We start from the raw sequence: 72089 nt of genomic DNA, 5'->3' as shown, positions 1-72089 counted from the left end.
GGCATATACACAACCCAGAATCACTGGGGAACCATCCAATTTCCCATTGAGCAGTACATAACACCCATCAGGATCTATCCTTTGGTCTATTAAGGTAAAGGGCACCCCGCTTCGAATCCAAATCAAAGACCCCCGAGCAAAAGCAGAATAAGAGGTATTAAAACACTGCCCCTTCCATTTCCTACGCATTTTGGATATTTCAGAATTATTCAGATGAGTTTCTTGAATAAAAGTGATATGAGCCTTGCATCTATTAAATTGAGCATAAATACTGTGTCTTTTGTGCACAGACCCCATTCCCCGAACATTCCAGTTCAACAATTAATATTTACCCAAAGCAGCCATAGTGTAGGAGGGTATCGTAACAGTGCACTTTGCGATAGACTGTGGATCACGGAAAGAACCAAACCAGGAACAAACATCCCACTTATTAAACAAAGCCTCAGAATACTAGGGCCAACCATCAAACTAGGTTGGTCCAAACAAACTCTACAACACATTACATTCACGCTGTTATATACTGCAGGAACTGCAAGGGGGTGGGCGCCAACGAGAGCATGGATAAGCTCACGATACGGAAGAGGCATCCAAGGTCGGGATCTGTAAGAAAAGAAATTACAAACAGCCGAACCTGGGGTGCAAAAAACATATTAAATTCACATTAGCAGAGTGTGCGTCACCCCGCATGCAGATCAGGCCCCCCAGTACACACAAATGAGAATGGAACCTGGGAGGGCAAAAGAAGTGAGCCTGTACTTTAGCATCTATAGTATGGTCAGTGTATCGCAAGCAATAAAGATAAGTAGATTAGCACTTGGCATAAAGTATTCAAAAAGTAAGGTCCAAATAGCGACACAAGCAAATTACCCATGCAAGTCCTTCACAATTTGGGGAGTTATAGAAGGGATCGGGTTGTCGTCAGATTGCTTCGGAGACATGATCTGTGGAGTGTCCCGGAAAGAAGAAGCAGCCTGTAGTGCAGATTCCTGTGCCATAACCACCTGGACCAGAGAGGGTCTCTGATCCAAGACCGCACAGTTCCTTCTGACACGGCGAGGTTTCAAATTAACTGGCAGTTTTGGTAATTGTCATGGGTCACGAGCTCGCGTTACGCGGTATTACCACGCTCTTTCAGACTGTAGTATCTACACTTGCATGATCGAGCTTTCTTAAGCGCGCCTGACACCACTTTAGAGCACAATAAGACTGAATCAGATCGGAGCACTCCCTGGTAGACACCCACCTAATGCGCCGGCCATCGGGTCTCGGTTGCATTTAGATGGACCCACCGCGCCTTCCACCGGGTTCGAGTGAACACTCCTCGGTGTCATAACACGGTTTTCCTAATTTCGAGTATCCACACTTGCATGACATCGCCCCAGAGCTTAATAAACCTTACGTTGCTGATAGGTTTTAGCCCATAGTCACATGATTTCCCAGTGTTTTATTCACTATATGCTAAACAGGAATCACTGTCCTCCTTAGATACGATAAGCCACTTGGCAGCAACTCATCATGCAGAATATCCTCCTGATCCACGTGAGTATTTTACCACTCACTTGCTTTGTCTTATGTGCCACTCACAGTACTTTGGTATGTAGCTGTATTTATTTATCTCACTGTATATATCTTCATGCACTGAGCACTTTTTTCCCCAATTGTCACTGAATTTCACTTGTGTTTGACGGACATATCCTGTATCAATTGTTTATCACTGAATGAGGTAATTCAGTACAAACGTGATTGGTATTGTGGTATTGTGGTATACTTATAGAGCGCAGCCTGTCACCACAAAGGGCATCCTGGCGCTTTGAACCTTGATCTAACAACAGCTTCAGCAACTAGCCTATCCTCGGGAAGAGGTGGGTTTTCAACGCCTTTCTAAAGGCTGGAAGAGCCTCAAGGCTCCTAAGAGATAGTGGCAGAGAGTTCCAGAGTTTGGCCGCCGCTACTCTGAACGAACGGCCACCCATCCTCACTCTCTGGAAGCGCGGGACCACTAACAGCTTGGATGACGAGGAGCGTAAGGCTCGGGCTGGAAGATACCAAGCAAACATTCTCCGCAGCGGGATAGGTCCCAAGCCGTGGATAGCTCTGAACACTATACATGCGGCTTTGTAGCGGACCCGGAGATGAATCGGCAGCCAATGGAGATCCTGTAATGCTGCTGTAGACGAGCTGTAGTAGGGGCGGGACAGAGCGAGTTTGGCGTGATTGAATTCTGATATAAAGTTACATGAATTCACCATTTGGCTACATGAATATTTTCCCATTGCTTGAGCATTTATTTCTCATTTGTATACGTGTATCCGAGAGTTCTCATTGATATGATATTTTAATTGCATGTACTAGCATTGTTAAAGTATTGTGTCTTACCCGACAGAACCACTTGTTTGTTTAACTATTAATACCCAGTTTCTGAGGGACACAGGGTTACCCCTTTTCTGTAAACCAGCTCTCTGGAGTGAGCCTTGTGTTGTGAGACCAGTTCTGTGAGGGTCTGTGTGTGTTCCTTCACGGTGCCTGAAAGTTTGGTGTTGTCTGCCTGCAGGATAGTTAAGTTGGTATTGCTGGTGCCCATTTGCTGCTCCATAGTTTGGCGCAACACCCTTATCTCAGCCAGAATCTGGTCCACTTTATCCAGAGAGGGTGTAAGGGGTTTCGGCTGGACACAACTAACCGAGGATGCCTGGGAGGCAGAACCATGTTCCCCTTGGAGTGGAGTATCCTCTGCAGACTTTCCGGCTGCTTGCCCCTCATACGACCCATGGCAAGATGAAGGAAGAGCAGAACCAGAGAGGGGTCCAGCAGGTGCAACCACAGAGGAACACAGCGCGGAGATCCATAGTAAGGCGGACACAGGAGAGTATAAGTGCACCTAAAAGGGACGGTGAGTAAGGGCGTAGCGTGGGTCCCAGACCAGAGCTTCGGGCCATGGCAACACCAGCCATAGGAGTCAACAGCTTCCAGTGTCCGTTCCCTGCCCCCTAACTCAAAATCTGTCAGGCGTTGCTGCAGCACTCGGACACGGCAGTTCCCAGGAGGTACTATTGAGCAAACGTATGTCGTAGAGACCAAGATCTGCAGACAATCCCAGCAATCGCCCATTAAATCAGGCTCCTGTAGACCACCTCTGGCCATGTAGTAAATGACCAGCCGACAGCCACAGCAATTCAGCGCAGATGGCCGCAGGTAAAGTACACATGCAAGCCCCCTCTGCTAAGCAGGCAGAAGGTAGTCAGGAGATCAAGAAGCCATCGCACCCAGGAAGGGGGAAGTTCAACACACAGGCCGTGGCACAGAGGCAATAGCAGGGCCCCCGTCGCATGCAGCATCTCAGGCCGTCACAGGATCACCGTCCTGGGCACCCAGGAGTGGAAATGGCTCCTGTGCACAATCAGGAAGTAAACCCTACCTTTACTCCGAGGGTACAGTCCAGGTGTAGGCACGGGCTGACATAGACCTCCAGGTATCCCCGACAGGCCGAACTAGCCCCCCGGTAGAGACAGCTCACCACTGCCGGTCCAACCCGGCCCCAGGGCAAGCGTATTCAGGGACCCTGTGTCCGGAGTATTGAGGAGGTCCTCCATGCTGGGTCAGAACCTGGAGCGGCCTCACTCAGTCCCGCTCCGGACGGAGCTCAGGAACCACGTCCCTAGACTGCGCAGGATTCCCGCCAGGCAGGGTCGCAGTAGTCGGCAACAGCTTCAGAAGGCAGATCTTCACCGTCCAGAGCCCACGCAAGTCACACACAGGGGTAGATATGCCTGAAAGCGTCCGATGCACGTCGAGGGAGAGTTAGACAAAGTTTCTCCCCCAGAAGCAGCCAATTTAGGCAGGATAATGGAGGTCCCAGCCGGGAGCCTCGGTAAAATGCAGCCGCCTTGCTCGGCGGTAAGCCACGCCCCCAAGTGGCCAAATCATAAAGTCAAACCAATGCAATTTCACAATAAAATCCAAGTGGTTCTCCTCTAGCATTATATTATGGACAAATAGTAAAAAGAGTTCTTAAAGAGACAGTATTCAAATCAAATATGCCATATGGCCCAAACACTTTAAAACAATTTTCTTAGCATATTGCAATAACCAAAATGCAGTCTGATTGGTCACGCAATGAAAAAGAATAAAGCTCTATTTCATGACATGAAATTTAAAAATATGAAAGTTATGTGCGTGTATTAGCACTCAAAGAACCCATTGAAGTTACTATTTTGGAGACATGGTAGGGGACACAAACCACCTCTCACCAGAAAGTCTCTTTCTTGTTTCCTGTAAAAAGTATAGAAGACATAGTCAAAAAGATATCTCTACTTAAATCTATTACTTAATCTTAAATTATCATACAAGGCTAAGCAAATAGACTCACGCTCTCCCAATATTTTGGCTGTAGAACTAACAGGGAAGAATGCCCCGACCCTATTAGTGGTCAATTTTTATAATTCATTCACTAGAAGTGACGACTTAGAGCACCTAAGATCTTTAACTGCCCTCTTGACTGATTATGAATTAAACACTGATACTTATTACTACATAATAGTCCTGGGAGATTTTAGTATTCATGTTTGTTTGTTTAACTGTTTTTTTAAATCGATGAGGAGAATGGCACGTTGGGCCAAACACACTTTGAACATACTGCCTTTGGGACTTTTTTAGAGAGTCTTTTATCAAACCATAATTTGATTTGCCCATCACAGCCGGACACGTCTTCCCCCATACTCACATTTACTGGGCGGGGCTGTCAGAGCACCATTGACTTTATTGTAGTCTCTAGATCTCTGACGGACTTGCTAGGTGAATTTGGTGTGACATACAATTGCCTTAGTGATCATAACCCACTTACACTAAATATTAATATTTTGGTAACTGATGAATCTAGATCGATGGCCCATGTAACCAACTCCAATATTGCCCCAAAAGATCAATCCCGAAGGCTAAGATGGGTATTAATTACCCCTGAGAGTTTTATTGAAAATCTAATTACTGTGTGCAGACGAGTTTGGAATTTTTTTAGATGAGGATTCCAATCCATCATTAGTCCTAGGTGCGTTGATCGAATTGTAAGGAAAGTGACAGTTAACTTGACAGTGTCTTGTAAATCTAGGCCTCCAAAACATAAAAAATGGTTTGATGACACCTGCTTGTGTCCCCACAAAGCTTTGATGGAGAAGCTAAAGGGGAAACGTAGATGTGCTGAAAGGGTGAAGCTTATTAGGAGGGCCTATAAAGCTGCAATAGAATTTAGGAAGAAGCAATTAAGAGAGAAGGCCTGGGATGAGCTCACCGAAGCTAGTGTTTTGTCAAATAGTTCAACATTTTGGAGTGTGGTTAATAGTCCCACTTTTGACGAGACATCTAATGTCGTTATAGATTGTCATATCCCCCCTGAGAAGTGAGTTCAACACTTTGGGGGCGTTTATAGTGATGCAAATCAAGGTACTTTGCCCTGGACAGCTGAAAGTGGTTGTGTTTCAAATCCTCTGATTTTCACTGTGGAGGAAGTCACTAAGGCAATTGTGTCAACATCAGGGGGGGAAAGCTCCGGTGCCTGATGGCTTCCCGGCTGATCTTTATAGAACAGACCCTATTCTTTGGGCAAAAATGTTAACTCATGTTTTTAACACTGCGTTTCAAGCTGGCTTTCCCCTATCTTGTGCTAAAGCAGTTATGGTTCCCATTTTTAAAAAGTGAGCCAGAGATGACCCGGCATGTTATCGGACAATTTCACTTCTGGACTCCGCGGCCAAGATTATGGGAAAAGTTGTCCATGCCCGCCTAACGGATTGGTAAGACCAAAACTGCATTCTTTCAGATATTCAATATGGTTTTAGACAGGGTAAAAGCACATTGGGTCAATGTCTAAATCTTCACCTAATAATTGGGAAGTACACGGTCGTAAAGCATGGGGATCTTCATTTGGCCTTTATGGACCTATCCTCAGCTTTTGATCTTGTTAATCGATCAAAACTGTGGGCTACCCTCCATAGCATTGGCTTAAATGCAGATGTGATTTCTTTTCTGTCTGCTATACACGCGAATACCTCAGCCGCTGTACGTTATAATCAAGACGGTAGCCTCACAGATTTTTGGGCCGTTAAAAGAGGGGTCAGACAGGGGTGCATTTTAGCACCCCTGTTGTTTACACTTTATATTAATAAATTAGAGGCCGATTTGACTGCCAATTGTAAAGACATCCCAAGAGCTGGAACAAAAATGATCCCAGCATTGCTCTATGCGGACAATGCTGTTTTGGTGGCAAGGACTGCAAGAGGACTGCAAGCTCTTTTAGACTGTTTTATTGATTTTATGGCCTCTTTGGATCTGGTCACAAATTTTAAAAAGTCACACTCTATGACCATCGGCTCGGGTAGAGCCAGGAAGGGTAAATTCTACTGTAAAAACATAGAATTAACTAAGGTTCCTGCATTCCCATATTTGGGGGTTCTTTTTGATGATAGGCGCAAGTGGTAGCGCAACGCCTAAATAAAAGAAACACACTAGCAAGAGCTTCAGGAGCAATTGTAGATTTTTCCAAACGAATTGGCTCTAAACCGCTCCCGGCCCTCATGAAAATTTATAACGCCAAGTGTATCCCGATGGTGACCTATGGGAGCGAAATATGGGGATATACTGAACCAGGCGATATTCAAGTGGCGGAAAATACTTTTTTTCGTAGATTGCTGTCGCTCCTGGCTTCTACCCCTGTTTTTAATCTTCATGAAGATCTAGGAGCTGGTTTTATTGCGGACCAGATTGCGGTCGCCCCCCTGATATTTTGGTTGAGGATTTGGGCGCAACCGATCATCCAAGACTGTATTTCGCTGGACAAGGGATTAGATATTCCGTGGTTATGTTATATTAAGTCTCAGATGGACTCTTAGGGCTGTCCTGGCCTTTTTTTGAGCCCTAGAGCCTGGGTAAAGCAGCGATTAGAGACCTGAAAAAGCAGTTCTTGGATAGATCAATGTGGACAAGGGAGAATAGGGAACTAGTAAAACCTACAGTGAGAAGTTTTGTCAAACTGAGCTTAGGTAGAGAGTTGCAGCCGTATTTGTCCTACATAAATAGACCTTATCATTTATTTGTCTTAATCAGATTTAAGCATAATATGGCACACTGGCTACTAGCCTTTCCCAAAGGGTTTTCTAAAGAAGGATCCTTGAGACATTATCCTTCTTACAACTTCTCTGATCAGAATATTCTTCACATGATATTTTTTTGTGGCTTTTATGTGTCACTACGTAGGATATTTATCATCCCCCTCCTAAAAAATTTAAATTTTGAACAAGCCAGGCCTTGCTGGCGTACTTACAAATGCTGGCGTCACCCTTGGTGTGTTTTGGGGTTGCAAGTTACCTAACAGGTGCAATAAGCTGTAGGAATAGGCATGTGGAATCATAGAGTGGACTGTGTTTTACAATGAGGCTATTTATTTATTATTATGTACTTTTTAATATATTGCTATGTAAATAATCAATTTTTTATCTCCTGAGGACCAGAGTAGGAGTGTCTAATAGACCGGAACTAACAAATATATTGTCATGGCTTATGAATTATGTATTAATGTATTTGTTGAATTTTATTGCTCTATGTCATGCACTTTGATGGTTTTAACTTAACCGAATAAAGTTATGTTTGACTTGACTTGACTCTATCACATCCGGCAGAACATGAAAAAACTTCTCAGATAAAAGTGCAATAGCAGGAACTCAAAGTAACTACTTTCCCAGCTGTACCAACAGTTTTTCTTCAATATTCAGATACTTGGGAGCTTAGGCTTGAGATATAAAATAGATTGCGACTCCTTACGTTACAATTGTAAGGCTCCATTACTCCCCCTCACATCAAGCTAGATTCTATTGCATAATATCTCAAAAAGTCCTGATCCGAGAAGTGAAACTTTTCAAAATGTCTTGCCATCGGATGATGATTGTCTAATCTGTGGCCCTCATATGTTCAAGGATCCTACTTTTGACTGGGTGGATAGTGCTGTCAACATAAAGTTTGTTGCAGGGACACACTAGTACCTAGATTACATGTAAATGTGTTTGTATTTATATAGCGCCTTCTACCCAGAAGTCTCGTAGCGCTGTATTCATACCACTGTGGAACCCTTCCTGGCTTTCCTGTGAGATGGCCACTCCTGGGCACCCCCAAGGTGAAGCCAGGCATCCAAGCACTGCTGGTGCCGTTGTGCAGATTATGCAAGCTATTGCCCAGAGTCACAGAGTGAGACCCATGATTAGACTAGGCACCGAGGCGAGAATTATCAGGTCCGGGGAGATTGAGTCCAAGAGCCGCCGCCGAGGCAGGAATTGAACCCTGGTCCCGGGCCAGACCTCTGCATCAGGGCATGCCACTCTAACCATTGATATCAAAAAACAATGGTTCCAGTGGAACAGATAAGAGTATACATAATAAATACTGAATAATGTCAAATAATAGTGTGAAGGTTACTTAGGATGTAAGAAGGAGAAACAAACTCATGACACCTAATGAATTACCATCAGTTGTTATTTTTGCAAAAAATACACAATAAAATACACTGTAATGTACATATCACAACGTGAAGATTTTAGAAAAAAGGAAGGGGATGGAAAGGGGGGGTCCCAAGTATAAAGTGTGAACCAAAGGAGTGGTTGAAGCACATAGAGAAGACAACAAGTGACAATATGTGCACGGTTTCAACAGGGGTGTATTTACAAGGAATTGGGAAAATGACCAATTACACAATATTCAATAATTTAAACAATGACTATTAAATTCATAGACATTGACTGAGAGGTTCATTCCCAAAGGGCGTTGACGGCGTTTCGACCCTTTACAGGATAGAGGGTCTCATCAGGACAGGGGCAGTGTGGGACATCTGTGGGGAGTGAAAAGAGGATAAGTGAGCTCAGTGTATGGATGGGTGAATTAATAAAAAGGACTTAATGTGGAAGACCTGGTACCTTTAATGACGGGCTTGTGGTGAGAAGATGCCAACCATGCGTGAAAGGAAAATTAAATGTACTTACAGTGAACCCTGCTGGGTACTACAGTACAGGGAAACAGAAAGCGGAAAAAATGTAATCACTAATGATTAGTAATTAAATTGGCAACACGCTATCTGGGGCTTATAGAATTATGTACTCACCACTGTAAATAGTTGGATGGAGCACAATAGAGTTAATCTATATCGAGCCAACACGCAGTGCATCCGTTTTTGAATCGTATTGCTCAAGTGCTGCGATGAGCACGAGTCCGGCGCTGACCAGGAAGATACCTACAAGGTGTTAAGGTGTTATAGGGGTTAGGTAGGGTTGTGCAGGGCAATCCGCTGCATAATAGTTCTATGTAGAAGGGCGGCGCGTACCTGTTAGTCACCGCGATCCTGCTACCGTTCGAATGAATCGTGGAACCGGCACTGTCAGGCATCCAGGAAGTAGAGCGTGTGCGCAGGCCAAAATAGAAGAGAGCCGAATGCTCGATCTTCTAAGCAAAAGGCAAAAGAGGTTGGCACCGAGTGATCGATGAGCCCACAGAGTGAAAATGCAATGGGAACCGGGATTACATGTAACGCATTTCCAGAGGACAAATATATAAATGCAGGTCTCAATTCCGCTGAGGAATGGAGAGGCTTTGTAGTAACCTTAGGATAATTTTCCATTGACGGTATGTCTGCTGACATACATCCAGATTCCTTGGATAATGTGTTTTTCTTGTTTCTTCGAGATTCTGAAATTTGATATGTATAATTCCTGCTTGGATTGATGTAAAATATGTAAATATGTAGCTTTAAGCATTTATGTTTAAATTGTACAAATATATTTGTCCTCTGGAAATGCGTTACATGTAATCCCGGTTCCCATTGCATTTTCACTCTGTGGGCTCATCGATCACTCGGTGCCAACCTCTTTTGCCTTTTGCTTAGAAGATCGAGCATTCGGCTCTCTTCTATTTTGGCCTGCGCACACGCTCTACTTCCTGGATGCCTGACAGTGCCGGTTCCACGATTCATTCGAACGGTAGCAGGATCGCGGTGACTAACAGGTACGCGCCGCCCTTCTACATAGAACTATTATGCAGCGGATTGCCCTGCACAACCCTACCTAACCCCTATAACACCTTGTAGGTATCTTCCTGGTCAGCGCCGGACTCGTGCTCATCGCAGCACTTGAGCAATACGATTCAAAAACGGATGCACTGCGTGTTGGCTCGATATAGATTAACTCTATTGTGCTCCATCCAACTATTTACAGTGGTGAGTACATAATTCTATAAGCCCCAGATAGCGTGTTGCCAATTTAATTACTAATCATTAGTGATTACATTTTTTCCGCTTTCTGTTTCCCTGTACTGTAGTACCCAGCAGGGTTCACTGTAAGTACATTTAATTTTCCTTTCACGCATGGTTGGCACCTTCTCACCACAAGCCCGTCATTAAAGGTACCAGGTCTTCCACATTAAGTCCTTTTTATTAATTCACCCATCCATACACTGAGCTCACTTATCCTCTTTTCACTCCCCACAGATGTCCCACACTGCCCCTGTCCTGATGAGACCCTCTATCCTGTAAAGGGTCGAAACGCCGTCGACGCCCTTTGGGAATGAACCTCTCAGTCAATGTCTATGAATTTAATAGTCATTGTTTAAATGATTGAATATTGTGTAATTGGTCATTTTCCCAATTCCTTGTAAATACACCCCTGTTGAAACCGTGCACATATTGTCACTTGTTGTCTTCTCTATGTGCTTCAACCACTCCTTTGGTTCACACTTTATACTTGGGACCCCCCCTTTCCATCCCCTTCCTTTTTTCTAAAATCTTCACGTTGTGATATGTACATTACAGTGTATTTTATTGTGTATTTTTTGCAAAAATAACAACTGATGGTAATTCATTAGGTGTCATGAGTTTGTTTCTCCTTCTTACATCCTAAGTAACCTTCACACTATTATTTGACATTGTTCAGTATTTATTATGTATACTCTTATCTGTTCCACTGGAACCATTGTTTTTTGATATAAATATGCACCCTGGTTCCTTAGAAGGTAGGGTTTCCTTGTTGTAAGTGTGACTCTAACCATTGAGCCATGCTTCTCTACATATCTGATACTACAAGTGATACATTTCTCTATTCTTCTCTGTCCTGCCCCATCGGGTGTACAGTGTTTTCATGTTGGTGCTGTGATTACAGGCCTTACATTTCCCACAGACAAAGAATCCTTTAAGACCCAAATTATTTTTCTTACCTTCACTATGTACCGGCCAGTCACGTATTGATTCACTCTTACAATATATAATCTCCTTTTTTTCTGTGATGTAACTGGCACTGGCATTATTACTTTTCAGAATCTTCCAATCCTTGTTAATAATCGCACATATTATTGGGCATGTCTTGCAGGAAAGTAGTGATCATGTGAGTCTCAATCCCTATTTGCCAATTGGTGTCACTTTCTCCCCTATCAAATGTGTTTTCTCTTGTCTTCAGTATCACCCTGCTGTTAGCTCTTTCTAGTACACACAGGGGATAGGTACAGAATCTTTTAAACATGCTGTCCAATTCCCTTTGAAAATTCATAGTGACCACACATACCTACATTTTTAACCCCCCTATGTCCAACTCAGCCTCTCTTTGAATTCAATTTTCCCAAAATCAGCTGAACTGATTTATAGCACATCGCAAAAAGCACTCTTTCTGAGTAAAGGTATAACTTTTTGTTACATTTGGTATCATTCTGTTCAGCCATTTATTCTGTATCGGAGAGCAAATTTTCCTATGTGAGTTAACATGAGAAATCAAACTTTTGGGACCCCCACTTTTTCTTGGCCCATCTTGAAAGCTCAGAGTGAAACTTTCTATGAAGGAACCTTGGTGGATGAGCTTTCCTTTGGAAAGCTTGGTGCAGATTTGTCAAACTGCTCCAAAGTTATTAGCAAAATAAAAAACGCCCTTCTGTTGTAATCTATGAAATAACTATAACTACACAGTGGCTGAAACAACGTGAGCAAGGCTGACTTTCAGCTGAAACACGTCAATGAATTGCCTAGCACAAAATAAAGGGCCTGTTGAAAAACCCTGAGTGAGCACCATCTTTACCTGCATTTCGTGTAAAGTTAGAACAACTGGAAGGTGTCAGTTCTGCAACTAGTATCACTCTGAACCCCTGCAGGTTCCGTCCACTACAAGCAGACAAAAAGCTGTTTAATTTATACATATCAAATTGCATCATTGATGACATTATCCAATGATTATGACCATGTACAAAAGGCTTTTGGACTGGAAGTACTGAGCATGTTACATCTGCGCTCGATTTTCTACCATCAATCAAGTCAGAATGGAAATACCCTTAGGCCACCCGCGGGACACATAGCTGTAAACTTACCCATGTTTTACCATGTTATTGGTATTCACCCATCTGACAAACACAATACCTCTTTAGACTTTAAAGTGGTGACTCCCATTTTAAACCCTTCAAAAAAGAGTTTGTATGCTGCTTAAACCGTGACCTGTGGGCACTGCACGCTGCACCGCCTCACTTCACATCATGCCCTATGTCACATTGATGACGCTGATCCAAGCTGACTTCAATGCCACTGGCTACACAGTGGTCGGGGGCACCTCTCATAAGTTACTCGATGCAGCGCCCTGTCCCACACCGCAGCGTTGGCCCACTGACACCATTGCACTCAATACCAGATCACTGCTGCTGCTTGCACCGTGGCCTATCAGCACCGCAACGAGCACCATGCCACTTCACACTGCAGCCCTGGTCTCACCGATGCCAATGGACACCTTCACTAAGCCTCTACCTCCACCACAACCTGAGGGCATGGCACGCCACACCGCTCCTCTTCATAACACACCACCCAAAGCGTAACGATGCCAGCGCTCCGAAGTTCAAAAACGCATGTGACTTCAAGAGCCTGAGGACTTCCTCACCAACCTCTGGAACCGACGCCTGCTGACGCCTCTTTGGATCTCATTGCAAGATCCACGACACCCTGCAATTTGAAGGTACTGTTTGTGATCTGCCCGACACTGTAGCTGGCCCACGACCTCACGGTTGGCCTGAACTGGTGGATTTGTTTGTTCAGTACGCCATGATAGATGATAGCCCCACCTTCAAGGCACTGTATTTTAAATTGAATCTTGCAAAATTCATATCTTTATTGCTGTATGTTGGATTTGTATTGTTTTGGTCTTGTTTTTATCACAGATAAATATTGCCTATTTTTTAAAAACTGGTGTGGTGTCCATGTGTAGTGTTTTCACTGCGTTTCTGAGTGTTAAGTGCAAATGCTTTACACATTGCCTCAGAGATAAGCCTGATTGCTTGTGCCAAGCTACCAAGGGGTTGTGCAGGGGTTATTTCACTGCCACTTAGACTTGGCATTTAAAACCTTGCCAAATCTTAAATATCCCTTTTAATTACACACAGGTCACCCCAAGGCAACCAAGTAACCCTAAGGGCAGGGTGTTCTGTAACTAAAAGGCAGTACATGACATGTTAAGTTTTACATGCCCTGGCTGTGACAAACAGCTAAATTCATGTTTCACTGCTTTGAGGCATGCTCCTCCTTCCATAGTCTTTTATTGGGGATTCCTTAAAATACCTTTTAGCTTTAATTCTGCATTATTATCTTTGGAATGGTGATAATAAATCCTGTTGTGTGGTAAAGTTGGATTTGACATTATCATTTTAGAAATGCCACTTTTAAAAACTGTGCCTGTCTACAATACATGTCTGGATTGGTTGACAGCAACACCTTGTGCATACTCTCTAAACAGCCACAACACAGGAAGTGCTGGGTGTGACAGGGGATATATCTGCATTCATCTTCATAATGATAGTCTTTTTTGGCAGGAAGAGGGAGAGGTGGTTCAAACTTACATCTGAATATATTGTGTCCTACCCCCACACAACAAGATGATTTATCCTCTACTGGTAGTCTGAAGCCAGGGCTTGGCTGAAAGGGATCCTTGTGCACTTCAGAAGGCTCTTTGTGAAATCAACCCCTACATGAAAGGCTTTTTGAAATATAAGTGTTAGGGCTCTGGCACTATCAAAGCAGTACACTAATGGACCTGGAAGAAACCCTGCTGGAGTAAAAGCTGCTGTGCTGAAGCATTGTCACTCTGCTGTGCCTGACTGTTCTTAGGAACTTCTTCACAGATTTGTTGAGGTGCCCTCCTACGTGCTGATGTCTGCCCTGCTAGAGGACCATGGATTAAGCCCCAGAGTGACAACAAGGGCTTTGTGGTTTGCCCCCTGAGTTCTCTGGGACATCAAGGACCTCACAAACTGCTTCTAGATTCTATCACTGCAGAGGCTGTTCAGCTCGAACCAACGTTCCATTCTGGGAAAAATAAGATCTGCAATTTTGTATCTGCAGTGCTGCCCGATTGCGCAGGTTCCGTGTGCTGTGATTTTCCCAGCAAGACCTTGTGGGTTTCACTCTAGTGCAGAGAACCTTCTGCACAGTATGGACCACAAAACCAGCACCACAACGCCTCCCCTACCCGTTGCCAGGGCAACAAAGCCACCAAATTGTAAATTGTTGTGTCTTGTAAAGCGCACTGCTACCCGGAGGCCTCGTAGCGCTATAGACCGCTGGGGAACCCGTCCTGGCTTTCCCTGTGAGATAGTCCCTCCTGGGGGTCTCCAAGGTGAAACCAGGCATCCCCGGCGTTTGTGTGGGGCCGTTGTGGAGATGAGGCAAGCTAATGCCCAGAGTTGCCGAGTGTGCTCCCTGGTCGGAGTAGGCACCGATGCGAGAATTATCAGTCCGCTGATCCTGGTCCAAGACCCTGCCCCGTCGGGAATCGAACCCTGGTCCCGGGCCGTTCTCTGCACTCGGGTCTGCCGCCTCTAACCAGTGAGCCACACCTCTCCACCAAAGACCTCGACAGTGCCATTGCCGCCTCAGCTGCACTCAGCCGAGTAAAGTGACTCACTGAGGCACCATCACCACCGCGGGAGCACAGTTTTGCAGGTCGGTGTTGTCGGAGGCTTCTCCCTCTGCCTCACCGAAGGTATTTGTGGTGTGAGGCTGGACCCGATGGGTCCTTGTTACTGTGCTGTGCCCCTCACAGTTGAGTTAACATTCTTTTCTTCTGTCTCCAACTGGACCCAAGCCGTCCCTGTGTTACTCCTCACAGCCACCAGCCGCGGCCGGCAGTGGGAGCACCTGCAGAGCGGTGACGTGTGGAGGGGGAGGGGCAGGGTGGGGTGTAGTAATGTATGGATTAGGGAGGGTCCCAGGTAAGTAAACATTTAAATAAATAAAACGAATTTGGTTGAGTGCACTGCATCCCCAAATGCGATGCAGTGCACACAACTAAATTCCTTATATTTATTTAAATGTTTACTTACCTGTAAAACTCCGTAATCCATACATTACTACCCCCCACCCTGCCCTGCCCCCTCCCCACGTCACCGCCCTGCAGGTACTCCCACTGCCGGCGGTGGCTGACAGCCGCTATTTGGATTCCTTAAACTTACTACAAGCTGATCACTCTACGGTAAGGAGCATGAATGAACTCCCAGTGGAACCATAACTATTCTGACAGATGTGCACTGGCTCTTCTAGGAATGCAGTACTTCATGTACATTAAAAACACTCATGAATTTCAAAGCACTGCTTTTACCTTGATTCATTTAAAAGTGATATCTCTTGATCTACGGATTGGATTTTTGTTGTTTTGGTGTTATTTAATTCAGATAAGTATCTCCTAATTTTCTAAACCTGTATGGAGTATTTTTGTGGTGTATTCATTGTGTTACTGTGTGTGTGTGTTGTACAGATTATTACACATTGCTCTTATGATAAGCCTGCCTACTCTGCACCAAGCTACCAGAGGGTGATTACAGGTTAACCTAGGTGTGTATATAGCTTACCCTGACTAGAGTGGTGGGTTCTGCCTGGCTTAGGAGCATACCCTAGCCAACCAGAAGCCCCATTTCTAACATTGATGATCAGTGGTGAGGATGGGACTTGTGTTTGTGTAATACCATATAGTAATTCAGTGTTCATTGCAACGTTAAACTTAGACCAATGCTTAACTTTTTCTCCTGATTGGCAACTATTTTTGTTGTCTGTCAGCACTAATTGACATTTTTCATTTCTTTTTTGTTTCCCTGATTTTCCTTTTGAGTTTTTTCTACTAAAACTTGTCTCAATCTGAAGAAGCAGCACCTGAACCTGAAATGTGGAATTTGGTCTGGCCTGGTTAGAGTCTTATACCGTGGCTCAGATGACAGGCTTTTGTAAGAAATTTCATGTCTCAAGGAAGGGGTTCACCAGAAAGGTGCACCTGCAAAAATCTAAGGGCCTGGGAAGTGGCCAAGGATGCAGGGGATGATGACCTGCATGAGGAGCAGGAAACTCGTGAGAATTATGAGGAACTGGCCCTGAATGCCAATATGGATTTAGGACTGCCTGTAGAAGGGGCCAACAACTTGCCAGTAGTTATGATTGTCCCTGGAAGAGCAGGGAGCAGTGTCTCATCCAGGAACAGGAACCCAGGGGGGAAACAAGAGAGGGGTTTGAAATTGGAGCATGCCAAGTTAGAGAGGGAGTAATCTATAGAGCAAAAGAAACTGGAGCAGGCCAATGTTATGTTATGTTATGTTACATACATTTGTAATGCGCACTGCTGCCCCAGCTAAGGGGCGTCCAGGCGCATGGCAGGTAAAAATGCAACACCACAGGAAACACAACAGAAAGGAGGAAAGTGAATTTATTAAAACAAAAAGGTTTTTAAGGCTTTACGAAAGACTAAAAGATCATCTAACAGTCGCATCTCTACAGGAAGAGAGTTCCAGAGCTCGGCTGCTCTGACCCGGAAAGAACGGCCACCGACCCGACACAGTCTGTATCGGGGAATCACAGTAAGTGCATGACCCATGGATCTCAGGGGCCGAGTAGGCACATACCAAGACAGAAGGTCCGCAAGAATAGGGGGACCTACCCCCCTCAAAATCTTGAACGCCATACACAGCACTTTAAACTGAATTCTGGCCCTGATAGGCAACCAGTGCAGTGATCTCAATGTGCTGGAGACAGAACAAGTACGGGGTAGGCCAACAATAGCTCTCGCCGCAGCGCTCTGGACGCGTTGGAGGCGGGTAACCTCAGCCACATTGGACCCTACAAGAAGAGAGCTGGCATAGTCCAGGCGAGATAACACTGTAGCCTGGACTATCAGCTGCCTGGTGCGATGGTCAAAGAACTTCAAAACAGGGCGAAGCGACCGTAAGATACCAAAGCAACAGGCCGCGATTTTCTTCGTGTGGCCAACGTAGCTGAGGGAGGGATCCATCCATACTCCTAAGTTCTTTAATTCCGTGACCGGAAGGGGGGCCGGCCCCAGCTCCATAGGCCACCACCTGTCCCCCCATAGCTCCGATCTCTTGCCGACGATCATGATCTCTGTTTTCTTAGCGTTGAGCTGGAGACAGTTGTTCTTCATCCAGCTCGCCACCGCCCTAAGTCCACTCTGAAACCTGGGGGCATCCCGGTCCGCATCCCCGCTGATCGTAACCGCTAGCTGAGTGTCGTCAGCATATGAGACCATAGTCATGCCCCATTGCTTGACGACCTCAGCCAGCGGTCTCACGTAGAGATTAAACAACGTGGGACTCAGCGAGGATCCTTGCGGCACCCCCTGTTTCAAAGGATGGAATTGGGACTGGAACGGTGGGACGGCAACGCTAAAGAAACGATCGTCTAGAAAAGACCGGAACCACTGGAGGGCAGGTCCACCCAGCCCAATCTCCTCCAGGCGATGCAACAGGATAGGATGCGAAACAGTATCAAACGCGGCGCTCAAGTCCAATAAGACGAGCGCTGCTGTCTGTCCCGCATCCATCACCGTGCGAAGGTGTTCAGCCATGGAGAGGAGGGCGGTCTCCGTGCTGTGTCCAGCACGGAACCCATTCTGGGTGGGATCCAAGATGTTAGCATGGATAAGGTGAGCCGAAAGAACTTTGTTGACATGGGCCTCCAACACTTTGGTCGGCCACGGAAGTAAGGAGATGGGCCGGTAGTTTTCGGGTTTATCTGGATCCAGGGACGGCTTCTTCAAAATGGGAGAAACCACTGCCCGCTTCCAGCTAGCGGGTACCGTGCTTGATTCCAACGAGATGTTAATCAAGGAGTGAACCACGGCCCGTCCCACAAACGACTGCTCTCTAAAAAGGGTCGCCAATGAGGAGAAAAGTTTGGCCATGGGGGAGAGGAGGATGGCCCAAGAGCTCAGTCTGCGAGTACTGGACACAAGAGCCCTACAAGTTGAGCCAGCAACAGCACAAATGGTGGCAGCATACCTACATTGTCCTGACAGGATTCCAGAGTTCATATCCTAAAAGATGTGGTGCCCATTTACAATGTGGGGGATGACGTAGACAAATGGTTGTCAGTCTATAAAGTGATTCTAAGAGTGCACAGGGTCCCAGAGGAGCTCTGGCAGGTAGTCAGTGGAGAGGGAAATCTTCTTAAACTAGATATGAGGGACCAGACCATCTACAACGCCAAGACGCCATTTTACTCAGAAAGTTTGGTTTTACACCTGAGAGGTACAGGCAACTGTTCAGGGCTAATCACAAATTCTCCACACAAACATGGGTAGATTTTCTGGATTATATTGGTAAGGCACTGAAAGGGCAATTTGAGGGAAAGCAAAGCTTATGATTATGAAGGGTTGTATGATTTATTCTTGAAAGAGCACATTCTTCAGGATTGCTTTCCAGAGCAGCCCCAACACCTGGTGGATAGCAAGCTGACTGATTCCAGGAAGCTTGCAGAGGAGGCGGACATCTGAGTCAGCACCACAGTGTCCAGAAGGTATCTGAGGGGGACTCCCAAAACATTGGTCAGGTTCCCCAAGTGAAGAAATATAAAAAAGAAGGAGTTCTTTAAAGGCCCCCAAAACAATTCACAAGGGAAAGGGTCTGGGTCCCAGCCCCAATCTGGCAACCTGAAGTCAACCTACACTGACAAATGTCAGCAGACCAAATCTCCCAAGTGCTACGAGTGCAGTGAGTATGGACACTACAAAGGTGATCCTAGGTGTTCAAAAATACTACATCCTCCCACTGTAGGTAAAAACCCTGGGGTGGCTAGCATAATACTGGGGAGATGTTTGTCCCAGTTAATTGAAGGGGGAGTTGGCAGGGCTTCCTTAGTGTCCGTGAGTGAAGGTGAGATGGTTCCTGAGAACCATGTGTCATCTAATTCTAAATGTATAGGCAATTAGTCAGCATCAGTGGTCAAGGGGCGGGGGCCCTGTGGGACACCAGCACGACTATGGTAAGGAGTCAGCTGGTTTACCCAGAGGAGGTGATTCCCAATGCATTCCACCAAGTTGTGGTGGCTGACAACAGGGGGCTCACTTCCCAGTAGCCCTTGTTCCATTTGAGTGGGGGTGGTTCAGGTCTTCTCAAGGGTGCTGTGAGCCCTTCCATGACTTTGGACTGTTTGCTGGGTAATGACATTGAGCACACTATTTGGAGGGAAGTGGAGCTCAAGGCTCATCTTGGGGTTACCTGAGTGGATCTGTGTCACAACAAGGTCCATTGGCTACCTGGAAAGGGAGTCAAAAAAGGCTGGAGCCTAGGACAATGGCTTAGCCAGCTGTTAAAAAGGGGGAAAACAGAGGACATGGGTGTGATTGATGGGCATCTGCAGTGCCTCCCTGAGTCCACTGAGGAGGACGTTGCTCTGATTGGTGACCTGCCAACACCTGCCGATTAGCATGAAGAAGGAGGACCTACCAGGGAGGAGTTCTGGAGGGAACAGAGGGATCGTCCAATCCTTGAGGGCATGAGGTGCCTGGCCGAAGCCCAAGCAGCATGTAATGCCCCTGAGAGCTGTCAAAAATACTGGGAAGACAAATTCCTTTATGGTGAGCCTAAGGTTCTGTCCATGGGACAGCAAGGGCCCTGGTGGTCCCTTAATGCTACAGGGCCTTCCTACTGGAGCTGGCTCATGAAATTCCCCTGGAAGTACACTTTGGCCTAGACAAGACCTTTGCAAGACTTGCCCCACAGTACTTTTGGCCCAAGATCAGGACATCCTCATGCATGTTCTATAGAACCTGTGTGAATTGCCAGCCTTCGAAAGGGTTGGCATCAACATCATTGGGCCTATGGGGTCCCAGACCTCTTTGGGTCACAGGTTCACCTGGTTCTAGTGGATCACGGCACCCAGTACTCAGAGGCAATCCCTCTGAGGACCACCACTGCACCTGTGGTGGCAAGGGTACTGATGGGGATGTTTACCAGGGTGGGTTTCCCCAAGAAAGTGTCTGGCAGGGAACAAACTTCATGTCTGCATGAGCATATGGATAGAGTGGGGAGTTTAGTACAAGAACTCCACTCCTTACCACCCCAGACAAATGGGCTTATTGAGAGATTTAACAAGACCCTAAAAGGCATGATCAGAAGTCTGCCTGAGGAAAAAGTGGAATGTAATGTAAATGTATGTATTGGCATTTATATAGCGCACTACTTACCCGTAGGGTCCCAAGGCGCTTCGACCGCTGCGAAACCCTTCCTGGCTTCCCTGAGAGATGGTCCCTTAATGGGTATCTCCAGGGTGAGACCAGGCATCCCCGGCGGTCTGGTGGGGCCGTTAGTGAAGATGAGGCAAGCTAATGCCCAGAGTTGCCGAGTGTGATCGCTGATCAGAGTGGGCACCGAGGCGAGAGAATTATCGAGTCCGCTGACCCTGGTCCAGAAACCTGCCGCGCTGGGAATCGAACCCTGGTCCCGGGCCGTCCTCTGCTCTCGAGTCTGCCGCCTCTAACCAGTGAGACACACCTCTTGCCCTGCCTGTTGTTTTCCTACAGGGTGTCACTAGAGAAAGGGAGTAGGCTATAGCCCCTTTGCACTTCTGTACAGTCACACTGTCAAAGGACGTCTCAGTTTGGTGAAGGAAGGGTGGAAAAAAGCACTTCGGAAAGTTCCCCAGGATATAGTAAGCTATATGCTGGCCATTCGTAGTCAAATGGCTATGTTATGGATGCAAGCTTCTGAAAACGTAGAAGCCAGTCAGGCTGTAAAGAAGGAGTGGTATGACCAAAATCTACCATAGTGGAATTACAGCCTAGACAGAAAATGTGTGTCATGGAGCCCATGGAGACCAGTGCCCTTCAGGTAGGCATGGGCGGAAAATCCGTTCCGCTCGCGGATTTTGCGGATTTTCGGGAAATCCGCAATCCGCGAGATTTGCGAATTTCCTGCAAAATCCGCAAATCCGCGAGCAGCGGATTTTGCTCGCACTGCTCGCACTGTTCGCGTGAGTTCGCGCCCCGCGAATAAGTGCGAAATTGCAGAAATACGATCTAAGCAAAACTGAAAGTAACTACTTACCAGGTTCAAAAGTTCAGGCACATCATTAGTAGCCATTTCCTGTAGTGCTTCCTGAGGGGCCCCTCCAGAGTTCAGTTGCCAGTTGAAACTATTATGTGACCCTGCTCTGAACCTCAGAATAGTTACACATATGCCACAAAGGTCATGAATTACAGCTAAGGGAGACAAGCAGGAGCCAGGCTGGAAGTTAAAATCCATTAATCAGCCCCTAATTCATTATTGTCAGTTGGGGCAGGGCAGGTGTTGTAACTAATTTTGCAACAATGAAAGCACTTAGCAAGTGCAAAAGATCACTAATCAGGGCGCACTAAGGAAGCAGGTGCCAGCTAAAAAAATATTCTGTGACACATTAATCAGCCCCAAATTAATTCAGGTCACTTGAGGCAGGGAAGGTGTGCTTTGCTTTGCCGAAAATAATGTACACTGGACAACCAGAGGGTGTGGTGATGAAACAGAGGGTGGCATGGGTGGGCCAGAGGGTGGCATGAGTAGTCAGAGAGTGGTAGTGGTGACAGAGAGTGGCAGTGATGAAGAAGAGTGTCCCAAACAGGTTGGACACGTAGAAACAACAAGTTCGCAAAACTTGCGACCCGACAGGTAAGTTCGCAAATTGCGAAATTGTAAAAACCCTCGCGAACTGGCAGAAACACGGGCGAACACAAAAAAAAAAAAAAATCCGCAAATTCGCGGGAATTCGCGGATTTTGCGGATTGCGAGTTCGCAAATCCGCAAATTCGCGGATTGCCAATCCGCAAAATCCGCTCATGCCTACCTTCAGGGCTGCTGGACTGGGCCTTATGAGGTGATTGCAAAGAAGTGTAAGGCCATTTACGTGGTGGAACTTAAGATCACTAGGCAACCCCACAGGGTGCTTCACATCAATCACCTCAAACCACACTTTGAGGGGTCTGAGCTCACCATTCTGATGGTGACAGATGGGGCAGAGGAAAAGGAGAGTGAACCTTTCCCTGATCTCTTAGACTCTGAAGAGAAGGATGGGTCAGTTGAAGAAGTGATCCTTTCTCCCACTCTGACTCCCGAGCAGGAGAAAAACTGCCGCCAGGTGTTGGGACAGTGCTCCTCTCTGTTCTTCCTTATTCATTGCATTACCCACTCGTGTAGCCATGATTTAGACACAAGGGAAAACCTCCCTATCAGGAATAAATATTACAGGTTGCCAGATAAGGTGAGGGGCAAAATGCTGGAGTTGAGGGTGATAGGAATCACTGACAAAATATCGAAAGTCACAATATCGACCTTAAAAAATATTGCAGCAAAAATATCGAAGTCAAGAATATCGACATCCTACCTACATTACGGTAAGTATAAATATATCGGGAAAAAAATATAGATATCAAAAATATCGTTGTTAAAAATATTGTTTTTTATTTAAGTAAAATAAATAATGTAAAATAAAGTAAATAATACATATAATTAAAATAAACATAGTTAAAAATATTTTAAAAAGTGTAAAAATGATAAGTAAAATATAATTAAAAAATATATTCAACATATGCATATGATATATAATATATTTATATATATACTTACTTATTAATATGGTTTAATATTTATTTTAATAACATACATTGTTTACTTTTTTCTAAATTATAAAGACATCTATACACATGAAACAATAATATAAATAAAAATTAAATAAATATATGTAACAAACTAAAAAAAATATAATAATTTTAATCTTTTTTAAATAAATTATACACTACATTAGCTAAAATAATTAAAAAAATATTAGATAGCGGAGGAAATGAAATTACTATTCCAACTTTAGTGACATCAACAGTAGGGAAAGTGTTGGATAGTGTAGGGGTAAAAATTACTATTCCCACTCCAGTGAGTGCAACAGTAGGGAAAGTGTTGGATAGCGGAAGGGTAAAAATAACTATTCCCCCCAAAAGTGAGTGCAACAGTAGGGAAAGTTTTGGATAGCAGAGGGTAAAAATTACAGTTCCCACTCCAGTGAGTGCAACAGTAGGGAAAGTGTTGGATAGCGGAGGGGTTAAAATTACTGTTCCCACTTCAGTGAGTGCAACAGTAGGGAAAGTGTTGGATAGCGGAGCAGTAAAAATTACTATTCCCACTCCAGTGAGTGCAAGAGTAGGGAAAGTGTTGGATAGCGGAGGGGTACAATTTCTATTCCCACTCAAGTTAGTGCAACAGTAGGGAAAGTGTTGGATAGCGTAGGGGTAAAAATTACTATTCCCACTCCAGTGAGTGCAATAGTAGAGAAATTGATGGATAGCGGAGGGGTAAAAATTACTATTCCCACTCCAGTGAGTGCAACAGTAGGGAAAGTGTTGGATAGCGGAGGGGTTAAAATTACTATTCCCACTCCAGTGAGTGCAACAGTAGGGAAAGTGTTGGATAGCGGAGGGGTAAAAATTATTATTCCCACTCCAGTTAGTGCAACAGTAGGGAAATTGTTGGGTAGCGGAGGGGTTAACATTACTATTCCCACTCCAGTGAGTGCAAAAGTGGGAAAGTGTTGGATAGCGGAGGGGTAAAAATTACTATTCCCCACTCCAGTGAGTGCAACAGTAGGGAAAATTTTCAATAGCAGAGGGGTTAAAATTAATGTTCCCACTCCAGTGAGTGCAACAGTAGGGAAGTGTTCGATAGCGGAGGGGGAAAAATTACTATTTCCACTCCAGTGAGTGCAACAGTAGTGAAAGTGTTGGATAGCGGAGGTGTACAATTACTATTCCCACTCCAGTGAATGTGACAGTAGGGAAAGTGTTGGATAGTGTAGGGGTAAAATTAGTATTCCCACTCCAGTGAGTGCAACAGTAGGGAAAGTGTTGGAAAGCGGATGGGTTAACATTACTATTCCAACTCCAGTGAGTGTAACAGTGTGGAAAATGTAGGATAGCATAGGGGTTACATTAACATAAGATTTTTTGTAAGATAAATAACATATTAATAATTATTTAACAAAAAGTTATTAATAAATACCTATTACATTAAAATAATATGTACTTAAATAACATTAAATTACTTCCCACCCTATTCCTTTACAAACACACAACACGCTACACATAAAAAATAACACCATTAATGTAATTACCAATCAATAATAATTAACAATAAATTAATTAACAATAACAATAAATACAAATTAATAATAAAATAGTTATAATTAATATAATTTAAAATTAACCAATTAATACAAATTAATTACCAATTAATAATTAATTAACAATAAATTAAGAATCAATAACAATAAATGAAAAACATATTAATTAATTATATTTAAATTACTTCCCACCCTATTCCCCTATAAACCCACAACCCACTACACATTAAAAATAACATAATTAATAGGGGGCACTAGGTGGCGCACAAGCAAGATGGCCACTCTGGAGTGATGTTCTTGTGTCTTAGCGCATTTATCCTTCTAATAACCCTTCCCTGATGTAACCTGCAACGCTACGATAACACCGCTGAAGTGCCTTGGGTCCCGAGAAGACTCCGGAGGGAGTAGTGAAGAGCTGGCTCGGCAATCCTCTTCACCAGCAGATGAGGACATGAAATCTATAATACTGGAGGTCAGGCAAGGACTCAGCGCAATAGCAGACAAAATGGACACCTTGACAACGCGGATGGATGCCATAGTCCATAAATTAGATAACCACGAAGAGCGTCTAAAGGAATTAGAGCGACGAATCGCGGATGTGGAGGACGCCACATCTCATGTTCAAGCAAATATGACAAAGATGGATAAGCTTTTAAAACTTATTGCTGTGAAAAATGAAGATATCGAAGCAAGAAGTAGATGCAATAATATACGTATATTTGGTATTCCAGAAAGCTCAAATACTGGAAAGATGGAAGAATACGTGGAGAAATTGCTACTTGCCACGATAGGAGCTGAGACACTTTCATCTCATTTTATTGTTGAATTGGTGCATCGATCATTTGGGTCTCGACCTCCTCCAGGTAGTACACCATGTTCCCATCATAGCAAGTCTCTTGAATTACAGGGATCGTGATGTTACACTAAAGATGGCCAGGGAAGTGGCTAGCCGTGCTGCGAGATGGCTGCCATCTGAGCGAGCTCCGCCGATCGGGGGATTAATCCTTTAATTTATACTGCGAAATCGTGCTGAAGTGGCAGTCCTGTGCATTTTGAAAGGTGGGGGAGAAGGTGGTGCCCACGCAGACTGGAAGAACGGCGGTGAGAGTGCCGCGCTTGGTGTAGATCAGCAGAAACAGAAGCTGATCATGAAAAGCAGTGCACGCCGGGGCCGGAACTGCCGCATCGCTGATGTAATTGAGCCCGGGGCGGAGAGCGCAGTGGAGGGCCTTGACTGCAGTAAGCCCAGACGGATCGGGTCCCTGACGCGGGCTGCGGGCTGCTGAGGAGATCGGGTGCGCGGCCGGCGCGGGTGCAGACCTGCATGCATGCTGGGGGCCCTGGCTTTTAGAAGCTGAGCTGGTGGTGTAAAAAGATCTGAAGAGGCAGCGATACTGATTGGGGCTCGGCCGTCATTTACTGATTGCCCGTGGCTGGGGGGAAACTTGTGGTGCGCTTGGCTGGTGGGCAGCTGTGTGGAGGTGCGTCCAGTGGTTCAGTTTCACGAAGTACACGAGGCACGACATTACCCAGGTTGTGGGGGATGAGGCACAGCTTTGTTGGGCTCACAGAGGAGTGCCTGGACTCCTAACGAATCTGCACGGCACTAGATAGCTGGTGAAGGATTGTCGCTGCATGAGCGGTGGCACAGAGACACTTACTTGGGGAGAAGTTGTTCATTGGTCTCTCCCAGACCCTGGCCTAGGTGCGGAGCCGCAGGGAGAGGTGGGGGAGAGAGACAAGCAGACCTTCATGTGAGTATCATTGCCCACATATCAAGTCAAAAAGTATGTTGATTTAGATCGTAATCTTTAAACAAATACAAAACAGTTAATATTATTTTTTTTTAAATATTCCCCAGCATGACACGGACTGAATACACGTTAAAATATTCTACCACAATTTATAAAATGAACTCCCCCTAATTACATGACATTTAGAAATGGATGCTCATACAATCGTTTCTTTTTGTAAAATCCTTACCCTGTATGGGTTAATAAAACCGACCAATTCTTCTATATAAGATTTAAATTCATTCATTATAAAATTTTAAAATATTATTCTTGACTTATTATGGATCTCTGTACTACCTTTATGAACTTCCCTAAAGCAATTGCAAAGTCGATACTAGGCAATTCTGTAATGAGCTCAATCGCTTGCACCCGAGTTCTTATACCCTATTTTACAAATATAGGGCGCAGCCAGAGTTTACGCAGATCTAAGATGTTTATACAGTCCAATAGAATGTGCACTGAATCCCCTTTTGTACCCAGCCTACATTTACAACTCCCATTGGGATCCAGCATTTTGGTTTTAATTTCTTTATTTATTAGCCATGGGTTAATCCCAATGCGCAACCTTAGGATCTCTTGTCTAAACCACGGGTTTGGTAGGGTATCCAGGTAAGGGAACCAGTTTTCTTTTGCCAATAAATTCATCATGAACCCTACTGATGTTTTTTTACCAAGGTGTTCCCTATCCGCGCTTCTAGTGGCTTCTTGTCCATTAAATTTTAGCTCTTTTTTTGTGCACTCTACTTTTAGGAAATCTTGGCATATGTCTACTTTTATGCTCTCGCAGGCCTGTACCATTCTCTTCTTGCTCGTTTTTGCCCAGTTTAAATTACTTAATTGTATCTCTTTCTGACACCATTGTGCAACTTTTTGCCTTTTTTCATTTTCAAGGCGTTTCCAAAATCTAATCACTGCTACTTGTGCTTGTACCCCCTAAGCCGTTCTTCCTAGTTCTGTTCTTATTGCTTGCACCATTGCTGATGGGGGCAGGGATAAGAGATTTTTCAGACATTTTCCTTCCTCTTGGTCCCAGACTCCCTTACCGCTCAAATAAAGGATCTCTGCACCATAGAGTACTTGCGGTGGTATCATTGCACTGAAGGCTTTTAGTAAAGGTCGATGAGACTTATCCCCATAGTAACGATTAAGCATTTTTAAGCTAGCGATTGATGTTTGTGCCTTCGCTTTTTGGGCTTCTAGGTGTGTCTGCCAATTTAATTTTTTGTCAAACCATACCCCTAGGCAGCGGTGTTCATTTACGGATTCTAATTTAAGATCACCTAAAAACCACTTATACGTAGTCGCTTTATTCCCAAAGCATATAATTTTAGTCTTGTCTAAGTTTACCTTTAAATATTTCTTTGCGCAATATTCATTAAAAGAGTTCAACTTCCTTTGAAGGCCTATTTCTTTTTGGTCAACTATTATGAGGTTGCCCACGTATAGAAGATACAGCACCTTTTTGCCATTCATTCTTGGGCTAGCACTTCCCTCCACTTCAAGCCAATCCGGTAGATCCGATAAAAATATGGAAAATAGCTTGGGGGCCAGAACACAGCCTTGTCTTAAACCGTTTTCGATGGGGATTTTTGGTGGTAATGACCCCTCGGTGTCCCTAAATACTTGAGCCCAGTTGCCTCGGTGTAATTCTTTTAATATAGACAACAGGTCTCTTGGAATGTTTTTATTAATTAGTGTTTCCCAGAGGCAGTCCCGGTCAACTGAGTCGAAGGCGGCTCGGAAGTCAACGAAGCAGTAACAGAGTTTCCCGTTCTGTTCCGTTGACTTCCTTGCCATTGCCCATAGAGAGAAACAGTGGTCAACTGTGGAATGTCCCTCTCTGAAACCTCCCTGTTCAATGGGTACTATTGAATACTCCTCAACCCAGTCGTTTAGCCTATTTAAGACTAATTTTGAGAATACCTTTTTCACTATATCCAAAAGGTTTATCAATCTATAGTTTTGAGGTTCCTCCCTACTGCCTTTTTTGTGGATTGGTCTGATTATTGCACCCTTCCAATTTGATGGCATTTTACCTTCTGTTAAAATTACTTGAAACAGTTGAGAAAGAAATCTTGCCCACCACTTTGTTTGAAACTTTAATATTATCGCTGGGAGGTTATCCGGACCAGCGGCCCGGGTTAAGTTCAGCTTCTTAATCGTTTCTTCTACTCGGTCTTCCGTAAAGTCTATTTTGAATTCTTCTGAAATTTCCTGCCAATCTTGAGATTCTATATCTCCTGAGGATATTCGAGCTCCATACAGTTTCCTTAAATATTTATCCCAGGCTGCCTCACTTACGACGCATATCATCTCTCCAGCTGGGGGGGGGGCTGGTGCTGATTTTATCAGTTTCCAGAGCTGCCTCAAATTCTTAGCCTCAATTGACTCTAACAGCTCCCCCCAGCATGTCTCTTTATAGGCCCTTTTTGCGTCGGAGAGCATCTTTTTGAGCTCGGCTTTCAATTTTGTGATATGGTTTTGTCTGTCTTGGTTAAAGTCTTTATTTTGCCTTCTAGCTTCTGTCCTTATCACTCTTTTTTTATTTTGGCAATCCATCAAAAACCATTTCAGGCGACTAGCCCGGTTTATTGTCCCTTTTCTATTATCCTTTTTTAGTTCTATCCTAAGGCACTGGACTACTTGGGCTATTTTCTCCTCATACCATTCTAAGTTTTCCCTCTCAAAGTTTACTAATTCAACCTTTAGTTGGAATGGCTTTAACTTTTCCTGGTACTCGTCTGTTAGTCTTGTTGTCGCCCGTTTTGGGTGATCCACCTCTTGTGGGATCGCCTTTTCTTTGGGTTCCAACCTTCCCCCTTTTATCATCAATTGAAGCTGGTTATGGTCACTACTATCACTCTGATGTATCTTAAATTCCCATATTAAGGGGAAATTCCAGGCTAACATAAAGACATAGTCTATTGGGGAATTTTGTGAGCCCTTTTTAAAGGTCTTCTTTGCCGGGCAGTCTGTTTTAAACCTGCCGTTTAAGCAAAAGAGACCCTTTTCCCCTAAATAATTCACCAAATCCAGATCCTGTTTTGAGGGATCACATACTGGAAAACTAGCATAGGTAATTCCATAAATATCTAACAGTTCTGTATACCAGCAGTCCGCCTTCATTGGGTACAACTTGTGATTAAAATCCCCCACAATTAACAATACATCTGAGACATACATTTCTAATATGGCGTATATATCCTGTTTGAAGTTCCCCATCTCAATTACATATTCACCCATATTGTTCAACTGCATATAGACATTTATCACAATTATCATTTCACATGTCTTGTCCAGTGTCAGATGATTTAGCCTGCAAGCCAGTAGCCATTTGCATTTTACTTGTAACAGTACTACATTTTTAAATATTTTTGTTGAGATGAGTGTCATAATTCCCCCCGACGGACGGCCAAATCTTTGCCTCTTGGCCATTCAGTTTAATTGATGGTAGCCCTCGAAGCTAGGGGTTTCGCCGCATGCCCAGGTCTCTTGTAGGCAGGCAATTGCTACTTTATTTACTTGATTCTTTATGTATTCTTGTTTTAGCTCATTGCCTAACCCATTTACATTCCACGATAAGAGACCTAGGCTATGCGGGACCCCCCATCCTATTCTATCTCGCTTAGGCCACCAGCTTCCCCCGTTCCATCCAAATATCTCTCAGAGGGCTCTCCTAGGTAGCTACCTTGGCTCCAGTTACCCCACGAGTCCTCTTTTACAGTGTTATTTATCACTATGTTCAGTCGGCTATCCTCGTCTTCATTATCCTTTTGTAGCCTCACCTGTCTCCTCCCCAGACCTGCATGGCACTTTAAGAAATGTCTTCCAGGTTGTAATTCGCCCATTAGATCTTTTTCTGTGATCATCCTTACTCCCCCTTGGAGTATCTCACTGGCTGCTTTCGTGATTGCCATTTTGACCAGGCCCGAGTATAGTAGTACTTTTGTGACTTCCCTTCTGTTTGTACTTTCTATAAAGCCCACCTGTCTCAAATCTTTTGATCCAATCCCACTCAGACTACTACATTTGGAGAAGACTGACAGAGCTTGTGACCTATTTAAGGGGTTTGTTTTCCTAGGTAAGCATGGGCGGAAAATCCGTTCCGCTCGCGGATTTTGCGGATTTTCGGTAAATTCGCGATCCGCGAACTCTCGCAAATTTACCGAAAATCCGCAAATTCGCACGCAGCGGATTTTTTTGCTTGGTGAACAATATTGCGGCGTGCGGCATTCACTTACCGTCATTCAGCGTTTGCCGAGTTGTTTTTCTCGATATTTTGCGAGTGCTGCGCCATTTTGGATCTTGCTGCGGGATCCCGCGGGAGTTTGGCGACGCATCGCGAGAGTTCGCAATTGCGAACATGTAGATGCAGCGGGCAGCAACAATCTCGTACTCTCGAAATTACAAAATTTGCAATTCTGCACATGAAATCCACCAGCAAGCAGCAAAAACCTTCTGAAAATGATGATTTTTATCAGAATAACTCCTCAGGTTGACATTTGCCTGCTCTTTTTTGTATTTGAGGCCTTTTTGACTTTCTTTGGATCACTTTTGGATTAGAAATCAATTTTCACAAGTAAGTTTGTTTGGGGCATTACAGTTGCTGTTCTGCAGAAAAACGAGTTTTGCAAAACTGAAAGCACTCAGCAGGTGCAAAAGTTCAAACTCATCATTAGTAACCATTCCCTGTAGTGCTTCCTGAGGGGCCCCTCCAGAGTTCAGTTGCCTACTTGCAACTATTCTATGACCCCGCTCTGACCCTCACAGCAGGCTTATAGAATAGCTACAAGTAGGCCACAAAGGTCCTGGGAAAGAAATTGCACTGCAACAGAAAGCAAATTACAGATAAGGAAGCAGGTGCCAGACAGGAAGTTTAAATTCATTGACACATTAATCAACCCCAAATTAATTCATGTCAGTTGAAGCAGGGCAGGTGTGCTTGCTTTCCCCCCCCCCCATAATCTACAGTGATGAACCAGAAATTAATTCATGTCAGTTGAAGCAGGGCAGGTGTGCTTGCTTTCCCCCCCCCATAATCTACAGTGATGAATCAGAGGGTGGCAGTGATGTACCAGTGGGTGGCATGGGTGAATCAGAGGGTGGCAGTGGTGAAACAGAGGGTGCTGTGAACCTGTGATGATGAACCAGACGTAGTAACAACAAAGTCGCGACCGTTGCGAGCCGACAAGTAAATTCGCAATTGCGAACTGGTACAAAACTATCACGAACTGGTAGAAACCCTTGCGAACACAAAAATAAATCCGCAAATTCGCGAGAGTTTGCGGATTTTGCGGATTGCGAGTTCGCAAATACGCAAATTCGCGAACTCCAGATTCGCAAAACTCGCCCATGCTTATTCCTAGGTTTCTTACCCCTTTGGCCTGCTTGTGCTGGTTCTAAATATACCCATTTATTATTCCCCCTCTCACCTCCTTTCTCAGGGGAATCTAGGTTTGGCTGCCTGATCTCTTCCCTCCCTGAGGGCCCTGTAACCATCACATGTTGCTGTGGGGTTACCACCGGGTTACATATCCTATTGCACAAGGAGGTACAAGTGATTGAACATGCGCACACGCCCTGGTTCCTTGCTAACTCTGCGACTAGACGGGGAGTAGATGTGACAAGGTCTGAGGTGAAAAAGGGAAAGCTAAGAAGCCTTAGTCTGTTGCGCTGGAGGTTGCTTCTGACAGTGCAGACCGGCTAGGTTGCCCCAGCGTGTGGACAATATGGGCAAGCCAGAACTTAAACAGCCCAAGATAACTTTTGAATCGAGGCGATCGACCAGACAGACTGAGACAGAGTCAGGTGCACAGGACGGTGCGGACATGGACGCGCAATCTGAGTCGGGAGATGAAGGTGTAAAAGCCCTATTACTGGAAATGCGTTCGAGCCTTAGAAACATCGACTGAAAGCTGGACCCCCTCACTCAACAGCTAGACACAGTGAAATCTCAAGTGGCTGTGCAGGAAACTAGATTGGATGGTCTAGAAAACAGGCAAGTTGAATTCCACGAATTCCAAAAGGAAACAAAGGAGCAACTAATAAATATGGATAAGCTACTGGGAGTAATACGAGAAGAAAACGATGATTTGGAAGCACGCTCTCGTAGAAGTAACCTGCATGTGACAGGCATACCAGAAACAACAGCGATGTCCAAAATGGAAACGTATATGTCGGACCTTCTACATGCTCTATTTGATCATAAACTGTCGCCGGTGTTCACTGTGGAGAGAGCGCACAGAACGCTAGGCCCAAAGCCACCGTGGGAGGTACCCCACGTCCCATATTGATAAAGCTGTTGAATTACCAAGACAGGGACACAATACTCCGTTTGGCACGTGAGAAAGGTCAGCTCACATACCAGGGGAACACCATTTCTTTTTATCCTGACTTCACCCCAATTGTGCAAGCTGCGAGGAAAGAATTCCTGCCTGCTAAGCGTCTCCTAATGCAAGCGCAAATCCCATATTCGCTTTTGTACCCAGCTAAATTGAAGGTGTCACATGATGGACTGGCGCACTTCTTTACTGATGCGAAATCTGCACTCAAATTTGCAAAACACGTTGCTGGGAAAGGAGCTAAAAAGAAAGGGGCTGCAGTTATATCCAAAACCGGCAGGCTAAGTGACAATGACTGAAAGGCCAGATCTGTTGTTATATGGATTACTGTTATTGGCTGAAAGTTGGGGTTGTTGGTTGTTGCAGCACGGGGCGGGGTTTTTGTGGTCTGCCTTACGTTAAATCCGGCTTGATGCATAGAATGTGTGCGGGCTTTGCCGAAGTGCCCCACATCTTAAGTATAACCTTGTTAGTATTTGATTTGCAACACAAAGGGTCACACGAGCTGTGATACATATCTCACCCCAGTCACCCAGCGAAAGTGGGGGAGTTAGCCGGATTACCCTCGCCCCCTTGGGAAGGTTCCCTAAAAAATGTTGCTGTTTGATTCAATTGCACAGGGGAGGGTTACACTACAACCTAATTGGGGGGTTGGTGTGGGTGGGGGTGGGAGAAACTGTGGCATGTGGTTTTGTTTCAGCCACAAAGTCAGAATTCTCTATGTAGCAAAGTTGCAGTGTCGGTGCGGAAGCGGCTCTGGGAGAGCCATCAATATATGCTAAATTTCATGCAATGACATCTAAGGGCAAGAATCTGAATATTGTGACATGGAACATTCGGGGATTAAATGATTGCAGAAAAGCGAGGTTGGTGCATGCCTATTTAACAAGACATGATATAGATATATGCTTTTTGCAGGAAACACATCTAAACGTGACACCGTCGCAAAGGCTTAAGAATACCAGGTGGGGAGAAGTGCATTCTGTTATGTTATGTTATGTTATGCTGTTTTGTAACGCGCTCAATTACTGCCGGAGTATCCTGGCGCGAAGCTGCAAGCTATTCCAGCTATGTAAGAGGGGTAGCCATCCTGATAAAGAGAGGTACTGATTGGAAAAGTATCCACACACGGGTGGACCCAGAAGGGAGGTTTGTGCTACTAAACGGGAGGCTGGGAGGTATACTGGTAACATTGGCTGCAGTGTACGGGCCGAATACAGACTCACCTGATTTTTTTCGCCAGATGTGGCCCATGATTAGATCAATTGGTTGTCAAACAGTGATATGGGGGGGGGGATTTCAATGCCATACTGTCTGACGAGAAATATAGGAGAGGCACAGCTAAGACCTTACACCCACAGGTGCGTGACGCCCTACATGACATAATGCTTGATGGGGACCTATTGGATGTTTGGAGGGACAGACACCCCGACGTACGGGAAAGCATGTGCATATCCACCCAGCATCAGGCCTGGTCTAGATTGGATTTCTGTTTGGTGTCGAGGGAGGTGGCATCTTGGACGATGGAGGTCGCCCATTTGGCGCGTTCGCTGTCGGACCATGCACCCTGCCTCCTCCGATGGGCTCTACCTGGGGCCCCATCACAAGCTTTTACTTGAAGACTGCCTCAAAATGCCTCAAAATGCCTTGTTAGACAAGGCATTTAAGGAGGATATTCAGAAAGATATTGTGCTATACTTTGAGACAAATAAGGGGTCAGTTGATACTGCAGCTCTCCTTTGGGATGCATTTAAAGTGATCATCCGTGGGCAGTGTATTGCGAAACAGGCGGGAGTACTGAAGACCATCAGGGGGACATTAGCTAGACTGGAAGGTGAAGTTCAGGATTAATCAAGTAAAATGTTCCTACAATCAGAGGTTCGGACAGCTGGCTTTTTGAAATCCAAACTGCTGGAATTTGAGGGAGAAGCAAGTAGAGGGGTGAAATTCCTTGGAAAATATGCAGAGCCAGACGCTACGGCGAAGGAGACAGACCGGGACGCACATTGGTGAACATGATCAGGCCGATGAGGGGGACCGCGTTTGTACATGAGATTAAGGACAATAAGGGGAGACGGTTAGAGGCCAGAGGGACATACTGAAAGTTTTTCAGGAATTCTATTCTGATCTGTACAAAACGACTGGGACGGCTGATTCAGATAATATGAGGGACTTCTTAGAGTCTATTGCCTTGGCGTGGTTCAATGATGGTCATAGAGAATATATGGACCTACCCATATCAAAGGAGGATGTGATGCAGGTGATCAAGAGCTTACCTTTAAATGAAGCCCCAGGTCCAGATGGTCTGATGACTGCTTTCTACAAAGCATATGCGGAGGAATTAGCCCCCAAATTACTGGCGGTATATGAGGAATGTCACATGGCATAGATGTCCATGCACACAAGGATTCGGTATTTTACCACCCAATTGGATTGGGTGGTAAAATACCGAATCTGAAAGGCCTTTGGGACTCAGAAGAGTCCCACCTACATCTGGGTTTTACCGAATCGGTAAAATTACAGATTCGGTATTTTACAGAATCTGTAAATTTACCAAATCTGTAAAATTATGCCCCTGCATCCCAATCACCAAATACCGGTCGGTAACGGCCGAATTTGGCTGTTACCGACCGGTATTTGGGCTCCTACATCTGGCCCGAGATTCCTACAAGCCACTATCCTTGATTAATGTCGATGTCAAGGTATATGCCAAACTGTTGGCGAACCGCCTCCAACCCATGTTGCCAATGATTGCATTGCCAGACCAGTCAGGTTTTATTCCAGGTAGGTCGACATCGCACAATCTGAGGACGCTTTTTTCTGTTATCCATTATTTGCACCCTAGTGTTCAGGCTGCAGCGATATTCCTTGACGCCACCAAGGCATTTGATTCCTTGGAATGGTCGTATCTATTCTTGATCCTCCAGTGTATGGGTCTCAGCCCTTTATTCATTAAACATATGAAATTACTATATGAGGAGCCCAGAGCACGGGTCCAAGTGAATGGCATGCTGTCGGACCCTTTCCAGATATCGAGAGGCACAAGACAGGGGTGCCCGCTGTCGCCGTTGCTATTTGCAATTGCAATGGAGCCCTTGGCTGCACGGATAAGACAGCACCATACTTCAAGGGGCATAGGTTTCAGTACACGCAGCCTCTTGATCTCTCTCTACGCTGATGATGTCACCCTTTACATCCTTAACCCGGCGACAAACTTAGATCCAGTGCTGCAAGAATTTATAAGGTTCGGAGGGCTCTCTGGCATTACAATAAATTCGTCTAAGTCTGTGATGTTCCCTCTTACGGATGGCACAAGGGAGGTTAGCTCGGAATTCCCTCTTCGCTGGGAGGCTGCGGAAGTTAGATATTTCGGGGTATGGCTCAGCCGCAATTTGCAAGACATCTGGTCACTGAACTTCGGGAGGGCTTATACATGGTTGGAGGGAAAAGTGGCCCTTTAGTCTGCGTTGCCCCTGTCAATAGGGGGCAGGGTGGCACTGACAAAGATGGTTATCCTGCCTAAATTTCTTTATCTATTCGTAAATGCCCATGCCACTAACCAAACACTTTTTTACATTGCTGCATACTCAGCTGTTGTCCTTGGTGTGGGTGGGAGGGCAGGCCAGGGTGTCCTGGGACCTTTTGACTCTCCCACTGAAGCAGTTCGGACTGGGTGCGCCTGATATGCAACTCTATGTGCTATGCGCTCAGGCACAGTTCCTTCATTTCTGGATTCACAAGACACCATTTCAGCCCCACGTTGCGGTTAAAAGAGACTCTGTGGCGCCAACGCCACTAAATGTGGCGACGTATCACACTGTTGTTAGACCTAGCGGAAATGTGGATACTGCAGGAACGTTGTGTTGGGCATGGAGGGAATTGCAGAAGCGTGCAGGTGTGGGGACGCTCTATGTACCATCAATGATACTTGAAAATAATCCTATCTTATCATGCATGGCGAGTGGGGTTGGCAGGACACTTACGGCTGCACTGAAATTAAATACTTTTGCTGACCTCTACCCAGAAGGAATTTTTCGACCCCCCCCCCCCCGCTTGACACTGAAGAGGGTGCTGTGCCATTTGCTGAAAGGTTTTTATATCATCAGTTGCGCACTGCATGTTGCTCACTATACTCGGAGTTCCCTTCTGAACCTCCGATCATGTTGCCATTGGAAAACATACTTAAATCACAGTCGGCTAAGAAAATGATCACTAGACTTTACGGTCTCATGCAATTCTCTTATCCGATTGTGAAGCCGAAATCAATGGAGGTTTGGAAGGGGGAACTGGACCCGCAGCTAACAGATGAACAATGGGAGCACTGTTGTGGCCAGCTAACGGATCTACCTCCAAATTATCGCTTGAGGTTAATTCAGTTCAAATTCCTACATAGGTATTATCGAACTCCGGAAGGGTTGCACCGCATGAAACTGAGAGATGATGCTAGGTGCTGGAGGTGTGGGCAAGATGGGGGCGACCTTTCTCCATGTGGCATGGGATTGCCCGCACTTATACGAATACTGGCACAAGATCTTTAACGCAGTGAATCAGATTATTGGTAGGACTGATCAGCCGTCCCCGCTGTTAGGCCTTCTGGGGTATGTAAAAGACACAGTGCCCAGGAATCGCAAATTGCATGCCCTGTTGCTGTTATACGCCCATAGACAAGTTGCTCTGCATTGGGATAGAAAGCGTGTGCCACAGTTTAAGGCTTGGCTGCTGGATGTGACTTATGGACACTCGCAATTGAAGCTCTTTTGGGAGCAGATGCCGATCACATCCCGCCCAAAGATATATGGAACCCTATTTGGAATGGTCACGGAGGGCTGAGGACCAGACATTAGATGAGGTGGGTTGCAAAGATGGACAATGAGCTGAGTAGAAGGATTCTGCCTGTCGAGGAGGGGTGCGGCTCTGATTTGTTTCAGAAGTCGAAGTGATGGTGTACATTCATTGGTGTACATGTGATGTGGATATGCTCTGCACAGCCTTGTAATGCAATGTCTATACTACCTATAGTCACTGCAGGTTCGCTGTTGTCAGTTGTCGCTATCATTGCTCTGTTTATTGATGTTTGCTCTGTAAGGATACTTAATGTATACCATTGCCAATTGCACTGAGATGTGAACTGCTATGCCTTGTCTTACTATATGTACTGTGGATGTATTCTGACTGGCTGTGCGTTTGCACTTTGTGCCATTGTTGTATTCTAAGCTCAATAAAACCAATAAAAAAATTAAAAAAAGATGGCCAGGGAAAAACGTCAGCTCAATTTTGAAGTTAACACGTTTACCATATATCCCGATTTTACAGCTTCAGTGCAGGAAGATAGGCACACATTTTTCCCTGTCAAGCAAAAGCTACGACAAGCTCAAATAGACTATGCCTTATTATATCCCACCCGCCTGCAAATCACACATCAAGGCAAACAAACATTTTTCAATAAAACACAACAGGTGGAAGAATTTCTGAAACAACTCAAATGTCAGCAGCGTACCTCTAACTCCCCGGATATGTCATCCAGACCACCATCACCAACTGCCGAATGATGTCCCGGCTGTAGCAATGCAAACGAGTCTCCGAGGGATGTCGGAGGCTGTGATAATGGAATGCTCTGGGTTCAATGTCTTATACGCCTGTGGCTGAGGACAGCACTGGCACTAGATGTGCAAGTGTCCCCTAGGGCACTGAAAAGTTGATGCTGACTAATCCAGCGAATGTATCATCCATAAAGTTTTTCAATGAGATTTTCAAATAAAGTTTTTTACACTTTGAATCTTCTTGAGTATTTTATTCATACTTTTAGAATTTGTTCAATGTAATTTCATGATCAGATTCATTGATTGTCCATCAAGGGTCATATATATCCAATTCTCAATATTTTTTATGAGTCAAAATAACATTCCTTCCAATGCATTTCGGCCAAGGGGCCTTCATCGGGGAAGTCTGTGAAACAAAAAATGAATCCATCACTTCTTTTCTCAAACGTAAAGAAATATCAATATAATATATAACACATTGTTTCTCAACCCAGATATTCTAACTAAACAAGCAATTATCAGGTTTGAATAAAACACTTGTAAATAAGCGCATGGCTACCCATTGTTGTAGGGACTGTTTTATGTAACAACCCTCCTTGTGGGGTTTCACAATGTTGCAATTGAAATCATTTATTTTAAAACGCCTTCGCGTATAAAAATGTGTCGGGTAAACGTACTCAGTAACGATGATATTGAACTGTGAGCATTCGTGCCCAAACATGATGGAAAGTTACGCGCTTAGTCATGAGTTAATGAGCCCCGCGTTGGTTGCTTACCGGGTTGGTGTTTCTTGTCGGGTGAACATACTCAATAACGGATATTCAACTATGCGCATTCGTGCCCAAACATGATGTAAAGTTACGCGCTTAGTTATGGGTTGATAAGCCCCGCGGCGGTTGCTTACCGGGTTATTATTTCTTTTGGCGTCCTACGGCGCTGCGTTGTGAACTGCCATCGGTGCAGGAAAGTTCGCGTGTGACGCGTTGGGTGTGTCTTTAAACTTAAAGTTACGCGCGTGTATGTTTAAAGGGGCCGTACATTGAGGTTAAAGGTGTATTAACATCTGAGGTACCGGGGCGTTTTAAAAGTGCAACATATAGTGTATGTATTGTATCGGTAACCTGGTCAATGCACAATGAAATATATAAAATTAAAATGCTATAAGGAACTCAAAAAATATTGGTATTTAGCACAGCACAAAACATGTCTTAATGCTTTATATTGTAATGTTCATAGATAGCAACTAAATTCTGTCCGTTCATTGATCCCCTTGGGGCTCAAAGTCTGTAAGTAATATATCCAGTGATTTCCACGTTTTAAAAGAGTTTTTTTGTTACCTCTTTCTTCGTTTCTTTCCACAACTTCCAATATACATGCCTTAATTTGATTCACTTGGTGGTTGTGTTCAATGAAATGGGTTGCCACTGCTGATTTTAGGACCTTGGTTCTGATGTTACTTTTATGCTCGGTGAGCCTTATTTTAAATTTCCGTTCCGTTTGTCCACCATAAGCTTTTCCGCAAGGGCACTTCATCATGTATATGAGGTTTTTCGTGTCACAAGTTGCATTAACTTTTAACTTGATTTTATTCCCTCTCATAGGGTGTGTGATTGTGTTGCCTTCCATTATGTTGTTACAATTACTACAGTTTTTACATGGAATTGTACCTTTGAACTTTATGTTGGGTTTAATTACAGTTGCGCTCTTGATTATTTCTCCTAAATTTCTTGCTCTGGTGAATGCAAATACCGGTTCATCCGCGAATATATTGTTAAAATCAGGTTCAGTCTGTAACATACGCCAATGTTTTTTGATGTTTTTTTTTAACAACGGACTCACCGTGGAATATTTACTTACACACGTTATTTTGGGTTCTTTTTTGGTTTTAGATGTGGAAAGTAATGATCTTCTTTCTTTCAGTTGGGCTCTTTCTTTATATTGATATTTCTTTACGTTAGAGAAAAGAAGTGATGGATACATTTTTTGTTTCACAGACTTCCCCGATGAAGGCCCCTTGGCCGAAATACATTGGAAGGAATGTTATTTTGACTCATAAAAAATAAGAGAATTGAATATATATGACCCTTAATGGACAATCAATGAATGTGATCATGAAATTACATTGAACAAATTCTAAAAGTATGAATAAAATACTCAAGAAGATTCAAAGTGTAGAAAACTTTATTTGAAAATCTAATTGAAAAACTTTATGGATTATACATTCGCTGGATTTCTCAGCATCAACTTTTCAGTGCCCTAGGAGACACTGGCACATCTAGTGCCAGTGCTGTCCTCAGTTATTGTTACATACTCCTGAGCGGGGAGTAATCCTAAGGAGCACGAAACACGCCTTAAACCGCACACACAGACGCGAAGTGCACGGTCATTATCCACAGTTCATTATACGCCTGTGGCACCAGAACAGTGTTCTCTGTGGACTCAATAAACAAATTACTAGGGAAAATGTAAGCACCACGCCGAGAACCCTTCGCCTTCTTAGAGGCCCTGTCACCACCTCAGTGGAACTTTGAGGGTGGGATCCACGTACATGCCTCTAGGCGATCCTCACTACGGGCGACCCCTCACTTTTGAGTTCTACTGCACTCTTATGTGCTGCTTGTTTAACTTGTTTTTGGGCTTTTGGTGGGGGGTGGGATAAAGATATCTGGCATTATTGGGATGCTTCAGTGGGGGGGAGGTATGGGTCTTGTTTTAATGTTTATGGATGGTACGCAGATACAACGTGGTAGAGAGCAAAACGGGTGTTTGGCAATAGGCTTCACATCTGACATGGATCGCTGTGGTTCCTTCCTACACACCAATAGGGATACTGGCTGATTCAAAAATTGACCGGAATATAAGGATACTCACTTGGAATGTTTGGGGATTGGGGGACCCAAGAAAATGTCACCAAATACTTGCTTATCTAGACCCGCATCAAATCAACATTACTATGCTCCAAGAAAACGATTCAAAAAGGGGGCGGTGATGGACAGAGTATCTGAATTAAGCAGAACACTCCTACCCAGTCAACAGATCAGGGCTTGATCCATCACTGTTTTTTAGCTCACTGCACCATCCCAGTTCAGAACCCGGCTACATGCAAATTAGTCTGTCCCTGTCCCAGTGCATCATGGGAACAGGGCAAACCAAACTACCAAGCCAATTCTTTCACTGGGAAGGAAACAAGCTTCCGGGGACCGGTTTCTGGCATTACAGCCGTCTTCGGCTCGGCTTGCTTGAATCCTGATGGTGCAGTGAGCAAGGGACTCATGTCTGAGCATACCCTTCCACACTCGTAGTGGCCAAAATGATTCAAAAAGGGGGTGGTGATGGACAGAGTATCTGAATTAAGCAGACCACTCCTACCCAGTCAACAGATCAGGGCTTGATCCATCACCGTTTTTTAGCTCACTGCACCATCCCAGTTCAGAATCCGGCTACATGCAAATTAGTCTGACCCTGGCCCAGTGCATCATGGAAACAGGGCAGACCAAACTACCAAGCCAGTTCTTTTACTGGAAAGGACCAAGCTTCCGGGGACCGGTTTCTGGCATTACAGTCGTCTTCGGCCTGGCTTGCTTGAATCCTGATGGTGCCGTGAGCAAGGGACTCATGTCTGAGCATACCCTTCCACACTCGTAGTGGCCAAAACGATTCAAAAAGGGGGTGGTGATGGACAGAGTATCTGAATTAAGCAGAACACTCCTACCCAGTCAGCAGATCAGGGCTCCAAGAAACACACACTAATCCACTGCATCCTATCACCTTTGCTACCAAGTGGGCAGATCAGAGGGTGTTTGTGTCATACTCCTCATATGGCAAAGAAACTGCTATACTTATCAAGAAACAGACTCCGTTCATCTTGGCTGGCTCACTTACTGACCGCAATGAAAGATACTCAATTGTTTGGGGACGAATGGGTGTGGACTCAGTCACAGTCACTCTAGTATGCTCCTACGGCCCTAATGTCGATAGGCCTGAGTTTTCTACTTCGCTGTGGGGTGTTATTGTAGAAATAGGTTCAACCTACATAATATGGGGAGGGGACTTTAACGTGGCTCTAAATCCAACAGTACTCTTTACACCACACAAGCCGCTTCCTGGGCATGCTTAGACTACAGCTTAGTTTTCAGAGGGCTAGGCCCATTGATAAAAGACGTCACTCACCTAGCCCGAGCATACTCCGATCATTCCCCTGTCAAACTTACGATAGCTGCCCCTGGGTACAATGCACCACGTAGTAGCAGGCATCTACAGCCCATAACACTGTTTAGACACAGTATTTCAAAGTGAAATGGGTGAGGAGATTCTGGACTTCTTCCAGCACAATAAGGGCTCTGTGAATAGTGTGGCAACAATATGGGAGGCGTTTAAGGCAACGGTTCGTGGCTTCTGTATCTCCAAAAGCTTGGGTGTCCTCTGGGACATACAGGGTACCCTAACCGAAGTTGGAAATGGAGCTCAAATTATTGGAGCAGCAACTGGCCACGGGGGAAGATAGTGACCTCTAACATGTTCTTCGCGATAAATTATCAGAATACACCACCACTGCAGACCGCAAGACGAAGTTCAGGGGAAAACATTTGGTGGCCCGTAGGTAAGCAGATGGTGAAAGGCCTGGGAAAGTCCTTGAGGAAACAATACGACAACCACGCTTTACTATCTATGAACTTGAAATTACTAGCCCGGGAATGTTATGTATCACGATACTGCTGACATTTTAGCCATGTTCACTGCACATTACTCCACACTGCACACCTCGCAACGGAGAGACACCTTTGAACTGGATAGCATCTTGGGGGACGTCGCACTTGGCTGGTTAGGGGACTCTCAAAGGGAATTCCTTAGTGCACCCTTCGAACTTGATGAGATCTGGGAAGCCATAATGCAGACGCAGTACGGTAAGGCCTGGGCGGGCTTCCAGTTGAATTTGATCAAATCTATATAGATCTGATGGCCCGATACTTAAGGAGGTATATGAGGATGCACTAGAAACTGGTGCCCTTCCCCCATCTATGAGAGAGGCGCTCATTACATTGCTTCTCAAGCCCAGAAAGTCCCTACTTCATTACAATTCATACAGGCCATTGTCATCGATAAATTGTGACACGAAGATTTTTGCCAAGATTCTTGCGGATCAACTGGCCCTGCTGATGAAAAAACTGGTCCTCCCGGATCAGGCAGGCTTTGTGCCGGAAAGATCTACCACGCATAATCTGCGTACTCTATTTTCCATCTTGCAGAACGTTGCTCCTGAATTGCCAATGTCGGGGGTCTTTTTAGACGCCTTCAAGGCATTCGATTCTGTAGAATGGGACTATCTCTTTGGAGTATTGAAGAGAGTGGGCTTTCCTCCGCTATTCCTATCTTAGGTATGGTTACTGCATCAGTTACCAATGGCAAAGGTCCTTATTAATGGGCATTTGTCTGATGCGCTCCCTGTTTCAAGAGGCACTCGGCAGGGGAGCCCACTTTCTCCCCTGCTGTTTGCCCTAGCCATTGAGCCCCTTGGGGCAAAACTGAGACAATGCCATCAGGATAAAGCCATGCAATGTAACCTCAGACAGATTCTCATAACTCTCTATGCGGACCATATGACTTTTTATATACGAGATCCACAGCATAATTTGAACCCACTCTTAAGTGAGTTTATTGTTTTTGGGAAGTTGTCTGGGGAGCACATCAACTGGGGGAAGTCACAATGTTTTCCTCTTAGTCCTGCGGTTACCCGCTTTCCCCTGGATTTTCCACTGGAATGGTGCGAAAGTGACCTGGGCTACTTGGGGATTTGAGTCTCGGGAGATAGGGATGAATTGATGAGCCTTAACTATGGCACGACAATCGATCATATTGCAGGATATGTGACACACTGGATTTCGCTGCCACTTTTGCTAGCGGGGCGAGCTGCGCTGATTAAAATGGCACTGCTCCCGAAGTTATTATATCTTTTTTTAAATATCCCATATTACTCTGGGCGACACTTTTTTAAGACACTTTGTTCCGAAATGATCAAGTTGATATGAGGAGGCAAGCAGCTGCGACTAAAATGGAGTGTGCTCACGTGGCCCTATGCAAAGGGTGGCTTTGATGTCCATGACTTCGAACTCTAGTATGCATGCGCAAAAGCAGATTATGCCACATATTGGTTTCGTCCCCCTAGATATATTCTGCAGATTGCAGCAGAGCACTGGTTAGCAGATCCTATTGTTATTTTTATTATTGAAGCTTATAGAGCGCACGGCTACCTCCAACGGAATGGTCCCAGCGCTAACAGCACATCCTACCTGAGGGTAAAGGAGGCCAGATTAGATTATTGACTCTAGGGCAGTCCGAGTAGCAAAGTTGTTAATGCTTTCCTAAACACGGTTTCCAAGTTGATATTTCTCAGATGGTTAGGCATTGAATTCCATAAGGTAGCATTTTTTACTAAGAAAGCACGGCCACCGATCCTAGCCTTCGCAAAACGGGGAGTAACCAAAAAATTCTGACCATTAGATCTGAGAGCTCTGGATTGGCTATAGTTCTGAAGTCTCCGGTTCAGGAATTGAGGACCAGTCCTTCTAACTGCTCTATCTGTCAGGACCAGACCCTTGAACTCTACTCTCCTCTTCACCCGGAGTGAGTGTAGACTGCGCAGGTGGGGGGTAATATGATGTCGTAGTGGCACATTCCTAATCAACCTGGCTGCCGTATTTTGGATAAGCTGTAGTCTCTTATTCAAGTACTCTGGGAGACCAAGGTAGAGGCTATTAGCATAGTCAAGTTGAGAGGTTTGACTAATGCGTGCACTAATGACTTCCTGCAATCCATGGGCAGGAAGTAAAGGAATCTTTGCAGAGCCTTCAGTTTTCGGAAACACCATGAGGAGACATGGGCAATTTGCGCCTTGCCAGTTAGTTTAGAGTCGAACATGAAACCAAGGTTCCTGGCCGAGGGAACTGGTAGCGGAGGCGGATTTAACTCAGTTCGCCACCACAGCATGGATGGGGGCAGAGTAGGTTGATTAAAAAAGTAATACCTCCGTCTTATCAGTGTTTATTTTTAGACAGCTGTCCGCCATCCATTATTGCGATGTTTAAAAGACACTGTCTAAAATTGGCGAAAGCTGTCTCGTTGTGTTCTCTAAAAGAGAACACCAGTTGTGTGTCGTCGGCATATGAGACAACTTTCACCCCACATTGCTCGACAATTGACGCAAGGGGAGTCAGATAAACACTAAAAAGTGTGTGGCTCAAAGTCGAGCCCTGAGGAACACCACATATCAGGGGACTAGAACTAGAGACATGGGGACGAAGAATCACTTGTTGAGAGCGACTCTCAAGAAATGAACGGAACCATGCCAAAACAGTTCCTGTTACTCAGTGATAGAGTCTGTTCAGGTGGATCCTGTGAGACACCGTGTCAAAGGCTGCGGATGAATCCAACAGCACCAGCATTGCACAGCTACAGCTACCCTGATCTAAGGTTTCACTGATCGATTCGGCCACTTCAAGTCAAGTGTTGTAACCCGACCTAAATCCAGACTGAGAATCATGAAGATGGTTGTTAGATTCCAGGAAGTCTGAAAGTTGTCTCTGGACTTCTTTTTCCAGAATTTTGGCCGGGGCTGGGAGAAGAGATATAGGCCTAAAGTGTTTTAGCTCTGCTGGGTCAACATCCTCTTTCTTGAGGATAGGCTGGACATAGGCTTTGTTCCAATTGGTTGGATAGACCCCAGTCTCAAGTGAGGAGTTCCAGATAGGGTTCAGTGTGAAGTTGAGCCAGGGGGCTAATAACTTAACAAATATGGCAGGGCAAGGGTCCAACAGAGAGCCTGATTTTATTTTATTTAGTTCTCCTAGTGACGCTTCCATCCCAAACGGGCGGAAAGCTGACCATGTATCCAGTGGGGAATGAGTTGTCATATCGGGCAATCCCGATGATGGAAAAGAGGAATAAATAATTTTTAAAACATCTGGGAAGAAAGTAGCTAGACCTTCACAGAGAGCCAGAGATGGGGGTATCGTGCTCTTCAGGGCTTGTGGTTTCATGAAGCCTTGGACTATCTTAAAAACTTCTTTGCTGAATTATCCGAGCACTTGATATGCTTTGCGGCATAATCCCTGATGAGTTTCCACTTCAGGCTATGAAATTTCCTCAGTGCTGCTTTATATTCGCATTTGGCTGAGGGTTCATAATTTTTACGCCAGACACGCTCCAGCCTTTTACATAGGCTTTTCTCCGTACGGAGCTCCATGGTAAACCAGGGAGCCAAAGGTTTATTCCTGGCTAATTTCATTATCTTGATAGGTGCTATTTTATCAAGGGCTGAATTAACCCATTCATTAAAGACAGAGGCATTGTGGCTCAGTCACCTGAAAGTTTAGGGGGAGTATTATATAACTCACAGCCCATTAAATCAGATGAGATCTTCCTCCAGTGTCTCCTATCCTCAGTAATAACGCTAATGTGGTTATTACAGACAGCCCAAGTAAGCTTAAAGGGGACCAACCAGTGGTCTGACCAAGGCACCGGTGAGGGATCCTCTACCTGTAGTGTATTATCATTTGTAAAAAGTAAATCAAGAATGTGGCCAGCTTCATGTGTGAGAAGGAGTACCTTTTGAAACAGGTTTAACCCTTTAAGGGTGTCTCCCAGTTGGACCGCTGAGGGACACATTGTCCATATTGACGTTAAAATCACCAAGAACAGTGAAGTTAGTATGCCTCAGTGAAAGATGGGTTATACTATCATACAATTTCTGCCAGTGGACAGTCAAAGTATTTGGAGGTCTATAGACCAAGTGTCCTGCCATAGAGGAGGTTGTGGTGAACTTAATACTAAAAGACATGGCCTCTATTAGCCCAACGTCTTCAATTTTCTTATATGAGATCTCCCAGCCTTCCCTCATAAGTACGGCCAAGCCGCCGTCAAGCCTATTGCCAGTCCTATCAACCTTGGTTATTCTATAGCTTGTAGGGATGGCCAGGGAGATGTCTGGATTCAAACTCTCCCTCAACCAGGTTTCCATAAGAAACAGGACATCCCAATCATTAGTCTTCAAAGAGAGCCAGATGTCACATGCATGTTTAAGGAGAGATCTGCAGTTGATAATGCATGCCCTTATAGGCGACCTGGGACTAGAGTTGGACATGGGTCCTGAGGTCAATGCATCCACTAGACTGTGGATATCTTCCGCCCACTTTCCGAGATGCCATGTCCAGTTTGAAAGTGCAAGTCCTACAATGTAGCTCATGGTGACCGCGATCCTCATCCCCCTCTGAATCAGGATCAAAACACGTAGGCCTTATACAACCTGAAGTTGAAATAGCAAGCAACTGCTCTCTAGTCCAAACAATCCTGGCCTGAAGTGCGCCACAAGCAGCATGGGTGGCACTGGCCGCGACCCGGGCACGGACAGGCGCAGACGGGCTTGCCCCTGGCGCGCATTCGGTGCACCAGCGGTGCACCCGCTGCGCGCTCGTGCCAGTCTCCCCGTTTGTAGGACAACCGACAGATCAACTAGTCCTCTGACCCCACTTCCTAAAATGGCAGCCGTACGTAGCGTAATGCTAACGTGAAGCGCATGTGCAAGAGCGCAATCACCAAGAGCACAATCAACTAGCAGCATAAAAGTACAAAAATACAATAAAAACGTTCCCCAAAGCAATGTACAAGTTTTCAAGCAGCCCCCAGTACAGTTTAAATTAATGTGCAAAATTCTGCAATTTCAAAATATGTCTCTCCCAGCTCAAGCCTCAGGAGGATGCAGTGCCCTCTAGAAGGCGCACTCTGCATGCCCCTAAAAATACGTGACATGGCACCCACTACCCTTATGGGCACAATCGATGCCTGGAATCATATCCGGAAAGTCCTTCAAAGTTCCGTGCTATATTCACCACTCCCCACACTCTCTTACCATCCCCAAATGCCACTGCTTCATGAGACAGGGTTTCATAGATTTAGGGAGCACATGAAAACTACTGCATGGGAGATCTATAACACAATAGGGAATTCCGCACTGCAGATCTCTTCATTCATGAGATGCGACCCTCTCCTCTAGACATATTTCTTTGCGTAAGACTCCATCAAGGCATGCATTCCAGTACTCAGGAGTTCCCTAAGGAACCTCGTACTCTTGCTCCCTTACACATGTTGATAAGTACGTTGACACAGGAACATTTGTTCTCCAAGCTCTATCATGCTGTATGCACTCAACGGGAGTACTCTCCCAACTCCTCACGCATACAATGGAACTCTGACCTGGGGTACGATCTGACGGATGAACAATGGACGTACTGTTGCCTCCAAACAGAACAAATCTCTGCCAGTAATAGGTTGCACATTACCCATTACAAATTCATACAACGCATATATTACACCCTGTCAAATTGTGTAGTTTCAAATTGAGAGACACAGATAACTGTGAGCGCTGTGGAAGTCTGGGAGCTGGGTTCCTTAATTTATCCTGGGAATGCCCTCAGGTGGGTCAGTACTGGGCACGGGTCTTTGATGCTCTGGATCTAATGACTTCAATATAAATTGAACAAACTCCACTGTTAGCCCTGCTAGGACATACTAAACACATTACCAAGGAGAGCCACCATTATGTCACTCTGGCCTTATTGCTGGCTAAATGTAGGGTGGCTTGTAGATGGGATAGGGGGTGGGCACCTAAGTTTAAGGTCTGGATTAATGACCTAGTATATTGCCAGGACCAGCTAACCATGTACGCCAAACTACTTCCACATACCTCAAGACCTAGAGATATATGGGCTCCTCTTCAATGTTACCTCATAGCACAAATATGAGCGAACTCACCTACCATCTCATAGGCCAGACTGAAATGATGCACTGTGAATTATATGGAAATTATGCTGCCGCTTATACCCCTACTTACTTGCTCTTTTCCTTGGCATCCCTTTATACTACTTAGCCTACAAGAGGGGTTACAATGTGCTATTCATGGAAACCATGCTATTGTATTTGGAGCACATCAAGAGACTATCCTTTGTACATTGTCTTGGATGAGCCGAATGTGTTTTACAAACTTTTTTTTAAAGATTTCCTATACCCTTCGCTACTGCATTGTTAGTAGTTTAACTGCCAAGATATTAATCAGATCTGAACCGCATCTTCTTTATTTTGTACAAATGTGCTTATCGAATGTGAAGAAGGAAATGCCTTTACTATAGCCGGATGTGTCTGATATGTTGCATGTATAACTGTGCTCTAATTCTATTATTGTTTGGAAATTACTAAAATAAAATTTCCTCAAAAAATAATAATAACATAGTTAATTTAATGATCAATTAATTAAAAATATGTACCAATAAATAATTAATTTACAATAAATTAATTACCAATAACAATAAATACAAATTAATTTAATGTAATTATAATTAATATAATTATAAATTAACCAATTAGTAAAAATTCATTACCAATTAATAATTAACTACTAATAAATTAACAACCAATAACAATAAATAAAAATATATTATTTAATTATAATTCAATTATTCCCACCCTATTCCCCTATAAGCCCACAACCCAATCTGATACTAAAACGCAAAATCTACTTTAAAAAAATTACTAACACAAAAAAAATCGAAATTATTTACAACAATATTTTTGCTAACGATATTATTTACTTCGATATTAAAAAAATCGGTATTACTTACCTTGAAGTCGATATTCTGGCCAACAATATTCTTGACTTCGATATTCTGTCCCTACGATATTAAAAATTCGATATTAGTATAGGTCGATATTACAAATTCTATATTTTGACTGCACACCGGGTGACAGAACCTTCCAGTAGCCCCTGGCCCAGTCCTGTGGTTCTTCTCGTACCAAAAGCTGTCCCACCGGGCACCACACCTGAACTGAGGTTCTATGTGGATTACAGAGGGCTAAATTCTGTGACCAAGACTGATGCTCATCCTATCCCTCGGGCGGATGATCTCATTGACAGGTTATGGGCTGCCCAGTACTTAAGTGCCTTTGATCTTACATCAGGGTACTGACAGATCACCTTCACAGAAGGAGCCATGGAGAGGTCAGCCCTTTCCACTCCAGAGGGCAACTAACAGTTTATGGTGATGCCTTTTGGATTAAAGAATAGCCCCTGCCACCTTCCAGAGGATGGTGAACCATGTCCTTGCTGGTTTGGAAGCCTTCTCAGCTGCATACCTCGATGTCATAGCTGTGTTCAGTAGCAGTTTTCCACCTCTAGAAAGTGTTTCAGGCTTTGCAACAGGCAGGCCGACTATCAAGGCCAGTAAGTGCCAGATAGGGCAAAGGTCTGTTGTGTACTTGGGACACCTGATGGGCAGGGGAAAGGTGCAATCCCTGCAGGCCAAGATAGAAACCATCATGGCCTGGCAGCGCCCCAAAACCCAGAGTGAGGTCAGAGCATTCTTGGGCCTCACTGGGTACTATAAGAGGTTTGTCAAGGGCTATGACTTTTAAGCATGGGAGAATTTTGCGAATCTGGCGTTCGCAAATTTGCGTATTTGCGAACCCGCAATCTGCAAAATCCGTGAATTCTCGCGAACTTGCTGATTTTTTTTTTGTGTTCGCAAGGGTTTCTGCCAGTTCGCGAGGGTTTTGTACCAGTTCGCAATTGCGAACTTACTTGCCGGCTCGCAACGGTCGCGACTATGTTGTTTCTACGTCTGGTTCATCCTCACAGGTTCCCAGCACCCTCTGTTTCACCACTGCCACCCTCTGTTTCACCCATGCCACCCTCTGGTACACCAATGAAACCCTCCGGTTCATCATCACTGTAGATTATGGGGGGGAAAAGCAAGCACACCTGCCCTGCTTCAACTGACGTGAATTAATTTGGGGTTGATTTATTATTGTGTCACTGTTTTAAAATTCCAGTCTGGCACCTGCTTCCTTATCTGTAATTTGCTTTCTGTTGCAGTGCAATTTTTTTTTCGAGGACCTATGTGGCCTACTTGTAGCTATTCTATGAGCCTGCTGTGAGGGTCAGAGCAGGGTCATACAATTGTTGCAACTAGCAACTGAACTCTGGAGGGGCCCCAGTCAGGAAGCACTACAGGGAATGGTTACTAATGATGAGTTTGAACTTTTGCACCTGCTGAGTGCTTTCAGTTTTGCAAAACTCGGTTTTCTGCAATTTCGCGTGATTCGCGGGGCGCGAACGTGCGCGAGATCAAATTCGGAAGCCGCTAATTCGTGCCAATATGCGATTTGTTTTTTTGCGGCGTGTTAGTTCGCAAGGTTTTGTGCGTTTTAGCGAGCTGCTTGTAGCGCAACGGCGCGAAGTTACCCTCACGGTCGTTCACGGGCGCGGCCATCTTGTTTGCATGACGTATTTCCGTTTCCGGGTGCGATGTGTAATCTCGCAAAGTGTGCGGCTCGCTAGTACAATTTCGCGTGTGTTCGCGAGGAAAATCTCCCGCGAACTTACCCACGCGGTCGTGAACGGGCGCGGCCATCTTGTTTCTCATTTATTGCTATGGTTCTGGGCATGCTTTTTCTATCCTCCCAGAATCTCTGCCATCCTTTGCTTGTTTGAAGTTTTTTTGATCTATTTTACTTACTATCTATCCCTCTATTTTTCTAGCTCTCTATTTTTGTGTTTTCTGCTACTTTTGGTTAATTTTAAACTACTTTTTTAAACTCTTTTCTTTTCTTCTCTTCCCTATTCTATTTTCTTTATTATTTAGCTTCCTTTCTGCCCAGACCACGGTAAAGGGAGCCGGGAAGCATCCTGAGAAGGGGAAGGGTCCCGCACCACGTGCCCGGCTCCCATGCGGGCGTTTGAGGGGGGAGCAGGTCGCACCCCGGGAGATCTTCAGCCCGGAGGAAGTGGCCGCACTAGTTTCTTATGTTCAGCGCCGCCTCCCCAGGACCATCATGGCAGGCGGCAGGATCGCTAGCGGGTACGGGATCCAGGAGCACCGGAATCGGTGGGAGAAGGTGTGCCGGGCCATGTACCAACACTCTCGGGTCTGGCGCACCTACAACCAGGCCACCCACCGTTGGACGGATCTCCTGGACCGGGAACGCGATCTGCTCGACCTGCTCGGCCTTGAGATCCCCGGGCTTGGTGAGTAGTAGTAGCTATTTCTTTCCTATGTTTTCTCCTGCTCTGTGTGTTATTATCTTGCAAATTTTTGTTTTTTACCAAGAGCAATAATGCTGCTGATTACATTGTAGGTAAATTATATTTCAAAATCTGTGCATTTCAGGTGCACTGCTCTCCTTCTCAGTAGCGCTGCTACTATGCTTATTTGTTTTTGATTTTGTGCTCATTTCATTGGCCTGTGAATTTATGCATGAGCGTAGTTTAAAGACCTGCCTAATGCTAGACACTAAGGGTCAGATTTTTAATTACCGGCGCATCCCTGCAAAGTAGCAAGGATGCGCCAGTAATTGTGTGCCACGCCACTACCACCCATGGTGCGCCGTATTTACAATGCGGCGCACCATGGGCCCCAAACGTCACCAAAGTGTTACGCATCTGTGCCGTAAAGGCGGCGCATTGCTGGAGTTGCCTCGCAACGATGGCGCAGCTCCAGCAATGGTCTGGGGTGCCCTATCTCCCCAATGCTGCGTCAAGCCGTACGTCTGCTTCAAGCAGGCGCAGGGTTTGAGTCACGCATCATTGTCCTCAAAGTGACTGATTGAAATCTTGTAGATTTCCCTCAGCCACTTTTAGGATGCGTTCCTGCGCAGGAACGCCCTCACTTGCGCCGGAACGCCCCCTGATGGCGCAGGGTTTTACAACGTGATGCATCTCCCATATGCGTCACGTTGTTAATATACGCCGCACCATAGCGCCTCTTTTGTTCTGCCGCTGCGTCACAAAAGTCACGCAACAATGGAGCAAAAGAGCCGCAAGGGGCTTCTAAATCAGCCCCTGCAGACTCAAGTCCAGTCCTTCCTTTGTACACATGGCGATAAGAAGAAATAGTGGTGGTGGATTGATAGTTTGAGTATTTTAATGACTGGTTAATGTAGTAGGAAACTTTAGTGTTGTCGCTGATCTGCAATCACAATGGACTTTGTCTGTCACTTCGCGTGCTGCGGACTGCTGCCTGCCAGTCCTAGGCAAACCTTTTTAGTACTTTGTTTAGTGAGTTACATAAGAACTTTCCAAGTCGACGGTCCGCAAATCAAGCAATACTAATAACATAGTAGACCACATGAGATCGGTCAACATATCCCGTGGAATAGTTGTCTATTTGCTATTTCGCCAAAATATTTTGTTATTGTTCTTTTGAAATGTTTGATTTGGTTGACAAATATCTTCCATGTTTTCTGGTCTTTCTTTCTTTCATGTTGTACATCAGCTCCCCCCAGGGGCAAGAGGTCACAGGAGGAGGAGGCTGCTGTTCGCCAGGATGCAGGCCAGGATCGGGCAGGCAAGGGCTCCTTTGCTGGCCCCGGTAAGTTTTAATTTTAATATAGAGTACCTATTTTTTCCTAGCGTTCCTCATTCGATTTTTTCTAAATCGTCTTTGACCTTCTTTTAGACTGGATCTAAATTCTTATCCTGACTCGACTATGACTCCCTGTGGTATTACTAGATTATTCTTATTATTATTAAATCTTTATTTCGACATATGACTGTCATAAAAGAAACACAATAAAATACAACTTTAAAAATGTTAAAACATCAATTGCTATAAGAAGTTTAAAAAAGAAATATAACACACATTATCCAACATCATGGGATGGGCGTATCCCTTAAGGTATCCCTTTAATACAACAGGAACTCATTACCCCCTACCAGGTCACACCACTCAAAATAGTTCATTATTCCAGACATTTCCTCCTGATATTCCACATTGAAGCCAAAAATGTTGTGACCCCAAAAACAATACATGGCGACAAGTCAGTTTTTAATATTCGGTATGATTGGTGGTACTGCCTAATGCCCAGATTTTTGCAGATGGGAATAATCCACTTCTTCCTAGGGGTCGTTTAGGAGGGGCAGAAGAAGACCATGTGTACGTCCGACTCTAGTTCAGCATCGCACACTGGACAGTTTGCAGGGGCATCATGGTACCATTGTGCTGTTAAACCTCTGAGCGGTATGGAGTCATATCTCCATTGGAGGTATAGCTTCCTGTGGGCGCTCGGGCTGATAATGTCCAAGACAGGCTCAAATTTGTAACTATCCTTTTGCTCAAGGAATGACATAGGTAATGGCCCTATTTTGGGGTTACATTGGTAATCAGACAAATTTTTGTGATAATATGATTTCACCAATTCCCGCCGGGGTAGCCCACTACACACTTCTACAGGGTTCCTCCAGGCTTGGGAATACCCCAATCTATCAAACTTTTGCCTAATATGTTTTAGCCATGGGATATTCCAGATGTTTGGTAGTTGTAGGAGTTCAGTCAATTCATTCCTATAACTGGCCAATTCGGGAGTCGCCCAAAGTCGTCTCCAGAAAGTAAGAGGTTTTAGACCTAGTTCCTCCTTTATCGATCTGAGTCCCAAATCTAATCTAGTGGGGAGAAGGGGTAGAGATAACAGCTGTCTAAATAACCTGTTTTCAGTGGTGATAATGTCTGGGTGGCAGCAGTGTCCCCATAACTCGCCCCCGTAGATCACCGCACCCAGTGCCTGCGACTTAAAAATGTCAAGAGGAGGAGATACAGGTTTAAAGGTGGTTTGTTTAAGGAGTTTAAAAATCCCGCCTATTTTTTGGGAAAGCTTTAGTTGGGATTTGGTCTGGTAGTGTGCCCAGGTCATATCCTCGTTCAGAGTTAGGCCCAGATATTCGAATGTTGAGACTCTCTCCAAGCGGACACCTTCTATGATAGGGTTAGGACGAGACATTCTCGGTGGGTTAAAGATCATATACTTTGTTTTGGATTTATTTATTTCCAGGCCCCTGTCATGGCAGAAGCCAACAAAGGCATCCAGGACTCTCTGTACTTTAGTGTTGTCGCTGATCTGCAATCACGATGGACTTTGTCTGTCACTTCGCGTGCTGCGGACTGCTGCCTGCCAGTCCTAGGCAAACCTTTTTAGTACTTTGTTTAGTGAGTTACATAAGAACTTTCCAAGTCGACGGTCCGCAAATCAAGCAATACTAATAACGTAGTAGACCACATGAGACCGGTCAACATATCCCGTGGAATAGTTGTCTATTTGCTATTTCACCAAAATATTTTGTTATTGTTCTTTTGAAATGTTTGATTTGGTTGTCAAATATCTTCCATGTTTTCTGGTCTTTCTTTCTTTCATGTTGTACATCAGCTCCCCCCAGGGGCAAGAGGACACAGGAGGAGGAGGCTTCTGTTCGCCAGGATGCAGGCCAGGATCGGGCAGGCGAGGGCTCCTTTGCTAGCCCTGGTAAGTTTTAATTTTAATATAGAGTACCTATTTTTTCCTAGGATTTCTCATTCGATTTTTCTAAATCGTCTTTGATCTTCTTGTAGACTGGATCTAAATTCTTATCCTGACTCGACTATGACTCCCTGTGGTATTACTAAATTATTCTTATTAGTCTGTCTGTGTAGCTAACTAAGATTGCACATTTAACAATTCCATTGGACTCCCATTCTAGTTAGCAATACCTCTATGCACTGAGTGCAGTTCTCTGGGATTGTCCATACTGTTGTTTCAAGTCTTCTAAATGTTTATGCTTTGACAATTGCCAACAATAAAAAGGTGAATGACCACCAAGAAAGAATAAGATACTACTTTACTTTTGGTTTGGATAGGAGGACAATCCATTCTACTACTTTTGCAGGGACAAATCTGCACAAACAGAACTATGGACACTAAATAATGCATTGCTTAGCTTATCAATTATAATAGGCGCTGTTAGACTTTCCACATACCTCAGTGATAACAGACTTTGTAGTTGAACCGCCAATCTCCTTACTGACTAGATAGTGTGGCAGAGTCATTTAGCTCCCAAAGTCACAGATGATTGATCCCCAATGATGATTAGATTATCCAACGCAGGACAAGAGTACGGAGTCAGAGTCAAGAAGTGTCAGAGGCACGGACTCATGCTTGCAAAAATTCCAAAACAGCTACTCTATTCTGGAGGACCAAAAACCACAGAGTCTATTTAAGTTTAAAAGCTTAATTAAAAGTAAACACATTTATTAAAATCAAGTTTGTCATATTACTAAACGTTTAACTGAAAATGGAAAAGTGCTTAGATCTGACGATTAATTGGACACATTTCTTGTGGTCGAGCCGAGCTCTCACCTGGTTTGAACTTGATCTTGCTCGTGTTCTTAGAAGTCAAGCTTCTGTCTGTTAGGAGAAAAAGTGGTGCGTGTTAAAAATAAAAAGCAAGCATTCATCAATTGTGCCAAAAAGTGCAGCAAGACAACAGCCTTCCCCGGAAAAAGGGACATTTTTACTTTAGAGTAGACAGCCACAAATTATTACAATGTTTGCTGTTTTTTTAACATTTCTTTATTCCTAGACCAAATATTATATAGTAGTGAGTGGTGTATTCTAACATTCTTAAATGTACTTTGTAGGTGGAACATCTGGTGGCGGGGCCAGCGCGGAGGTGGTGGTGGTGGATGAGGGGAACACTTCTGGAGAGGATGCGGTGCAAGTGCCGGACGACACCAATGTGCCTGTGAGGGTTCACACGGTGGTGGCGGGCAGAGGTAAGCTATATATTCCTTACTTATTGAGATTGAAGACTGCAGAGTGTGCTATCTGGGGCTCTGGGAGAGGGAGGGGGCGCACCAGCAAATGCAAGGAGCCTGCGCCCGCTATCTGCACAGGTGTATTATAAATCAACCAGGAAGTAGCCTCCTCTAAATGTACTTCGACTTAGCTGTGTAGTTTTTGGCGAGAAGAATCCCAATCAGATCTGAGATAAACTTGATGGATGGGATGAACGAAAAGCAAAAGAAGGGTGTAAGTAAGTGTGGAAGGACGAGAAATTTAATGATGACTGGCAAAGAAGAATGATATGTGTTTGCTTGGTCCCCGAGGTGGCTGGGAAGGAAAGAATATGGTATGGTGCATGGCTGGGTGAATGATGAAGCAAGGATGGGTGGAAGGAGAACAGCCTGGGTGGGTAAAACAGAAACTGTATGTGTGCGTGTACTTTGAATGGATGGATGCCTGGATCATGGTACTATCTGACTCTTAGATAGCATATACTCTTATTTAGCATATGTGTATCTGGAGAGAGTAGACGGTCACTGGATGAACTAAGTGTTACTTTAAAGAGCATGTAACACCGCACCCGCACGTCCGTTCCAGTGTATGAAAGGCAAGGAAAAGAAGTTGTAATTTTGTCCAAATACTACCATGAATAGTAGCAGTAGTTTGTATTGCAACTGCAAGCACAGCATATATCCGGTTCTTACGGTGGACACTCCCTACCTCTCTTAATAACTTTAGTTTAGTAGTAGTAAGTCATTCATGTGTGGGTGTATCACTGTTCACTCAATAATAAGCAAAGCACCTAAAGTCATCCCATATGTAATCAAATACATCCCATGTGAAGTGATAGATAATCAGATTATTTAGCTTCTTCATTTTCCTTTTCTAGTACTCATTTGCACTGTAGGGTGAAAGCTAAATTAATTAAGCAGTAGCCCTTTTAACAGAGTATTCTCAGTGTCACCCGTAATAGAAAAGTAAGAGCTTCACCACCTGCATGTACTGGACTGGTACAGTAACGCAAGTCTGTCTCACTCATCATGGTGTGCGTCTGTTTTTCTCGGGTGCAAGTTCACTGCGCTGGCATTATGCCGGCTTGCATAAGATAACGTACCAATTTTCCTAAACAAGAGAGAAGAAGAAGAATAAGACTGGTGTACTGTCATAGTCGACTGTAATGGAAGTCCATAGTGCTCGTAGAATTTGTTCCTTAAACTCCCACTAATGTTAGAGCAAGGATGAAGAAGTGGGAGGTTAGATAGATACTGTCCTCAATAGTTATGTACTGTGCTTTCAATTTGCTACTTGTACTGTGACACAACTTTCTGCTCAATCATTTTGTGTTAATCTTAAGGAGCATTGGTTACAGACTATGTCTTTCTTTCTTCATATAGTTGCTCCTTCCAAATCAAACAGACCATCAAGGAAGGAGCTGGCTCAAATGGCCCGGCAACGGAGGCTGGATGCCACTGTCGCCGAATATCGGCGGCTGGTGGCCCTGGAGGAGGAGGACACTCAGTCTACTGGTACAACATCCACTGGGACAGCTGCATCCTCCTCCGGGCCCCCTCGGGCTGCCAGCGCAGTGCTCCAGCGGTACGGAGCCGGGCTACCATAGCCAACCGCCACCGCCGAGCAGCAAAGACAGCAGCTGCCCCCCACAGGAGTCGCAAGGCTCGCCAGCACCGCTTATGCCTCAGAGTGTCCTACCTGGAGCAGGAGGTCCTAACGTAAAAGACCTTGGTGAAGGGCCTCTGCTCCGACCAAGCCACCCTCCGCAAGGAGTATGATGCCCCGGTCGCAAAAGTGAACAGCAGCCTGCCGTAGTGTTCCTTGCCCCTTTTTTAGAGACTTTTGGGGGGTGGGAATTGGGAGTTGGGTTGTTTTTGGGACTTTTGAAGGACAATCGTTAGGGAGGGTCTTGCTGGAGATTATTTTGTTAGGGCTACAAAAATATACTTTTTGAAACTTTATCTGAGCATACCTGTTTTTTACTGCTTTTGAGTCTGGTGGGTGGGGGTTTAACAGGAAGTTTGTGTTCCTGAAACTTAAGTCTGTGTCATTTTCTTCCTTTAAGTGTAAATGGCTAAATGTTTTCAACACTAAGTGCCTCTCACAGAGTAAGTGAATTCAAGAGTGCTAGGACTTTAGTAGTACTACCGTCAATCTCTAGTCTCTTCTTATACTCCATTATAATACTACCTCTCACCAAACGCTTATCTTACCTGTAATTTGTGTTTGAAAGTAGGGCTAGGCCCAGGGCTGGCTCCACGGGAAATGGCGATAAAGGTTGGGAATCCTGGGCGGATGAAATGTCCTCATTGCGGTGGTACTAGTGGTGTGACACAGTGGCAGTTGCATGCCTATGGAAAAAAAGAAAATGAAACCTGGTTTGTCCTTACTGTAGCATTACAACGGTACGATAGAGAATATAGCAGGTGACAGTACACTAGAACAGTGCCACAATGTAGCCTAACAAATGGTAAAGTATTGAAAGTATAACTAGTACTTGCGTTGAATTTCTTTGACATTGGCTACTACTACAAGAAATAGTACTGAAGCTGAGTAAGTCTAGAATATATCCTCGAATTCCTTTACCAGCCTGTTGCTATGACCTTATCCTCCCCAGCAAGTGTGTGGAATTATTGATGTCGTTTAGTCACACATCAATCAAAACCACACAGCCCGGGGGAAGAGGGTTAGGGTTTGGAAAATGGATGGGAATGGGGGTTTCTTTTTGGGTAGGTTTTGTTGAGAGAAGAAAAAAAAAGCACAGCATGGACAAACAATAATTGAAGATAAAGAAATCTTTGGGTACAAAGCTAACCATAAATCTTTTACGTGACATAAAGGAAGTGCATGCACTACTGCATGCATTGTTAGTGAAAAGTAAGTAGTACTTTCGACAACCGTGATGCGACAGTACAGGGCTGCAGCGTTTTCACTTGCCTATCTCTGCACTCAGAGAAACACTTCTTACATTAAATTAGGTTTAAAAAATAGCCAAAGTAAAACCTATAGAATGGCTGTAGGGATCAATTTAGAAGCATGGAGAGATCCAAGAAATGCAGTCACACTCATAGAAGAAAACAATGGATACTGTATCTGTATGTTGTTGTAGTTGTCCTGTTGAATTTGGTAAGTAAGTTGCACGCATCAAACAATTCCTCTTATTAGCGGCACTCCTCCATTCCAGCTGACGCTTCGTCCATCAATGTTGGTGACCAGAAGACACCCTGTCCACTGCCTGCCTGGCGGATGCTGAATTGTGGCTTGCTAATGTGAAGCCTGTCTCCATCCTTTTTTTCCCATTGCACAGACTGAAACCCGGCTTGTAATTATTGACGTAAAAACAGGAAGTGATATTAGAACACCACTGATAAATAAATATAAGGTATGTACGCTGTGTAGTGCAAAAAGTCACACTTTGAGTTTCCTAATAGACAGTACAATATTTTTGAAAGTGCGTACTCTGTCTGAATCTCCTTTTGAAGGATAAATAAGTATGGGCAAATTAATTTAGCGGATCTTCCCCCTCAAGCTAGGTGTACTGTAAACTGTGTTTTAGAACAAAATTAGACCTTCCCAGCAGTGCTCCCACCCAGACCCTTACTAAAGCCAGTCGCAAAAATGTAGAAGACCCCCAATCAGATCTCAAAAAACGAGGCCTAGTAGAAAACTGGTGACAAAACGTACTTTGAAAGTAAAAGTAGGCCCAAATACCCCCTTACCCACCGTGGATTGTATTCAAACCACTTGCAAGCAAGCAAAAGTATCCATACCCAGCATCGCTCCAAGACTCGCAAACCCCCCCACCCAAACACATGCAATACAAATACTGCTAACCCCTAACGAGCCCTAAGTTAAGAATGGTGGCAAAGCCTTTCTTTAACTATGCCAAATCCCCCCTTTCCCACCATGGATTTTCTTCAAATCACTTGCAACCAAAATTACACATTCCCACGAGTGCTCTAAGACCCCAGAACTCAGTTGCAAAAATCTAGAACACCCCGAAACACAAGCAATCCTGCTGCTAGGGCTAACCCTAACGAACCCTAAGTTACAAAAAGTGCCAAAAGGCTTTTCCTTATGGATTTTGTCCAAACCACTTCTATCCGGTATTAGACCTTCCCAGGAACGCCCCAAGACCCGCCAACCCACCCGCAAAAAAGCACAACACCCCCAAACAGACAAAAAGGAAAATCTCATACTTACAATGCTTATCGGCCTTCGGTCCAAACGCGCTGTGCAGCTAGGTCATAACTCCCGTTTTCCACCACAGATTTCCTGAAAAGCAAATGCAATCAAGATTAGACTGTCCCAGCAGTACAAAAATGGGGACTTAGTCATTTTCTTGGCAATTTCCAAAATCACTCCGCGCGCGCTCTGCAGCTAGGCCCTAACTTCCCTCTGCCACCATGGATTTGCTTCAAACCTCTTGCAATCTAAAGTATCCATAGCCAGCAGTGCTCCCAGACCACGAAACCCACCCACAAACACCAGGAAGCCCCCCAAACAGGCCCCCGAAAATACTACATTGAGCAAAATGTCAGAAATAGCAAAAAAGAATTCTGCATGGATTTTGTCCAAACCACTTCTATCCGGTATTAGACCTTCCCAGCAATGCCCCAAGACCCGCCAACCCACCCGCAAAAAAAGCACAACACCCCCAAACAGCCAAAAAGGAAAAATCTCATACTTACAATATTTATCGGCCTTCGGTCCAAACGCGCTGTGCAGCTAGGTCATAACTCCCGTTTTCCACCACGGATTTCCTGAAAAGCAAATGCAAACAAAATTAGACTGTCCCAGCAGTGCTCTCAGACCCCAAAACTCACCCACAAACACCCGGACCCCCCCCAAAGAGCACCTCAAAGGCAAGCAAGTCAGCAAAAACGCAAAAAAAGTTCACCTCCGATTTGGTCCAAACCACTTTTATCCGGTATTGGAGCTTCCCAGCAATGGCCCCAGAGCCGTCAACCCAGGCGAAAACTAGTAGAAGACCCCCAAACAGCCAAAAAGCAAAACTACAAAAATGGGGACTTGGTCATTTTCTTGGCAATTTCCAAAATCACTCCACGCGCGCTCTGCAGCTAGGCCCTAACTCCCCTCTGCCACCATGGATTTGTTCAAACCTCTTGCAATCTAAAGTATCCATAGCCAGCAGTGCTCCCAGACCCCAAAACCCACCCACAAACACCAGGAAGCCCCCCAAACAGGCCCCCGAAAGTGCTACATTGAGCAAAATGTCAGAAATAGCAAAAAAAAATTCAGCATGGATTTTGTCCAAACCATTTCTATCCGGTATAAGACTTTCCCAGGAATGCCCCAAGACCCGCCAACCCACCCGCAAAAAAGCACAACACCCCCAAACAGCCAAAAAGGAAAATCTCATACTTACAATATTTATCGGCCTTCGGTCCAAACGCGCTGTGCAGCTAGGTCATAACTCCCGTTTTCCACCACGGATTTCCTGAAAAGCAAATGCAATCAAAATTAGACTGTCGCAGCAGTGCTCCCAGACCCCAAAACTCACCCACAAACACCCGGGACCCCCCAAAGAGCACCTCAAAGGCAAGCAAGTCAGCAAAAATGCAAAAATAATTTCGCCTCCGATTTGGCCCAAACCACTTTTATCCGGTATTAGAGCTTCCCAGCAATGTCCCCAGAGCCGTCAACTCACCCGCAAAGAAGTATAACACCCCCACAAGTGCAGAGTCTTTCTTCATTGGGCGTAATCCAGCCCTCTGCTTTGAGGGAAATAGGAGTCTGGAGGAGGAGGATAGTTGTTCTTGTGAACTTGTGAACCTGAGGAATGCAGACTGCAGCACCTTCAAATCAATAAGCAAACAAGTGAAGACAGTTATGCTAATGGGCTTGTTTTTGTGATTAGGTGATTAAAGTTTGAATTATATTAACTGTGCAAAACAAAGAAAGACAGACACACAGGAATAAAAGTTAATAAGGGCGAAAAAGAAAGTTATTGATTCATTGTCCCATTTTCAGGGCTCGGTGTCAGGGAATAAGAATAAGGGTTCGTCATCATACTCTGCGAATTCAGGCAGGATGAGGTCAGTGTCACCTAACAGATAAGAAATTCCCTCATCTACGTTGCTGTCCTCCTCGTCTTCATCCGGCGTGCTTTCTCGTACTTTGTAATCTGGTGGTATGAGGTGCTGATTCATCTTGATCATTGTTAACCTCTCCACATTTTTGGGCGAGAGGCGGCTCCGTTTGGAAGTTACAATGCCACCAGCAGCACTGAAAACACATTCAGAAGACACGCTTGCGAGTGGGCAAGACAAGTAGTTTATAGCCAGGTTGGAGAGCTGTGCCCACAATTCTTTTATCCCATGCCAATACGCCAATGGGTCAGCATTAACATAGACCTCTGTTGAGTCATTCAGATTGTCCTGCACCATCGATTCAAGGTCCTCCAAGGTTCCTCCACTTTGCTTACTTTTTGCTGTGACCTTTTGAGAACCAAACCCAATCCGAGTTAGCCAATCCTCTTCTGCATCCAATGTTACTGTTGTGTCTGGTGCAGATGATCCGGTTGCCGGTGTCTTTAACGGCTGAGAGGTCACTTGTGCCACAGCCACAGGTGCAGAAGTGGATTCTTTTGACTGGGGATGGCCTGCTGATGCTGATGTACTGCCTTTTCCTTCAATTTGCTGCCGTTCTCTTTCAAACCTCTTGGCTGACAAGGCTAGCCAACGTTTGTACTTTGTAACATTTTCATCATCAAAAGGAAAGAATGCTCGGCCTGCCAGAGCCTTTTTGTAGTGTGGATCCAGAATAGTAGCACAAATGTAATGCTGTTCTGAGTGGATCATTTTAAGACGTTCATCACCACGTAGGCGCTCTAATAATTTCTCCGCCAAAACAAAAGCGTCTTGCTTTTTTTCATCTTTTTGAAACATAGAAGACACCGCCTCCAGTTGGTGCTCCAGCATGCGCAACAATGGGGTAGCTTTTCCCAAATTACAGTCCTACTTGCTGACTGCACGTGTGAAGACCTCAAAAGGACGAAGCATGTCTGTCAGGCTTTTAACTAGGTTCAATTGCGCCGCATCTAGCCTCAGGTCCTTCTGAGCTGTACCCAGTGTTAAGAAATAGTGATCGAGTACCGTATACTGCTCATACAGACGCTCAAGCATGTAGAAGGTTGAGTTCCAACGTGTTGCCACCTCCTGGAAGAGTGCTTTCACTGGCATTCGACGTTCATGTAGCAGGCTCCTCAGATGCTTCCGGGTCTTAAAAGAATGGCTGAAATGGTTGCACATTCTTCGGCAGGTGGCCACTAACTCACACGCTGGACTGTCTTCATCACTCAAGAATTTTTTAACAACCAGGTTTATACAGTGCGCCAAACACGGCACTCTGAAATATTGACCAAGCTCCATGGCCTTAACTACATTGGCGCCATTATCCGTGGAAACATAACCAATCTGGCTTTTTTTGGGGACAGCCAGTGAAAGACCTTTGTGTTAAACTCATTCAAAATGTTTTTTGCTGTGTGACGTTTCTCCAAGCCAAACATGGCTAATGTTGCATGTTTCCGAGCAGCTTTAAAAACTTGGTCCGGGTCTACACCTGTGTTTAGCTTTGCTTTAACCCCTGAAAAAGAGACCCAGTGTGCAGTGATGCACATGTAATCAGTGCCTGTGCCACTGGTCCATATGTCTGTTGCCAGATGTATAGTGTGAACAGCACTCTTCTGCAAAGCTTCCCCTATCACCTCCAGCACATCTTCATGTAGTGCGGGAACCGCAACTCTGGCAAAAAAGAAACGGCTAGGAACCTTCCATTTAGGGCAGAACGCTGCCACTAATTCTAGAAAACCAATCTAAGCATGGGCGGAAAATCCGTTACGCTCGCGGATTTTGCGGATTTCCGGTAAATTCGCAATCCGCGAGATTCGCGAATTTCCCGCAAAATCCGCAAATTCGCACGCAGCGGATTTTTTTTCTTTGCGGTGTAAGTTCGCAATTGTGAACATGTAGGTGCGGCGGGCAGCAACAATCTCGCACTCGTGAAATTACAAAAATTGCAATTCTGCACAAGAAATCTACAAGCAAGCAGCATAGACCTTCTGAAAATGATGATTTTTATCAGAATAACTCCTCAGGTTGACATTTGCCTGCACTTTTTTGGATTTGAGGCCTTTTGATTTTCTTTGGATAACTTTTGGATTAGAAATCAACTTTCTTATATAAGCTTGGTGGGGCATTACAGTTGCTGTAATGCTGTTCTGCAGAAAACCGAGTTTTGCAAAAGTGAAAGCAGGTTCAAAAGTTCAAACTCATCATTAGTAACCGTTCCCTGTAGTGTTCCTGACAAGGGCCCCTCCAGAGTTCAGTTGCTAGTTGCAACAATTGTATGACCCTGCTCTGACCCTCACAGCAGGCTCATAGAATAGCTACAAGTAGGCCACAAAGGTCCTGGAAAAAAAAATTGCACTGCAACAGAAAGCAAATTACAGATAAGGAAGCAGGTGCCAGACTGAAATTTTAAAACAGTGACACATTAATAAATCAACCCCAAATTAATTCCTGTCAGTTGAAGCAGGCAGGTGTGCTTGCTTTTTCCCCCCATAATCTACAGTGATGATGAACCAGAGTGTGGCATAAGGCATTGATGTACCAGAGGGTGGCATGGGTGAAACAGAGGGTGGCAGGGGTGAAACAGAGGGTGCTGGGAACCTGTGATGATGAACCAGACGTAGAAACAACATATTCGTGACCGTTGTGAGCCGACATGTAAGTTCGCAATTGCGAACTGTTACAAAACGCTCACGAACTGTCAGAAATCCTTGCGAACTGGCAGAAATCCTTGCGAACACAAAAAAAAAATCTGCAAATTCGCGAGAATTCGCGGATTTTGCGGATTGCGAGTTCGCAAATTCGCAAAATTCGCGAACGCCAGATTCGCAAAATTCGCCCATGCTTAAACCAATCCCTTCTACAAAAGAAAAAGGGAGAAGGTCCAGAGCTAGCATTTTAGCCAGCTTAGTGTTATACAGACGCGTCAGTGGGTGGTTGCGTTCATATGGCGCTTCTGTAAACAACATGGTTCTAATGTTGCCCTGGACCAAGCATTTACGGGATGATGATGATGATGACTTCTTCGATGATGAACTTTTTGGCATTGAACTTTTTGGCATTGGTGTCTCACTCTCTCCCACACTCTTAGTGTGGCTCACATGGGGTGTGCTGATGACAGGGGTACTGGGTGTAAGTGAAGTGTTTGACACGTCTTCTTCCTCCTCGTCATCATCAGATGAAACATCAACGTTTTCTTGACTTGCAATTCGGGCTTCCTTGATCTCCTTTAGGTGCGCAAACCATTGGACAGCGTGCTGTCTCTCAAGATGACCTCTCTGGCCTCCGGTACCATAGTTGGTACCAAACTTACCATGACTAACTGCATGCTTACAAATGCTACAAATGGCGAAGTTTTCCTTTTTTGGGCAAACACTAAAGAAGTCCAAAACTGCGGACTTGAAATGTCTTTGGGAGCCGGAGGAGGCGGCGATAGTGGTGGTGGTGGTCCTGCTGCTAATGCCAGATGAAGTGGAGGATGTGGATTGCCGAACTTTAGTACGTTTTGCACTTTCACCACCACTAATTGAGATCGAGGTGGATGGAGGTCCCTTCTGGCGAGGAAGAAATATGGAAGCGGTACGTGTTGGTGTACTAGTTAACTCCAATGATTGTGGTGTTTCCATTGCCTCCTCGTCGACAACATCATCACGCTCAGCAGCTTCTCAGGCTAGGGTCAAAATGTCTGTTTGCTGCCTGCCCACTGGGGCTGCAGTGACCTTTATGATGACTGGGTCGTCGTCGTGAGAGTCTTCATCAGCAACAGTATCCGCCACTTCTTGTTGAGCCTCATCACACTCCATAACTATGAGACTTTGGATGAGCTTCCTTTTACGCTTAACTACCTTTGTCAGATCATGGTGTGCCTCACTCTCAGACGGCAGCGGTGCTGGTTCCCAATTTTGATCCGTATCATCAGAAGGAGGTGTGCTTGAAGAAGATGTAGACACCACCCTTGATCTTTTCCTTGCTAGGGATGAGGAAGACAATGAATGATCAGGAGGAGTGGATTCCTCAAATGATACCTCGGCTTGATTGTCGATTTCATGATGTGCCCCTACTTCTGGAGGAACAACTATTGTGGGCACTTGTGACCCTCCATGCACCTTTGCTTGCGCATCTCCTTGCGCTGCCTCTACTTCCACAAGTACTTGGGCTTGTACTTGCACATGTGGTTTTGTTGCGGCTGTGGTTGTTCAACACTCGTCAGATGAGTTACAACAACCTGTGTTGATTAAGGGACATTACTGCTACTTTCTTGCGATGAGCCAACATCACTGGTCGATGGTGATTGAACAACTAGACTAAGTGCCTCTGCAGCACTCAAGGGCTTGGACTTAAGTTGGCGTGGTGGTGGTGGTGGCACTGAGCCCAATGGAGCGGGGGTGCTGCTCCCAGCTTGGTCCCCAGCAGATCCTGCTGCTGCTGCAGGCGTACTTTTTTTTTTACTCCCAAAAAATGTGGCGGGCGGCACACCAGTCTCCTTGGTAACTTGCTTCTTCTGCTCCTTACTGGCAACTTTCCTGCTAGAGGAGCTACAGGGAACTTTTTTGGGGGCCAACTTCTTCAGAGGTCAGAACAGCAGGCAGCAGTTGCACGAGTTGCAGTGTTGTCTGTGGCCAGACGTGACGTCGCGTGACGTCATGCTGCACACACACACCGCTGCAGGACTTCTTCCTGGCACTGGTGGTTCTCTTGAGTCTTGAGCACCTAAAAGCAATGGAAGACAGAGGAACATCAGTTCAGTTATACATCCCAAAAAATCGAAAAACACAGAAAAATCAGCACAAACCCATGCCCTCCATGATGTTTAAATTCAAGACACCCCACAGAAAGACTAGGCCCATGCACCACTCACTACCCCTGGTGAAAAGGCCACTACAACAGCCCAAAAAAACGAAAATCACAGAAAAATCAGCACAATCCCAAGCCCTCCATGATGTTTAAATTCAAGACACCCCACAGAAAGACTAGGCCCATGCACCACTCACTACCCCTGGGCATAAAGGTTGAAAGCTAGGCAAAATGGTTGCAGACCTAAGAACACTGCCTGCATTCAAAATGGCCCCCTGCCTCCCAGCACATGGCCAGGGCTTGCCTGTAGCAGCACTCAAAATGGCACCCACCCACATGGCCTGTCCCCATGAACACCCCCAAAAAATCGAAAAACACAGAAAAATCAGCACAATCCCATGCCATCCATGCCCTCCATGATGTTTAAATTCATGACACCCCACAGAAAGACTAGGCCCATGCACCACTCACTACCCCAGGTGAAAAGGCCACAACAACAGCCCATAAAATCGAAAAACACAGAAAAATCAGCACAATCCCATGCCATCCAGGCCCTCCATGATGTTTAAATTGAAGACACCCCACAGAAAGACTAGGCCCATGCACCACTCACTACCCCTGGTGAAAAGGCCACAACAACAGCCCAAAAGAACGAAAATCACAGAAAAATCAGCACAATCCCAAGCCATCCAGGCCCTCCATGATGTTTAAAGAGACCCCACAGAAAGACTCAGTCCACCCACCACTGAGTACCCCTGGGCAAAAGGCCCCAACAACAGCCCAACAATCGAAAATTCCAAAATTGGAGTTGCAGCAACTGTAATGCCCCAAACAAACTTACTTGTGAAATTTCTAATCCAAAAGTGATCCAAAGAAAGTCAAAAAGGCCTCAAATCCAAATATCCAGCAGCATCCACAAAAAGTAATCCTTCCAGGTGAAGAATCCGAATGAAAATGACCAGCACATGAAGAAAGCACTGGGAGGAGCCTGCTGGACAGGAACAGGAAGTTGGAGACTGTGGGGCACTTCCTTCCTCCCACCCCCCCCCCAAAAATGGACTCCTTGCAAAAAAAAGTGCAGGCAAATGTCAACCTGAGGAGTTATTCTGATAAAAATCATCATTTTCAGAAGGCTTATGCTGCTTGCTGGTGGATTTCTTGTGCAGAATTTCAAATTTTGTAATTTCGCGAGTGCGAGATTGTTGCTGCTCGCCGCATCTACGTGTTCGCAATTGCGAACTCTCGCGATGCGTGCTGTGCAAGGTGGCAAGCCGCGATTACGTAATCGCTGTCGCCAAACTCCCGCAGGATCCCGCAGCAAGATCCAAAATGGCGCAGCACTTGCAAAATATAGAGAAAAAAACTCGGCAAACGCTGAATGACGGCAAGTGAACGCCGCACGCCGCAAAATTGTATCACCAAGAAAAAAAAATCCGCTGCGTGCGAATTTGCGGATTTTCTATTTCTATTTCTATTTTGGGGGTTTTGTAAAGCGCATGGTGACGCAACAATGGCGTGTCCCCGCGCTGAGGAGCTACTTTATTCCTGGACCCTACAAAAGCGGCACACCTACTAGGCGAATAGAGCAGTTTTGAGCTTAGCTCTGAAAATTGACTCAGATGGCTCTAGTCGTAGCGCCATGGGCAGCTGATTCCATCTGGCGGCTGCAAGGTATATGCGGATATTCGCGAGATATTTTGCGGGATATATTTTGCGAGATATATTTGCGGGATATTCGCGAGTCTCGCGGATTGCGAATTTACCGAAAATGTGCAAAATTCGCGAGCGGAACGGATTTTCCGCCCATGCTTAATGGCATTAATATTGCCACCTTCACACAGCTGACTCCAAAGACACACCCAGAAATGTGATTTGGACCGAGGCATGATAAAAAGCATTTTTGACTCCCTGAGGCAAGGTACGTGCACAGCTCCTGTGCTCAAGGCCCCTGACTTCTCCCAGGAGTTTTTCGATCAGACAGATGCCCCAGAGCAAAGTATAGAGGCACTACGCTCACAACTCAATGAAAAGGGCCTGGGCCAACCTGTGGCCTTCATCTCCAGGAGGTTACTCCCCAAGTAACAAAGGTGGAATGCAATAGAAAGAGAAGCTCTTTTGCTGTGGTCATTAAATAACGTGTTATTGGGCCACGTTTATTTTCACTGCATTAGCATAAATATATACATATCTACATCTACAACTATATATACCTGTGTGTAGAGATGGGCCACTCTGGAACAGTGAATTGGCTTATTTTATTCAAATTCTTATAATTTCATTAAAGTACATGGTTTCACTGTTCTGGATGTCCTACTGGTAGATATGTTTCTCTGTGAGAGCACTTGACATTCAAATTCCAGATTGCTACTCTTATATTGATATGTATTTAGCCAAGAATAAAATAAACTACAGTGCAGGCTGTAATTGCTTAAATAGTACCAAAGCCGGACCAGGTTTTGGAATATGTGGGTGGGAGCAATCAAGCGTTAAAGCACAGGCTGATTCATTTAGAAGTTGAGAATCTATTGGATAATATTGAAATAATCCCCCATATTATTTACATGTATTACTCAGTCATGAGATGTTGGACCATTTCCACATTACTTTGGCAGGAGAATGATGAAGTTTTCTACTGGCACAATTAGAGTAGAGAGTTCACTGAATTTTCAATATTTACCCCCAGGAATATAAACATATGCATTTTTTGTTTTGTGTAGTACTTCACAATTTACCTTGGAGTAGTTATTTTGGAACATACCCTCTTCTTATTTTAGCTCTTGGAACTCAGAAGTGACTTGCAGTATCATTTTAAAGTAGGAGAGTGGGTATTATTTTCCTTCTAATATATACTGACCATTCACCAAAAAACAATGTTCCATACGTGCAAATTAAATGTGGAATCTGTAATAAGAAAATAAACACAACAATATGCAGCTAGTGGTTTGTTGCAACAAGATACCACAATCATTTTAAAGTAAGCCACTTATAAGGACTGCATATCTGAATGTGTTGTTAATATGCAGAGAGAGTCCTACTTTCATATTTATGAACCATATTCTGAGAAATTGGGTTGTTGATTGAGGGGCTGTGATCTCTTGTCAAGCAACAGCCCCAATCCCTGTCAGAATGAACCAGACAAAGTCACTAAATTAACCTGTGCTTAACCCTCTGGTAGCTTTGGACAAAATGAGTCAGGCTTAACTTACAGGCAAGGTGTAAAGTATTTGAATAGGACTCAAAAAGCAATAAAGTGAAAACAACACTCAAGAAAAAGCCCACACCAAAATAGATTTTCATGTACTAAATTATTTGACACCAAAATGATAAAAATCCAATCAGTAAAACCAGATATATGCAATTTCAAGGTTTTAGGGTAGGTATAACATTTAAAAGCACAAAGGACCACTCAAATGTATCTGGTCATGCAAGACCGTGAAAATATTCACAAGATTAGGTTGACTGCGAAGGAATGTGAGTCAGATACAGGGACCTGTATAGATCGAAAAAGGGGCAAAGGTGGATGATAAACCAAGAGCTATTCTTATTTTTGTGAGCAATTTTTTGCTTAGGCAGGCGATCTCGGAGAAGGCAAGACCAGACGCTAGGAGGAATGTGGACGGGGTATCCTTCTTCGTTCGTCCTGATTTCTGCCACGCAACAGTGGAGAGACGCTGGCGACTTAGACAATTGATAAAACCGTTCATCGATAAGAAGATGCAGGCCTACCTGATAAACCCAGCGCAGTTAAAAATCATCTACGACGGGAGAACAATTTATTTCTCATCCGAAATAAAAGCCAAAGAATTTCTGGACTCACAAGGGAAGTAAAGAAGCAGATTTGGGGCCTAAAGAATAGCCGAACTTTGAAGTATAAGTATAAGTATAAATATAAGTAAAGGATCATGGGTTTGTAGGGGATAGCAATGTAGAGGGCGGTAAGGGGAGTTAGAATGGGTAAAAGGTTTGTTTTGTAAGGGCTTCACTGTTCACACTGCGTCCATCACACGCACAGACCAGGTCTGAGCGCCTCATGAGTCAGGGTGGGGGAGTGTTGGGGAAGGGGGGTGTGGGGGAGAGGCAAGGGGGGAGGGGGAGGGGTGGGAGGGGTGAAAACAAAAAAAATGGAGATAAGGAGTTTTGAAGTAAAAATTGTCAGAGATAGCAGTTTTTCGCTGAATTTAATCACAATCCAGATCCAACAGGGAATATTAGATCAAAAGTATGACAAACATGGCAAGTATGGTAAGCATTAATATTTGCACAGCTAATGTAGGCGGCCTGAATGACCTGAGGAAACGACATAATGTGGAGTATTTTGACAAATTTACCAATATTGATATCCTCTGTATGCAGGAGACCCATCTCCCATGGGCTAAACAAAATATGATGAAAATGAGGGGGTATGAAATTCTATCTTGCTCCACACAAACGTCAAATAT

Source organism: Lissotriton vulgaris, unplaced genomic scaffold (assembly GCF_964263255.1).
Source record: "Lissotriton vulgaris unplaced genomic scaffold, aLisVul1.2 SCAFFOLD_825, whole genome shotgun sequence".
In the NCBI taxonomy this organism is placed as follows: domain Eukaryota; kingdom Metazoa; phylum Chordata; class Amphibia; order Caudata; family Salamandridae; genus Lissotriton; species Lissotriton vulgaris.
The sequence above is the reverse complement of the archived record's forward strand: the minus strand, read 5'-3'. Positions refer to the sequence as shown.